The sequence below is a fragment of the Lagenorhynchus albirostris genome, chromosome 9, assembly GCF_949774975.1.
Source record: "Lagenorhynchus albirostris chromosome 9, mLagAlb1.1, whole genome shotgun sequence".
NCBI classification, from domain to species: Eukaryota; Metazoa; Chordata; class Mammalia; order Artiodactyla; family Delphinidae; genus Lagenorhynchus; species Lagenorhynchus albirostris.
The window spans coordinates 15,551,340-15,621,636 of record NC_083103.1 but is presented as its reverse complement, the minus strand read 5'-3'; the positions used below and the strand labels follow the sequence as shown (position 1 = coordinate 15,621,636).

At 53.5% G+C, this 70,297-nt stretch overlaps 1 protein-coding gene across 1 annotated transcript; it reads right to left on the bottom strand.

The window, feature by feature from the left end:
* Nucleotides 1-10,241: 10,241 nt before the first annotated feature.
* Nucleotides 10,242-50,050, bottom strand: ALX4 (ALX homeobox 4). Its single transcript, XM_060157718.1, has 4 exons — nucleotides 49,600-50,050; nucleotides 19,024-19,334; nucleotides 12,088-12,216; nucleotides 10,242-10,571 (listed from the first exon to the last, which is right to left on the bottom strand). Exons 1-4 carry the CDS (start codon nucleotides 50,048-50,050, stop codon nucleotides 10,242-10,244), a joined length of 1,221 nt encoding a protein of 406 aa, XP_060013701.1.
* Nucleotides 50,051-70,297: the final 20,247 nt, after the last annotated feature.

Below are 70,297 nucleotides of genomic sequence, written 5' to 3'. Positions count from 1 at the left end.
TTCTACAATATAGATGAAATGGACACAAACTTCAAAAGACACAAAGTGATAAAAACTAGCTCAAGAAGAAATAGAAAATCTAAATAGCCACATATCTGTTAAAGTAATCAAATTTGTAGTTTAAAACTTTCCACAAAGAAAAATCTAAGTCCGTATAGTTTTACTGGCAAATTCTATCAGATATTAAGAAATCATACCAATCTTACACAAGCTCTTTTCAGAAAATAGAAAAGATAGAAATATGTGGCAACTCATTTTGTGTGGCCATTATTACCCTGATACCAAAGCCAGACAAAAACATTGCAAGAAAAGAAGACTGCGGACCAATAGCCCTCCTGAGCATAGACACAAAATTCTTTTAAAAAAAATTAGCAAGCCAAATCAACATACAACATGACTAAAGAATATAAGGTTGGTCTAATATTTGAAAATCAATATAATTTACAACAGCAATAGAATAAAGGAGAATAACCATATGATTATCTCAATAGATATAGAAAAGATAATTTGACAAAATTCAACACTCATTCATCAAGGTCTTTAAAAAAACAAAAAAGAATCTTCTGTATAGCGCAGGGAACGCTACTCAATGCTCTGTAATGACATATATGGGAATAGAATCTAGAAAAGTGGATATATGTATATGTGTAACTGATTCACTTTGCTGTACAGCAGAAACTATCACAACATTGTAAAGCGACTATACTCCGATAAAAATTAATTTTAAAAATATTTTCAGAATTCAGAGGAAGGCTTTGTGTGAAAAATAAACATAGAAGACCCTTGTGTTAAAAAAAGAAAAAAACATAGAAAATATATATCCACACAAAGACTTGTACACAGATGTTCATGGCATGTTTATTCATAATAGCCAAAACCTGGAAAAAACTCAAATGTTAAACAACAGACGAATGCAAAGGCAAATTGTGGTATATCCATAAATGGAATACATCTAAGCAATAAAAATAATGAACTGAGACACGACATGGATGCTTTTCCAAAATAGGTGAGCAAATAAGCCAGACACAAAAATGTACATACTGTACATACGTACTATACATACATACAAACGTACTCTTATGAGTAAAAATACAATCCACTTATTAGAAGTTTTACAACAGGCAAAACTAATCTAGAGTGACAGAAAGTAGATCAACATTATCTATTGCTGGGGATTGGCTGGGATGAGACACAGGGGAACTTTTTGGGGTGAGGAGAATGTTCTATATTTTGATTGTGGTGATGGTCACATGTCCAAACATCCAACTCTACATGTAAAATTGGTGCATTTTATGTAAGTAATACCTCAATAAAGATGATTCTTTTTTCAATGGTCGTTAAAAACTGTCACCTTTCACAGTTCCTTGGCTTTGTCATGGACCAGCGTCTTTCTCCTTTACCTGGACGTTTGCTTAGGCCTCAGGTCTAGGCTACCTCCAGTTCCATTGCCTCTGTTTAGTGTTTTCTGTTGTGTTCTTGATGTAGACGGCAGATTTGCCAGGCATCTAGCTGATGTTTATTAAATGCTTGCTATAGTACTGTACCAGGTGTTACAGGTAAGTAGGTGAAGAAGATAGCTTTTCTGCCTTCGAGGAGCTTATAATCAAGTTAATACAGGAAATAAGACCCTTATAGTCCTGTCTACTGTACACAACTGAACGATTAAGGGTGAATTGCACACACTCCCTGCTGTGGTCGCTTCTGACTTGGTGAAGAGGGTGAGACTTGAGGTAGGTTTTGGAGAATTAATAGGTGGAGATGGGCACTATATGGATAGGGGTGTGCTGGGGGGTCAGGCAGGCACTTTGACCTGGGGGGAGTGAAAGGAAACAAGAAGATGAGGAAGTATACTGGATATCCTAGATTTGTAGGAGCACTGACTCCAGGTTGGGACATTAGAAATGATGAGGCTGGAGAGTGGTTTAGGGCTAAACAAAAGAGCTGAAATGTCTGTGGGCAGTGTGAAGGCCTTTCAGATGATTGTTCTGCTTGGGGACGTGATCAGAGCTAGTCTTTGACACCATCGTGTTGACACAAATGATGGAGTGGAGCAGGGAGGGATCAGAAATGGGATGTAACTACGCAGTAGCCTAGGTAGTAAGTGACAAGGCACTGAGCTGAGTGGTTGCTGGACTCACTGGGGAACTTGCTGGGAAATGTTGAAATCCTTTGGGATATGGGGTTGAGAAGAACAGCCACTTCACCCATATAACATACCAGCCACACTGCTTGTTACGGATCAAATTGTATCTCCCCGCCCCACACTAAAATTCATATAGTGAAGCCCTAACCCCCCAGTGTGACTGGATTAGGCGATAGGGCCTATAGGGAGGTAGTAAAGTTTAAGTGAGGTCATGGGGTGGGATCTTAATTCATTAGGACTGATATCCTCGTAAGAAAAGGAAGAAACACCAGATCTTTCTTTCTGCATGAGCAAAGACCACGTAAGGACACAGTGAGAAGGTGGCTGTCTACAAGCCAGGAAGAGAGGCCTCACTAGAAAACAAATCTGCAGGCGCATTGATCATGGACTTCTAGCTTCCGAGAACTGTGAGAAAATAAACATCTATGGTCTAAGCCACCCAATGGGTGCTATTTTGTTATGGCAGCCCACGCAGACCAATACACCACTCACCACGAGATCGCTTACCACCCACGTCCCCAGCCCATAAATATAATATTGAGGATCTCAGGGCTTTATATTCTGGTGACACACCTTTGTGAAACGGTACCTTAGCCTTTGGCATCCTGCCCTTAGCCACTTGGATAGAAGTCAACCCTGTTAGCCCTTCCCAACCGTCAGAGTGCGTGATTCCTCCTGTCTCTACAGCTCTTCCCTATTTTCAAGTATTTTGACTCTTTGGGACTTCATAACCACTCATCTCACTTCCTATGAGATAAGCAGGAGTTGGTTTTCCCCATTTTACAGATGAAGAAATGGAAAATCAGAGGATTTTAATGGCTTGCCTAAGATAACCAAGCTAATAAGTTGAAAAGTCAGTTTTTAAATCCAGCTCTCCTGTCTCTCGCTCACCACACAGCTTCCCGGCCTGTGCTCTGCTATGCCCTCCTCTGGACAGAGCTTTCTGTTCAAACCTATCTCAGGGAGGAAATGTGGGCAGCCTTTGGGCATTCTTCTCTTCCTTCCCTTGTTCTCCCGACACACACACATACTCACTCCCTCACTCATTTATTCATTCTCTCTCTCTCCATAATGTAGCTTGGCCTTAGTGTCATAACAACAGGGAGCTCTTCCTTTTCCCCCAGAGCCTAAAAATGGCAGAGCTCCATTGTGGGTAGAGGACAGAGCAGGGATGGGGTGGGGGGCTTGTGATGCAACCAAAAGAGAAATCTCAGGAAGTGTGGCGAGAACGCTGCAGCCCCTGGATTATCTGAACTGCATCTCGACCAAGGCTCTGGGGGCATCTCATGTGGGCCCCACCATGGGTTTATTCCCAGCTAGTTAAGGCAACACCTAACACATGGTGTGCACAGGGTCATCGACTGAAGCTTCTTTTGGAAGTTTGCCCTTCCTAAAGCCTGTTGGTCTGTGTGGAGCTAAAAAAGGAAAATCTGTATGGAATCACAGAATTCCCGGGAAAATGTCGACTCTCACACCCCATGGTCTCTGGAGCTGGCATGCGTCTTCTCACTTCTGAGCCCTGTTTTGAGGGATGGGTTGTTTGTGGAGGGCCTCTTGTTCCTGAGCAGCTGAGCATGCAAGTCTGAGCCTGTGTGAGGAGAAAGACCCCCACTGCTGCATCACCCCGACCGGCCTAATCAAGGGTTTCTGCCGAATCACAGACCAGCCAGCTTGTGGTGCCCTGAGGTTGGCAGTTGTTCTTGTAGCGAGACCTGGGACAATGGGATTGGTGAGAAGCTGACAGCAAGAGCAGTTTCTCTGGAGGCTGGAAAGAAGCTATCTACAGACCGCCCCTGAGGTAGAGTGGAGGTGTGGAAGGCTTAGGGGCATGAGGATGGTGGAGGGATGACTGGGGAGAGGAAGGGTTTGAGCCCAAGGGTAAGTGGAAAAGCTCTGAGATGAGCACTCTCAGACACGAGACCTCTCGGGCCATTTTAGGGAGCTGGCCTTGTGCCGGCCCAACCCCGGGGACACGAAACAAAGAGGTCAGCCTTCCAGTCCTGGGCTTGGCTCGTCAGGGGTGCACATGACCCCTTGAGGAGCAGGGTGGGCAGGGTCCACGGCCAAGCAGAGGCTCTGAGTTCACTCCAGGCCCATCTCTAGCCTTCCTCTTCCCATTCAAAACCAAAACAGAGCCTCCCCTCGGCCCCACCTTCCCATTCGTTCTCTCACTTCCTCATTGTACTATTTTCTGAGGCAGTCAGACGTGAACGGAATTGGCCCTCTTTCGGAGCTTTGTAGACACGTGGGCTGGTCAGGCAGATGCATAGGGAAATCACACGGTGTTCTGCGCTGAGACACTATTACAAACAGTTCTGTGGGAGCACAGAAGGAGCAACCACCGGCCTGCGGGTGGAAGTTGGGGTGAGGCGTGGTGCTGAGAAAGATCTTCACAGAGGACATTATCATGTGGAGGCCACAGAGCACGAACAGGAGTTTTCCCGGTAGAGAGGGCTGGCGATGGGGCACAGGCATTCGAAGCAGACAGATGGCAAGTCCACTACTGTGGCCAAGTGAAAGGCCCCAGATGGTTTGGGGAGCAATGAGTGGTCCTGGCGGCCAGACAGGGAACGGCTGAGCTATAGTAGATATTCAAGGAAGCCCTGCTGGCCTGGTCCTCCCGGGAGACACTCCTTGGAGGCACAAGTCCCAGGGATGGGTTACGTGAGTCACCAGGGAGGCCCAAATGACCCTGTCGAGCCATCCTGCCCTCTGGCAGTAGCACTCATCTGGACTCCAGGTTACTGGGGTTGCTAAGCAGGGGTGCAAGGCAGGCGGCTTCCCATGCACAAGGCATTTCTCCCTCTGCTTCTGTTCCCACCCTGGGACTTAGCAGTGACTTGGTGTGGAGAGTCCAAGAGCTGCCATGACCCTAACAGATGAAAAGGGTCATTTTTAAAAACAAGTTCCCAGCTCAAGCGAACCTAAAACCATCTAGGTCCATATTGAACGAGAACTTACCCTACAGGTACCGAATCTGAGATGTGTCTCCAGGAAAGCAGCATTTAAATAGTTGGAAAAAGATGAAAAGGAGTCTCCCGTCGGACTCAGAGCTGGTAGCCGGAGGGAGTAATCGTGGTCCTTCATGTCACCATTGCCACATCAGCTTACAAAGTCCATGCATGTGTCATCTCCATTTAATCCTCCTCCCGCGTTGGTGAACTGGGCAGGGACAGGCTTCTTCCCCTCCGTCAGATGTGAGAGCTGAGGGTCAGTCAGGTCATTTGACGAACGAAGGTGTCTCCCCCTCGGCACGGGGAGCCGGCGGGGGGGCTCCCTTGGAGAGTAACCGCCTCTTCCTTGAGTCACCTTCATGCTGGAAAGCAAGGAAGCATCTATTCCATAGCAGAACCTGGGCCCCCCACCCCTGCTCCATAATTTGTATTTAGAGCTTTGCTTTAAAAATCCCCCAAACAAACCTCCTGCAAGTTCTCTCAGCCACTAAGTGTAGAGCCAGGACGGGGACCTGCCTCTCCTGGAAGCCTGTCCTGCACTCTTTGTGCCAAGCAGCCAGGTCTCCCCACCCTGGACCTCCATGCCCTGGCTCGCCCCTTGCTTTCGGAACAGACCCTGGAAACACAGATGGTACCAGTGACATCGAGGGGCCATGATGAGCGCACTGGAGATGCAGGGGCAGCCCCTGTTTCCCTCCTTCCCCCCTCTGCTGCTTGCCTGCTGTGCAAGCAGGTCCTCTGGGATGAGGGGGGTGGCGCTCCAGCCCCTCGCAGGCCACGCACCCCTCTTTGTGCAGGAGCCCTAGCCGGCCACCTGTTGTTAATCTAGCCCTGGTAATCCATTCTGTACTGTGTCAGCAGTTCAAAAGGGCACTGTTAGTATTTTTTGCCGACTTCAATTAACGTGAGATTTCAGAGGCCCCTCCGATCACATTTCATCTGTCACAAGTCAGGAACAAAACAGACAGGTTCCAGTTGAGAGGAAGAAGGAGAAGGAGTTTATTGCAAACAACAACCAAACAGACAGTTTGGGCTGTGCCCAGCCAAGGGTGCGCTGGGCGCGCACAGCGGCATCAGTGCTCCATTTGGCCCCGTGCCTGGGCCCCTACGTCCTCTTCTCATCAACAGTCCTCCCCTCCCCCAAAGATGTAAGTGCAATAACTTACTTTAAAAGGCAAGAACGTTTCTTTTAATATTTTTGCTATAATGTAGTTACATGGTGGTATAGGCAGTAAAATTTTATGGAACCGACCTCATTTTTTTATACATTTTTCTGAAGTTTTAATGTCTTTTTCATATATATTTTTAATATTCCACCCCAGGCCATCAAGCTAAAAGAAAAGTTGCATTTATACAGGGTTATGGTATCTTACAAGGAGAACAGTCAGTATTGATTGAGGTTCATGTTCCTTCCAGCACTCAGCTCTCTTTTCAACCACTGCACACCAAACAGACTATTAGACATTGAAAACTGTCCTTCAAAATCAGTAGTATAAAGGCCTAGCTCTATGTATGTATGTGAAGGGGAAGAAGGGGCGGGGCAAGGGCAGGTAATGTTTTGTTCACTGGAACACCTTCCCCTCCCTCCAGCATCCTCAGGGAAGTCTCGTGGGCTCCCAGTGACTTTGAGAAGTTGAGTGTTTGTTGTCTTCTCGTTTTCCTCTTTCATGATCACGGATTATTACCCTGGGGGCCTGGTTGCCAGCCATCCTCACTCCCGCTAGGCCTGTTTGCTTTGGCACCTGACAGGCCATCACGCAGACCCAAAGCCCCAGAGCGTCCAGCCCTGAGAGGGAATGGCTGCGGAAGCGGGATTTGTGGTGGTTTTTCCTGGAAGAGTTCCTCTTGTCCACCCAGCGGGAATGAGGGCAGAGGGGACACTGTCACTGGGCCCAGTGTGGCTGCAGCCATGGGCGCTGGGAACCTGCCTCACGATTGCTACCCCACCCCCTTGCAGTGTCTTTGAACTAACTTGGCCACCATGCTTCCCCAAGCTGGAGGCATGGTGGTGAGAGCTGAGAATCAAGTATAGTTGAACGAATTCAAGGAAAGTTCCAAAGCCCATGTCTTCCAAGTGCCGTTGAAGCCTTGGGGACAGCCTCTCTGTGTGTCCCCAGAGCCCTCCCCTCCCATGCCCTGGGAGCAGTGTCAGGCCTTGGCTGCCGAGACTGGCTCCCAGCAGGGATCAGAGGCTGGCAGTGTGGCAAGGCTGCCCACGGGCCTGCCAGCCACCCATCACTTCCGGCCTGCGTGGCCATCTCTGTTGAGATCTTAGGCAAACAGCAAAGAAAACCCCACCTCTTTTAGCTTACTGGCTTAGCAGTGACCCCCAGAGAGGGTCCACTCTCCTCTGCACCTGCCTTCATGAAACCTCACTCCTGAGGACGCCGCCAGCCCCAGAGAGTCGCCCAAGCTTGCTTAGTCATCACGGGAGAGGCTGCAGGGGCACCTCCCGCCCCAGCAGCTGACAAGGCAGAAGGCCTGGGCCCAGCCTCCTGACCAGGGGAGCTCTGCGCAGCACCGGCCATCAGAGCCCCTCGCTCAGCTCTGCCTCAGGTGAAACACGGCTCAGGGTGGTCACGTGCCCCCCTGGGGGCCAGGGTCATCTCCACTGTGAAGGGATTGGGTTAACTAGAGGGTTTCTAATGCCTCCCCACTGGGCGATTCTGGGATTCTCGGAGTGTCAGGCAGGCCCTTGAGGGCTGGGACAGGGTGAGGACAGGCCTGGGGCTGGGAAGCTACCTGTGGGGAGATGCATAGGGACATTTTACACCAACATTTTAATCCTAGATACTTGACTGTGTTGGTGGGACAGACAGCCAGAGACACACAGCCTTCTTCTATCGGAAGCTTTTTCTTCTCAAGCTTTGGGTTGCCTGACTTAGGTCTGGCCCAGGCAGAAAGCAGACACAGAGAGGAATTGATGCCCGGGGTCCCTTCCAGAAGATTCCACTTAGGGCCCTCCTTCTCCCTTCCCTCCTCCTCTGCGGCTATCCTAGTTCTTTCTCTCTGTCTGATTCTCTCCCAGGGGAGCACATACCCCTGGTGAAAGTCCCTCTCATGTCCTTCCCAGCCAGTAGGGCATTTAAGGAGGAACTGGGGGATTGTCTCCAGCCTAAGGCCATTTCTTCCTTCCTCTTTCTAGATTCTGGGAGTTTGAGTTGTTTCCGCCAACCTCAGAACTGGAAAAGGCTTCCTAAGAGTCAGTCCAAGATCCTCAAATGTACGAAACACTAAAGCCAAGCCTCTAAGAACATTTAATTCAATATCCAAGACCCCTTTCGCTTCTAGAAGGTCAACTCTAGAGCTACGGTTCACAAAGAGGTCTGACTCTTGTTATGGGAAGTCAAAGCCAGCTCCTTCCCCAGTCTTGTTTCTGGAGCACATGAGAACATGAGACAGAGGTAGAGACCACGATGTCCCCGAAAACCTAAGCAGCTCAAAGGGGAGGGTCTCACTCCTCCCTGCCCACCACCCAAGAGGCTGTCCTGTGTCCAGGCCTCTGGGCCTGGTGGACCTGGCCCTCCTCACTGACAGAATCGGGTAGAAAGGAGAAAAGGCAGGCCCTTCTCCCCAGGGGCTACCTGCCAGGGGGCTTCCCAGGGCTCTGAAAGGCCTGCTTTGGAGGACAGGTACCCTGTGCCCCGAGCTTAGGTGACGGCTGGGCCCTGGAGCCTAAACTCAAGCTGCAGGCCTCATATCGGCAGAGGTGGCACCCCTGCAGAAGGAGGCCCCTCCCTGCAGGCGGGGAAATCTGCTTCCAGAGAGCATCCTGACCTCTGTGTCTGGAACAGAGCAAGTGACCCAGAGGAGCTCAGCCCCACGAGCCCTTCCGGAGGCCAGGGCGAGGGGCTGGGGTCTCCCATCCCCTAGGGCAGAAGTGCAAGGGCAGGCGCTCTCTGCCCTACGCCCAGAGGAACACAGAGCCTCCGCCTGAGTGGAAGGCTCTGGGCAGGGGTGGCGCTGGAGACTGCTGAGGGCCACCTAAGGCCGTGTAGGGGCTGGCCTGCCGCTTGGAGCCCAAGTGAGCGTGCACTCATCCTCTGGCAGGTCCTGCAGCTGCTCTTGGTCCTCTGCCACCGTGCCCGCCGGCTTAGCTGGTGTGTCTGAGGTGTAAGTCCTTCCACACCAGGACACTGCTCAGCAGCCCCAGTGAGTGACCAGAATGGGACACGGGGAGGGACAAGCACCTCCAGCTCCTCCTGGAGGGGCTCGAATGGATGGAGAAAAAGCTACCCAGACCTGCCCACTGTCGCCGTCATCCTGCCTGCAGCGGGATGTCAGGTGGCCGGAGAGCGGACCTGTGTGCACGAGCCCCTGCCCCCACTCCCCTGGACACCTCCCTGCAGCCCTCCCTGCTCCTAGAAGCTTCCTTCCAGCTTCATGGGTACCGTGGTGGTCTGCATCCTCCCTTGCACTGTTCACCCATATCCAGGGTCTCGGGGTGCGAGGGCGGCTGTGCACCCTCCGGGGCCAGCGTTGCTGGGTGGCAGCAGGATCCTTCAGCTCCAGCTCGTCTCTCTCTCTGCCCAATCCCACCGGGTGTGCCCAGCACAGGGGACAGCAGGACGGGGACTCCTCGCCATCCAGGGTGAAGGCAAGGCGGGTGCCTTGGGTCCAGGAGGTGGGATTCCGTGGGCTTTTAGGGAGAGAAAAGGAGATGGGAAGGCCGAGGCCGCCTCTGCAGGGCAGCCTGTTCTTCAGACACAGTCATTGGCCTGGTGACCAAGGGACCACACAGCAGAGGGAAGGACGGACATGACTGCACTGTGGCCACTGCCGGGTCTGCATGGGAGTCTATCCTCGACTCAACGGTCAAACTGGGCAGGGCAGAGGAGCAGGAGTGGGGAGAAAGGGTCTTCAGCTTATAATGGATGCAAAGCTGCAAAACTCGGCCGCCTGGCTTCCTCCACTGCCTCTGGCCGGGAGCAGGGGGCTCGGCCTCAGTGTCTGCTGCCCCCTCCCTCCCAACAGTCCACGGGGCCTCAGACTTGGAGCGGCGGAAAGTGCTGAGGGTCAGGACCCCGGCCCCGGGCCAGGTTCCTAAGAGGAAAGTCGAATGGGGGGCTGGGGGCCTGGGAAGCATGGGCGTGGCCAGTGCCCCGAGATGGGGGAGGGCACGGGGATGGGACGGGGGTGCTCTGTCATGTGGCCCAGGAGATGGCCGCGCTGTGCTCCTTGGCCTTCATGCGGAGGGCCGCGATGCTCGACGTCTTGCGGTCTGGCTCACCGTTGAGCTCGTAGCCGTTGAGGCCCGGGTTGAGGCCCGCGGCTCCAAACAGGCTGCCCATGTGCGTCTGGCCCACGTGGCTGCCAGCCCCAGAGACACCCAGGAAGTCGGTGACGCCGCTGGCCCCAGAGCCGGGGGGGTGAGCGTGAGGGGACATGCAGGCGGGCACAGGGTCACAGGGGACCACGCACGCTGGCACTGGTGAGGCAGCCCCGTTGTTGCTGATCCAGGACGGGTTCTGAATCTGGGGAGAGGGGAGGCAGAGATGTCACAGGCTGGCGGGGGCTGGGGTGCGGGAGTACATCGGGGCTTTCCCCTCCCCCACGGATGACCCCTCCTCACTTACGAGCCCACCCTGATGATGAAACCATTCCGGAGCCTTTACTTGGGAGCCTCTCAAAACCTTTATGGCCATCTAGCCCCTTAGGAGCCTTTGGCTTTTAGGCTCTGGCTCCTCTGTTCCCAGGGCCAGGCGAGCGAGCGGCAGACAGAGGTTCCGTTTTAAACTTGAAATTTCATCAAGCGTCTAGTGAAAGGGCTGTCCTGGGGACACAGCTCACCAGCTGAGGGCAGCCCGCAACTTAAAGGCAGATGCAGACTTTGTCTCTGCATCCGTGGACCGCTAGGGTCAGCGACTGTCTCACTCGTCTCTGGCTCTTCCCCAGGCCTGGCAGGCCCTCGAGACTTGATAGACGGGAGCTGACGTGAACCCAGAGAGCTCTGGCACTGGGAACATGGGCTGTGGGCTTGCAGGCTGTGGTGTGGAGGGGATGGGGTGGACAGCGGGGGCCTTCCAGGGGCTCGAGCCCTTGAGGCTTCAGAAGTAACTTCCGGGACTGAAAGGGCTGCCTCAGGAGGTGGTGAGGGGAGGGATGGAGCCGGGCTCGGGGTGGGGTGAGGTGGGGGGGCACATGGAAGGTGTTCAGGCAGCAGGTGGGGTCGACCTGGACATGTTGTCTTCTATCTGTGCAGCTGTAATCCCTTCCCTCCCCAGCTTCCACCTCTGGACCCATTTTCCTCTCAGCGTTTATGGGGAGATAGAACTGGGGACTCAGCCAAAATTACATCCCTCCAAGTGTCCAGGCTGCCTGACTTTACTCACACTACTTCTCGTCCCTTTGCATCCCACTGAGGACTCAAATGCCCCAGGACGAGGGAATGACTGACAGCCATGGAGGAATATGGGAGAAGATGGGACAGACTCCTGGGAGAGCCGTGAACACGCAAAACAACCTTTCTGAAACTGGATAAGTCACAAAGCACTTTCGCACAATCTAATTTAGACCTTCGAACAACCTCTAAAAGAGTTGAGGCAGATGCTTTTTAAAGCCCAATTCACAGGTGAAGAAACCAAGGCTCAGAGAGCTTGTGACTTGCCTGTAGTGAGAAAGCTCTGGAGCTGGGATGACTAAGGACTCCATGTTCATTCCAGCCCTGCCTCAAGGCCTCCAGGCTTTAGGACCCCTCTCCTAGGAAACACTCGGAGTGGCTCCCGGGGGCCCGGAGGCCCCCCTGGCCTTCAGCAAAGCTTCCTCGGTTCTGATGCTCACAGCGCAAGTGGCCAACGTGGCAGAAGAAAACACCACTCTCACCGCCCCGGGCTTCCTTCCCTGAAGTCCAGCCAAGGCTGGGTCAACACTTACGTCGGACAGAAGGAGCTCCGGGCCTCCCACATTCTGGAGAAACGCACACGCCCCGAGTACTCTTTCCGGGGACGGCGCCCCTTCTCAGAGCGTGAGGGGCTGGGGACAGGCACGTACCTGGGCATAGTTCTCCGCTCGGGTGAGGAGGGGCAGCTCGTAGGCCGTGGAGAAGTGGGTTCGAACCTGCTGCATCTGCCCAAAACGCTCCCTCTTCCTCCACTTGGCCCTCCGGTTCTGGAACCAGACCTGCAGGACAGAGCAGTTGTCACGGGGGTCAGGCCAGGAGCTGGAGGCCCCGCCTTCGGGCAGTGCCAGCCTTTCCCTTGAGTCTCACCAGTTGCAGTGTAGGGTCGAGGCCATGGGGCTACAGGTAATGTGTCCGCCTCGGCCTTTATCCTCAAGAGTTTACAATCTAGAATGATAGACGTTGAGAGCCTGGAAGGCACTTTATTCCAGTTTATCATGTGGGCCTGATCTTGGGCCAGTGGCTCCCTTTTTCTAAGCTTCAGAATCTAGAGCAGGCAAGTGTCACACACACAAAACACACGCCACTAGTCATCTTAGCGGTCATCTAACCAACCCCAGCATGGGGGGCGGCCTGATCCACTGGGGCCACAGACTCCTGGGGAGAATCTGATAAGAGCTGTGAGCTCTCACCCAGAAAATCATTCTCTTGGACGATCGCACACATGTGGTTTGCCATCATTTTCCAAAAGGTCTGGGCTTCCTGGGACCTCTCCGCCCAGGTTCAGGATTCCCACTTCCTGAATCCTCTGTGCAGACTTTTGTCGGAAAGAGTCTCCCGGCTCAGAACACCCTGGGTTAAAGATTCTCTGGGGGACAGGGGTTCCGTCGGGCTCCAGAGGCAGTCAGGGACGGCTGTGCGGAGGGAAGGCTGGGGCTGGGCTCCGAGTGCTGGCTGGAGGGACGGAAGTCCAGGCCGAGTTTAGAAACAGCAGGGCACACTCAGGAGACCTCGGGAGGCCACGCTGCCAGTTGGGGGAGTGATGGGAGGGAAAGGGCCATGGAGGTGGGAGGCAGATTGTGGGGGGCCTCAAATGCCAGGTGGAGGGGGTCGCCACGGTGCCTCAAAGAGAGGCAGCTGCTGCAAAATCTCAGGCTGAAAAGTAGCCTGGTGGCGAGGAGGAGAGGAGGCCCACCTGGCACTGAGCATGGGGGTGGGGTGTTGGCGTGACCTGACCAGGTACTGGATGGGGAGGGCGGGCTCTGAGTCAGGTGTGTGAGCCAGGGTCTCTGGCCATGGGGGTGGAGGTGGGGTGGGTCCTTTTCCTTTTGCAGGAGCAAAGTTTCTGGCAGGCTGAGAACTTTCCTAAGGCTCACGGGCAGGAGCTCGCCCTGGGATCTGTTACTCCTGCCAGTGACTTGGGATCTGGGGAGGGGGTGACCGGGACAGGGGAGGGTGGGAGAGGGGGAGTGAGCAGGGCTCAGCTTCCAAGCCAGAAAGGGCTTCAAGCTGAGTCCAGGGCAGACCTCTGAGCTCCGTGGAGGGAGATTCCCGGCAGCTTGATGTGCACCTACCCGCTGCTGACTGAGGTGCACAGGGGCACACCTCAAACAGCACACCGCCCCCGCCAGCAGTCTTGCTGAGAGCAGGGAGCTTCCTCGGACGAGGGGGAGGGAGCTGGGCCTGAGGCCTGGACGGATTCACCATGTGCCAGCATAGAGGCTGCTCGGCCCACGGGTGCCCACTGGGGTGCCTGGCGTAACCACTGGCCTCAGTCTCTGCATCTGGAAAATGGGGCCAATATCTGTGCTGACCTCTTCCCAGGGGTGGTGCCTCTGAGGGCAGCAGGTGAGCTAGATGGGAAATGCTGTCACAGAGTTTTTAGAGTACTTCACTCTTGTTTATCTTATAGCTCCTGACCTTCCTTGCTGTCTTTTGCTAGAAGAAAGAGGTCAGAAAAGAAGGGGGGGGGGTGCGTGGCCCAGGTTAGTGTGCGGAGGGTGGGGGTGAGGAAGGAGGGTGAGGCTGCAGCTCGTCCCAGTACACAAGCATGAGTGTCACACACACAGAGCGCTGCTGGCATCTCTTTCAGCGTCACTCTGTTTCCTGTCTTGACTCTGGTGTAGGAGAGGCGCTCTCCTGGGTCCCCCACCCCCACCCCCGGAGCCAGCCCTCTCTTGGGCTGGAGTCTCAGCCGCTGCCCCACAGCCTCCCGGGGCTTCCTGTCCTCCTGGGGCTCCTGGGGTCCGGGCCCAGGCCGCCCACTGGGAGCCAAGGGCAGATCGGGTCTCCTCTCTGCGCCGCTGAAACGGGATCCCCCTTTATCGGTGGTCTGGAATGGGGGACTGGGGGCAGGATGAGAGAATGAATCAGAGGCGCTTGTTTTCATTTCATGTTTAATTTCCTGCAGGCTTAGCTCAGTCTTTCCGCTCCTTCCTCAGCCCCCCAGGGTTCTCTGAGGGGGAGGCCAGCGGGAGGGGAGAAGCCCACTGGAGGCATCTAGATATATGACTGCTTTCTTTCTTTGAGGCCGGGGAGAAGGCTAGAAAAAGGTGACGTGTCTGCCACTGGGGGGTTGCTGTTGAGTCTCTGTGGACTCGGTCCCGTGGTGGGATCCAGAGGTGCTGGTGGAGGTGACACGCAGGCGTGGGCTGGGCTGGGAGGGACACGGATGGGGAAGGAGGCAGCCCAGTATCCTGCACGGGGGCCTGGGGTTGAGGGGAGGAGCAGAGTGGGGGGAGACGGAGTGCGTGGTGGTGGCTGGAGGTGAGCGCGGGGGAAGAGGCGGGGGAGAGGGGAGACCTGGGTTCTCCGGGAAGATAGATGAGCCCGGGGGAGAGGCAGCTGAGAGAGCACTGTCTTGGGGAGGGAGTGGAAGAGGGTCAGGCTGAGGGATTTATTTGAGGGCTAAAGATGGAGATCGTGGGAGGCGGCACAGCTGCGTGGAGCAGGCCGATGGGAGAAGAGCTGCCCACCTCCACTCTCTCCTCCGGGTCTTTCCTCCCTGGGCCTTACCCTGCATACGAGGCTGGAGGTTTTCTGCCCAGACGAGGCTTAAGCTAAGTCAGCCTCCTGGTCCTCGGCCTCCTCACACCTCAATCGGGTGGCGGCAGGGGTATCCTCGCGGGCCCCTTCTGTGCTCACATCCAAGGGTCCTGAGACTCAGAGCATCCTTCCACTTCTGACCCTTGGGGCCTGGGGCTGTGACAGCTGCCCCCGTAGGTGCTCCGTGCCTCAGGCTCTGTGGCCCTAGGCCTGTCTCCACTGTGCAACCCCAGAAGGAAGGGGGACTGCAAGGCCCAGGACCACCCTGCTCCCAGCCCACCCCAGCCCGGGCCCGCTCAGCACAGGCCTCTCCCCGAGGAACCAACCATCTTGGCAGGGTCCTTGCTAACCGCAGCCCATGTTGGGCCAGGGCGGGGTGGCCCGGCGCAGGGAGGCCTCTGTCTTATTTTCTTCAGACACCAGCTGCGGAGACTGGAGTCCCAGACAGCAGGGAAAGGCCCCTGCAGCCCCCTGGAGCGGGGCCAAGCCCCGGGCTTCTTCCCAGGAAAGGTCCATCTCGGGGGCCCCATCACCCCCTCCCTGTCCCCACTGCCACTCTACGCCAGGCACCTGGCTTCCCACCAGCTGAGCACGGGCCCTAAACAAACTCAGCAGAGGCAAGCAGGGAGATCCATCCCCACATCCCCCATCCCTGGGGCACTGCCAGGCTCAACCCAGAGGTCTGACATACATGACAGTCCCACCCACCCTGCTGCCTTTATACAAAGAAAAGTCTCAGAACAACCTGGCATGTGTCCTGCTACAGCAAACTAAAGTAAAAGAAGCACTGGGCTGGAACTCAGGGTCCCACGTTCTATTCTCAGCACTGCCACTGAATCACCTTTCCTGAGTCACCCGATCACAGGTGATCGCTTCCTGCCTCTGGGCCTCTTCTTCCTTGATATCAAATGAGAGGACCAGGTGATCCTTTCCAGCACTAGCATTCTATACTTCTATGGCCCTTCCCTTAGATGATAAGATATGCACACATTAGAGTTTCCCTTTCTGCCTTGGCTGCCAGGAAGCTCAGGGTTGAAATTTGCACTCAGTGGCAAATATGATCCTTAGTCTAGATCTTTGACATAAATACCTTCCCATTTCATGACTTTGTTCTTGTTCTTAGATGAAAATAATAAACCTTTAATTGTAAGCTACCCCAGCTCCTTTTTGGAAGTAGGCATAAATGTGTCTGTGTGTTTGTGTGTGAGTGTGTGTCTGTGTGTGTGTATGCAGGGAGAGCGCTCCATTTTAGCACTCCATTGTGGTGCCTGAAAAATGTAAAACGTACCCCAGTGTCATTTCCATGTGTTGTACTAGAAGGACCATCCTTCTTTTGATACTAAGTGAATTTTACTTCTTGGCACTCCTGTCCATTTGTTAGGGACACACATGTGTACTGCACAGAAAATGAACGGTTTGCTTCACACAAACGCAGCATCTACAGGAATGCCCCATAACAGCCACCCGCTCTCCACCTACTCCTTTAGCTCCTCCCAAATCCATTGGCTGAGCTGAGGCCAGATGCTGTGGCTCCTGTCCAGACTCTTGAGGCACCAGGAAGTCGCATGAGTCAGGTGGGACAATGGGTGTGAGAAGGTTTCTGGAATCACAGTGAGGCCTCAGCTGCCCTGCCTTTCTTCCCCAAACACTTACTGCGAACTGGAGAGGAATAAACCGGGAAGCTTGTTTTTGGGAATTTACAGATAAACGACCTGACTGCTCAGAACGCCCTCGGGTTCCTGCTGTTTCTGGATGGCTGTGTATTCACTGACAACTACCAGTGCCTTTTCATATTAGCCATTTTATTTTATTTTACTCTATTTTATTATTATTATTTTTAATTTTTGGCTGCACCGCATGGCATGTGGGATCTCAGTTCCACAACCAGGGATCTAACCCGAGCCCCCTGCAGTGGAAGCGTCGAGTCTTAACCACTGGACCAGCAGGGAAGTCCCCCACATTAGCCATTTTAGATGAAAACGTTTCTGGACCATATTACAAATGCCTCTGCCTTTTTAAACAGAGCATGGTTGAGACTGATGAACCTTTTATTGATGCCTTAGAAACACTGCTGAAGATTCTCTAGTGAACAAATGCAAGAGAAGGCGCCCTTGGGGTCTGCGAAGTAACAGGGCTTTTTGTCCTGGTGCTGAAAAGACCTGAGCAGAGCTGTGCTGAGCTGATCTGAACTGTGCTGCTTGTTTTAAAAAAACTCCTCTTTGCTCTGAAGCTGTTGATTTCCACAGCCCACAGGAGGGGGAAAATAGCTATCTGCCAACACCTGGTTTGCTGTTTCTAACATGCTCTGGGTTGGAAAGGCAGGCTGAACATGACGTTTATTCTGTGTTACGCTGAAGCTGTGTCTGGGGTACTTAGAGGACTTTGATTCCTTTCTGGTTCTTTCTCTGCTGTAATTTCATGCAGGGAGGGAAGACACACCTTTGTGGTCAAAGGAGGTCACTTGGTCCACGTATGTTTATTTTTTGCTTTTGTTGCTCTGAGTTCGGCCTTCTCTAATCGGTAGGAATACAGTGTTGAACAACAGACAGTACCTGCCCTCAAGGAGCTCATATTCCAGTGAGAGGAGACAAACAGATAAAATATTTTAAGCCGTCATAAATTCTATAAAAAAGATAAAATAGGACAATGTGGTAGAAGCTGACCTGGTTTGCTTGTGTTGTTTTGTGTTAATTTGGGTTGAGTTGTGTTGCCTTGGGTTGAGCTGTATTGGGTTCTATTGTGTTATGTTGGGTTGGGTTGAGCTGTGTTAGGTTTTGTTGTGTTGTGTCGGTTTTGGTGGGTTCTGTTACTGTGTTGAGCTGTGTCATGTTGTGTTGGGTTGTGTTGAGCTGTGTTGGGTTAGGTTATGTTGTGTTGTGTCGGCCTCTGTTGGGTTGCATTGAGCTCTGTTGGGCTGTGTTGGGTTGAGCTCTGTTGGTTTACGTTATGCTGTGTTGTGTTGGGCTCTGACAGGCTGTGTTGAGCTGTGTTGAGTTCTGTTGAGCTGTGTTGGTTTAGGTTATATTGTGTTGTGCTGTGCTGGGTTGTACTGTGTTGAGCTGTGTTGAGTTCTGTTGAGTTGAGCTGTGTTGATTTGGGTTATGCTGGGTTGTGTTGTGCTGTGCTGGGTTGTACTGTGTTGAGCTGTGTTGAGTTCTGTTGAGTTGAGCTGTGTTGATTTGGGTTATGCTGGGTTGTGTTGAGCTGTGTTGGGTTGAGCTGTGTTGGTTTAGGTTGTGCTGTGTTGTGTTGTGTTGGGCTGTGCTGGCCTATGTTGAGCTGTGCTGGTTTAGGTTATGTTGTGTTGTGTTGTGTTGGGCTTTGCTGGCCTGTGTTGAGCTGTGTTGAGTTCTGTTGAATTGAGCTGTGTTGATTTGGGTTCTGCTGGCCTGTGTTGAGCTGTGTTGGGTTGAGCTGTGTTGGTTTAGGTTGTGCTGTGTTGTGTTGTGCTGGGCTCTGCTGGCCTGTGTTGAGCTGTGTTGAGCTCTGTCGGGTTGTGCTGGGTTGAGTGTTTTGGTGGTCGGGTGATGGTGGGGGCCCCTTCTTTAGCCATGGTGGTCGGGAGGACTTCTCAGAGGAGGCATACTGAGTTGGAACCTGCAAGATGGAGGACGAGGCAGCCATCCTGGGCAAAAAGAAGATCTGGGTTGTCTCTGTTTCTGCCACTGGGCTGCTATGGATGTATTTAAGTTCGGCCTGTTTCCTTTCTAAGAGATAGGCCTTCCAGAGCACAGACCAGTTACCATCTCCTTCATGAAAGGGACTGGACTCCCACACTACGTAGAACTCAGAAGTACAGCTTACAGGCTTCCTGCCCGTCCACTGGGAGCTTCGCCCCAGCTCCAACCAGAGCAAGAGGCCAGACAGTGAAGTGAGTAGAAGCCGACTTGCTCTGGTTGGAGCCGGGGCATGAGGGGTGGGCTCCTTGCACCGAGGTGAAGAAAGCCCTGGCGTGACCGGGGACAGTCAGGCGGTCCCAGCTCTGGCCACCATCCCAAGGGCAGGCCCTGCTCTCCCGCGCCCTCCCAGGCGCCTTCACTGACCTGCACGCGGGCCTCGGTGAGGTCGGTCCTCATGGCCAGCTGCTCCCGCGCGTACACGTCGGGGTAGTGGGTCTTCTGGAAGACTTTCTCCAGCTCCTCCAGCTGGTAGCTGGTGAAGGTCGTTCGGTTCCGCCGCTTCTTGCCCTTGTTGCTCTCGGAGTCCGCCTTCTCCAGTGGGCTGGGGAGGTCGGCGCTGGCCCGGTCCTGGGGCCCCTTCACCCCAGCCTCCTTCACGCTGAGGTAGCTGCTGTCCATCCCCACGGTGTCAGAGTCGGGCGGCAACTCTGGCTCACCCAGGGAGCTCTCTTTGGCTGAGGGGGGAGGAAAGAAGGTCAAAAAACAGTGGCTGAACCAAGCATGAGAGGAGGGAGGGACCAGGGAGCCATCCCTTGCCTTTGCCCTCTCAGGGAAGTATTGGGTGCGAGGTCAGGAGGCCCAGGTTCTAACCCTGGCTTGCCATTAACATGCTGTGTGACCTTGGGCGAGTCTCTGAGCCTCTCTGTCCTCATCTCAGCATGGGCTCCTTTCCACACCAATGTCCTGTGACTCTGGGTCAGCCAATCTGACCTCTATAACATTTAATCTCCACCCCACTGACCCTGGGCTCCTCCCTCTAGAAGGACTCCCTTTGCCAGCACTTCTTCGGGCGTCGAGGTTGCTGACTCAGTGCCTCGGACTCCCAGAGTGGGAAGGAAAACTCAGTCAGCAGCCATATCTGGCCCAACTGGGCTTGGAGTGAGGAGGAGAGGCCCCGCCTTTCCTGGCCTGGTCCTGTTTGGGGTTTAGCAGGGGCTCTGGAGACTCTGCCCAAGAATCCAGCGCTGAGGGGTCCTGTCCCGGCACCCTCCACACTGGTCTCACCTATTGTCCAAGTGGTGACCTGCCCCTCCAGGTGGGGGGCATGTTTACTAAGGAAGTGGGGCACCTCCCCCTGACACGCCCAGGATGCTGACACGGGGGACCCAGCAGACTTACACAAAGCTCACGGCCCAGGCCCACAGCCACTGCTGTCTAACAGAACGGGGCTCTGCCCGCTGATTCCTGGATGCTTAGAGCTGCAAAGGACCAGTCAGCCCACAAGGGTCAAGGGTGGAGCGGGAAGTAGCTTGTCCAAGTCCAAAGAGCCCAGTTAGCACCCTGGGCACACACTCGCCTCAGGGCAGGGGTCAGAGCACAGGCTCTGGAACTGGCACCAGGGGTGTGAGTCCCAGCTGGGTGCTTTGGACAGTTCACCTAACCTCTTTATGCCTCAGTTTCCCCCTCTATAAAATGGGGATGCAGAATCCTGTAGGATCTTCCTCACAGGGTAGTTGTGGGATTAAAAAGGCTGACGCACAGAGCACTCAGCGTGGTCCCGGCTAGGCAGCCTTCTGCCCGTACCATTAAGTTACTCCCAGTTCTGGTCTAGACTTGTGAGCAGAAGATTCTGACCCTGGAGAAGTCCTCCAAGTGGGCAGGCCCTCCCTGGAGGCCCCAAGCGCAGGAGCGTGTGCACATGCTGTGGGGAGGGCGCTGGACTGGTGTCTGGAGACAGGGGTGTGAGCACCTCTCTGAGCCAAATTCCATTGACTGTGACTCTTGTAGAGTGAAATAACATACAGGATTAATAAGACGTGTGGGGAGCACTTGACGAAACCTTTCACACGCGCAAGCTCTGATTATGACAAGGATTTGTGGTCGGTGTGAGCACCAACCACTCTGACCCTCGGTCTCCTCTTCTAGGAAGAGATCTGAGCAGCGGGCATTAAGTCAGGACCATGCCTCTAGCCCAGGTCTCTTAACCCTGTCCGGGTCCTAGGGCCGAAGCTTCAGGTTCAGTCTCGCCCCTGGCTTTCTGTGTACACTGGGGGCTCTCTTACTGCTGGGGAAGCTGAGAGGGACGTTTTGCTCTCTGTCATTCTCACCTCCCTCTTCAAGGGACTGAGGAAATCGGGGTGGAGGTGAATGCCCAGAGTGGGCCTGGAAGCAGTTTTGGGAGGCTGTTCCTGAGGGCCACTGGCAGCGTCGATACCAGCAGGGTGGGGGGCTGACCCTCAGGCATCACATATGACACCCACGTAAGCCCAGACACAGGCAGACCGCCACGGCTTTGGTGACAGCATCATGCAAGCTGCAGCTGGCAGCCGGGCCAAGAGCTTTCAGCAAAGATATTTATCTTCCTGGCAGACAAGTAAGTTTTATGTTTTGGGTTTTTTTTTTTTAAGGAGAAGAAATCCCACCCAGCCTCACCAAAAATAAACATCTCTGTTATGCAACTTCCTGGAGGCTAGACTTGGTGGGGGGGCAGCCCCTGCCCCCTCTGCCCTGGCACTGCTCCCCAGGCCCCATCCCATGACCCTGTAGACCCTTACCGTATCCTCTGGCCTTCAGCCTGGGATCGGGACCACCCCATACAACAGCAGGGGCTGGGCCATGCAGGGGAAGCTCCATGTTATAAAAAGCAAGTGTTGGTAGGGACCAAACTCCTCATGTGAAGTCAGGGGAAACTGAGGCCAGAGAGAGCGGGAAATGTGCTCTCATTAGCGACAGGGTGCAGCCTCTCAGCCCTTGGTTGGTCCTTTACTCCTACCCATGGTCTCGCGGCCTCTCCTGGGGAGAGAGGTAGGACCAGAAGGAATCCAGGGGCCTCACATAACCAAGAGGCTTGGTCTGCGCATCCTGGGGTCAGAAGGACCAGCCCCAGAGGAGGAGAGAGTGCGGATGTGGCCTCTGGGAGAAGCTCCCCAGCGTGGGCTCAGCTAGGGGGGAGGCGGCAGAATGTCCAGTCTTCCAAGAAGAGGAGTAAGAATCCAGTTTCCCCCCCTCCAGCCACCCACTGAGAGGGAGCGAGTGGGTCAGGAGTGGGGAGACAGCATGGCGTGTGCAAAGACCACCAGACCGAGAGATGGGAGATCTGTTCGCAGTCCCGGCTCTCCCAAAGTCTGCCTGAGACTTCAGAGGACGCCTTTTATGTCCCAGAGCCTCATCTGCACACGGGAGCAGGCACGCCCTGTCTGGTGTCACAGCTTTGGCCCGGTGGAGTAAGTCGCCCTCCCGTCTTAGGGACCAGTGGGACCTTCCCCTTGGGATCTGGAGTGGGGAGAAGAGGGGAGAGGATGGGGCCATGTCTGTCCAGGCAAATGTCAGCTCACTGGAAAGGCTTAGAGATGAAGGAATTCTGGCAAAACTGAGGTTTCTCTGGTCCTTGAAGAGGGAAGGAATCTTCCGAATCTCCATCTTGATTAGTGATCATCTTGCTTTAAATTCTGAGGTTGGGCCCCTCATTTAGACAACAAAGGAAAATCCCCCAAGGTTCTGACCCAACTGGTCAGAACGACAAGCCAAGGAAGTCCCTCCCAGGTGCTCAGGGCATCAGTTTCCACCTGCTGCCACCCCACAGCATCTCTACAAAGTGCTGTCATCCAGGCTTTGGTGACAGAGAGCTCACGCCCCCAGGACAGCTGGACCATCTGTCCTTAGGTCCAGCCCGTCTCCTGTAGGGTCTGGCTCATTGGTCCTGGTTCAAAACGTCCCGGGGCCTTTCCCAAGCCAGCCCTGCGGACATCTGGAGACGGCTGCCACGCCTCTCGTCTTCCATCCTCCTGAGTAAATAATTACAGTTCCCACCGCTCTTCTGCAGGAGGTCCTGAGTTTAACAGGCCTGCCTGAGGCAGGTGGGTGCCAGGGATGGGACAGGTGATGGTGTTGGGCTCTGGGCAAAGCTAGCAGATCGCTCTGCAACTAGATGATCCAGAGAGGGCCGGGTGGAGACTTGGTACCGTGGCCCGAGGCCTGGCGCTGGTCAGGGTCCAGCTCGCTCTGTGACTCCCTCCTCAAGACAGCCACTGAAAACGGGGCCCGAGACTCAGGCTGAATTACTCCTGAACAAAGGAAAGCACTGACCTCCTTGGTCTCCCTCACCCCCACCTCTGTCCACCTGCCTGGAATGTCCCTTTTTTTCCAGCTGACCTCCAAGGTCCAATCAAGCACCAGCTCCTCCAGGAAGCCCTCTCAGACTGGGGCAGTCACACAGACCCCGCCATCCAATTACTGGCTGTGTTTTCGGACTAGTATATAATCAAACCCCAAACGTCCAGCTCCTCCTAGAGAATCAGTTCCCTGTGGGTTGGGACCTCAGGCAATTTTCCTTTCTCAGCCCAGGATGGGACAGGCAGCAGACAGGAGGAAGAGGTTACTGAAGAATCAACGAACCATTTCTAACAAACAAACATCACTGAGCTCTCACTCTGTCCAGCTACCTCTGTGCACCTGCTGCGTGCCAGGACCTATAGGGTACGTACAGAGATGTTTGTTGAATGAACACATCCCCGTAAACACTGAGGAGAAAGGCGGCGATGATACATGAGAAAAATGCCCGTAGTGACGAACGCCTCCAGCAGAGGCTGACACAGAAGGGGGAGGTGAGATCACCGAGGGAGAGAGGAAAAGACGGAGGACGGAAGGAGGGAGGGAAGCAGGAAGGAGAGGAGAAAGACCAGGCAGACATGGAAGGATGTCTCCACGCAGCAAGCAAGAGGGTCAGGGAGGCAGGAGGAGAAGCACAGAGATGGGCTTCACGGAGCGCGGCTCCGGAATTGAAATGCCCACGAAACCCAGTCCAGCATCTGCCAGGAACCAGCTCTGCATCCATCGCGCGGCTATCCTGGGACAGAGAAGAGGCCACCGGGATCTCCCAGCGTGCCCCGCTGCTGGGCCCACCTTCTTGAGGCCCAATAGCATCCGGCACTGGCGTGAAGCTGAGCAGCAACAGAGCCCCTTTGGGTCCAGGCCACCTGCCTCCCTGGCTGGCTTCCCCCCATCCTCCCTGGGGCAACTGGCCTGGTGCTATGCTGACACCCCGCCCAGAGTGGGAAGGGATCCCTGGGCGGACTTTGTCCCAGGCTGTGTGGCCCAAGACAACGTAATCGCAAGCTGCAGCTTCCCCGAGAATGTCTTGATCTGGAAATACGTCCCAGGCTACCCAGAGGAGTCAAGTAATGTGCACAGAACCCCGTGAGTCATCCCAGTCGCTGGCCCTTCAAACAACCCCAGGCAAAGACTCCCATCGACCACTTCTGATGAAGTGGGAAGCATTCTTCGGTTCGAGGTTATATTCTCCATCAGGAGCCGCAGAAGGCCCTTGGGCCTCTGCCTGAACTCCCCTGGGGAGGAGGCCTGGCCTCTCCTGGGAGCCACCTGGTCTGCTGCCGGACAGCCCTGGCTGTTGGATTTCAAGAAATCCAACGAGAAACGGGAAACCTTTCTTCATTCCCTTAACCTCTAGCCACTCGTCCTGGTTCAACCCTAGGGTGTCACTCTACTCTAGACTTTTTTTGACATGAAAGGCCTTGAAAGATTTCCAAAGGTGACCGTGATTTTTTTTTCATGACTGTGATTTCCAGAGAATTTTTTTTATGGCTGTGATTTAAAGAGAATGAACTTCTGAAGCCATTTGGGGACAGGGTGCTGCAGGCCTCTGTGTGCGTATCCCTCCCGTGTGCACGGATGTGCGCCCTCGGGCATGGGTGTGAACGTGACCCTGTAGATACACGCGGGTGGGTATGGACGTGGGTGGTGCGTGCGTGCGTGTGTGCGTGTGTGTGTGCGTGTGCGTGTGTACCCTTGCACATGGAGGGTCTAAGGGGTTTGAGTAATTTTATCCTCCGTGCTTTTGATTACATCTATTTTTCCTCCAAACATCTGCTTTGTGGGGGACATGCCGCTTACTCTGTTCTCGGGTGAGCCGGCCGCATGCCCTGTGGCAGTGTGCACACCGCCGATGCAACCTCCTTAAACAAAACAGGCCAGCGTGAGGCCCTTTCATGCTATTTAAAGGGCACTGACTAAGCCCACTGCTGTCCAAACAGTCGTGCGGGGGTGGGGGCAGAGGTGAAAGGTGAGCCATGGATTATAACCCCAGCCTACCTCATCTGCCGCTGGACTCTGTCCAGAGTTCAGCTTAGACGGCCCTAGTTTTAGCTCCAGGCCCAAGAAATAACACCAAAGGGGTAGCAGTAACTGGAGCGGCATTTCAGCAAACGTGCAGGGAGCCTATCAGCGCGTACCCAGTAGAGACGGACGGTGCTCCTGCCCTGGAGGAACTGCCAGTTTGTAGAGAGGAAGCTCAAGGGCTCAGGCCAGCCACCCACGAGGTGACTTAGGCACTCCTGTCACCAACATGCACCCACCCAAGCCCTAAATGTGCCTCTCAGAACAAGGAAAGCCCGAGAAACTGTCACAGATCACAGAAGGCTAAGGAGACATGAGGACTAAATGTGTTGCGGTATCCAGGACAGGGTCTTGAAACAGTAAAAGGACATTAGGGAAAAACTAGTGAAATCTGATTAAAATGTGGAGCTTAGGTAGCAGTAACGTTAAAACTAAAACAAGATGGGTAAAATATTTGAATGGACATTTCACCCAAGAAGATATACATGGAAATCAGCATGACGACCCCCTCAGTGTATTATCCACTAGGGATATTCAAACTAACCCCCCCTTGAGATATGGCTACACACCTATTGCAATGGGAATAAAAAATCTGATGATACCAAGTGATAGCGAGGATATGAAGCACCCGGAACTCTCATTCTTCGCCGGTGGGAAAACACCGTGGCATTGTCTTGTAAAATTAAACACACTCGTATGGCTAGACCCAGAAATCCCACTGCTAGGCATTTGCCCTAAAGAAACAAAGACTTATTTTCATTGCAAACGTGTATGCAAATGTACATAGCAGCTTTGCTCATCATCACGCCAAACTGGAAACAACCCAAATGTCTTTTAACAGGTGGAACAGCCATGCAGTGGGATGCTACAGAGGTAAAAGGAGCAAACTAGTGATACGAACAATGGCACGGATGACTCTCAAAGACAGCATCATGGTCTGTACAAGAAGTCAGTCTCAAAATGTACATAGTGCGTGACTCTACTTATTTATCGCATGGTATTCTGGGGAAGGTAACAGTACTAGGATGGAGAACAGATCACTGGTTGCCAAGGGCTGGGGAGGGGGCAGGTTTAGACCACAAAGGGCTGGTGTTCAGAACTATCCTATCTCGTTTCCCAGTTGTGATGGTGAGTACGTGGGTCTGTAAGGAATGTGTTCAAATTCATAAAATAATACCCCCCGTTTTAATTTTACACCATGCTGTTTTAAAAATAAAAAATATGTAAACGATACAGAAAATTAAAAATTGGGTTTAAAAATAGTAAAGAAAAACTAAGTAAGTAAAAAGTTTGTATGTCTTCACCCAGAAATCTCACTTCTAGGGATTTAAACTAAAGACAGAATTAGGGATGGGCACAAAGAATTAACTAGAGAGAAAGTTCATCATGGCATTATTATATGGAAAAACTGAAAATAACCAAAATATTCAATAATAGGAGATTGGTTAAATAAAGGACGATATTTCCGTAACTGGAAGATCCTTCCTGATTTTCTTTATTCTACAGACTGTTTCTCTCTTGGCATTTAATACACATTATTTTGTTTCTATTTGCTTTTCCTTTATTTATTGTCTCTCTCTCTCCCTTCCATAAAACAGGGAATATATCTGCATATACTTGTTTTGTTTAGCCCTTTTGTTTAATGCCTAGTATTGTGGCTGGTATGCAGAAGGGGTTCAATAAACATTTGATGAAAAAGGAGTGAAACTGATGTGAAAGAACAGCATTTTAGTAACTGAAAGATGTTCGTGTTATAGTAAGTAAATCTCATTTTGAAAAAAAGGGGAGGTAGGGGTGGGGTACCTGTCCTTAGAAAATATTAGAGGTTTCCAGAGGTAAGAATACTGGTATCTGGGTTTTGTTCCTTTTTTTTTCTCGTCTGACTTAATTTTCTATTTGTCTTACCATGACCAGAAATGGCTTTTATCATTTTAAAATGCTATGTGGAAGCAGCGATTAGAATCCTGAGTGATGTCTGCTCTGGCAGGTGTTGGATTCGGCTGTGTGATGTGGGAGGTGGGTGTGAGCGCCACGGGGGAGCCGGGTGGAGGAAGGGTAGGGATGCTTCAGCGAAAGGCCCCTTTCGCGGTGGGGATTGGCCACTGTCCTCACAAACTGGGCTGCCCCCCCCCGCCCCCGCCCCTTAACTCTGAGGCCTCTTGGATACTGGAGATTCCCAGAGCTCTGGCTTAAGTGTAGACCTCATTGGTTTCTCTGCCCTCAGACTCACCGCCCTCAACTACAACCAGAGAGAGTGTCTAAAGCACACATCCCATCTAGTGTGAGCCTGTCTAGAGGCCCTCCACTGGTGCCCAGAGCCCTCATTAGGATGGTCAGATAGAATACAGGGTGCTCAGTTAAATTAGAATTTCAGAGAAACAGTTATTTTTTAAGTGTAAGTATGTCCCGAATATTGGATGGGGCATACTAATACTAAAACTTATTTATTATTTATTTGAAATTCAAATTAAATGGAGCGCCCTGGTTTTGTTGTTAGTTTTTTGCTAAATCTGCCAGCTCTTCAAGTCAGGCTGACTGTGGCATTCAGGATTCCCCAGGCGGGACTGACACTGGTTCTCCTCACAGACTTACATCTTTCCACACCCCACCGCTGCGCCTCGCTTCCGGTCCCACAGACCTGCCCTCGTGCCTCCCGTACACTGCTCGAGCGGCTTCAGGCTACCCCATTCCTGCATATGGGCTCTTCCTTCTAACTGGAATGCCCTTCTGCCCCTCATGCATCTGGCTAACTCCTCCTCTCCCTGCGTATCTTCCTCTGTAAATTTTGTGGCTTTTCCCCCCCCGTTACATAGAATTATCTATGTTCTATATGGAAATTAAAAAAAAAAAATCAAGACAGACCAAAAGAAGAAAACTGTAACACACAAACACAAAAGGGAAACATAATTTTTTTTTGGTACAAGTCTTTTTTTTTTTTAACCTAACACTATCCTGTATCTTTCCATCCTATTCTATATTCTTCTACTACATCGTTTTTAGTGGCTGCATAGTATTTCACCACACGGACAAACTATTTTATTTCATCAGTCCTTTACTGCTGGTCACGTGGATCGCTGATGGTTTGAAATGATAACAGGCCTGGGATGAATATCCTTTCAGTTAAATCCCTTGATACTTTCATGGTAATTACCTTAGAAGAAGCTCCAGGAACTAGAAATACCGAGTTAGATCACAGTCACACCTTAAGAGCTCTGATAAATGTGTCTTCTAGAAATCTGCCAATTTCCTCCGTGTGCCCACCTGCTTCAGGGCCAATACCAGTCATTATACTGTTTTTTAAAATCTTTGCCAGTGTGAAGGATAAAAGTGAAATCTTGTTTGAATTTACATTTTTTTATTACTAGTAAAGTTAACCTTTTATTTGTTGTATTTCTTCTTTGATGAATTGTTTCTACTGGGCTTCCAAGGTTCAGTGCAAGGCCGACCCCTTCTTCCTCCCTGACCCCGGGGGGCTGGGCTTACCTCTTAAACACTGGATTCTCTGCTCTAGAGCACTGGTGTGTGGTCCTGCTTCCCACTCCACTGTGAGCGGTTCAGAGCAGGGCCTCCCTGACGTACAGCTGGGTCCTGAGCTGGGCCCGGGCTCCTTCTGCCTTTGGTAGCGCCGGGGCAGCTCTGCACGCCCTGCTGAGGTGATGGGGCGCCCATAGGAAAGGGACCCAAGGCCACGAGGCTGAACTCCGGAGCCGGGGGGCCTCGGTCCCTCAGCACACACTGCTGTGTGTGGGCCTTGCGGGATGATGGGGCTCAGAGAAACCAGCCACGGGGCAGGGCATGAAGGGCCAAAGGTGGCCCCGCTGCTGCTAGGGCCCTGGGCAAACCTTTTAGTTTCTCTGCTTCCTCATGTCAACAAGTATTGCCGGATTTCCTGCCAGCGAGAGGAGAGAAGGGGTTATGGAGAAGGCGCAGCCCCTACAGGAAGCCAAGACTGAGGAGGAGTCGCGGGGCCCTGGGACGCCATGCGCACCCACCGGGCAGGTTCCCGGGTCCCCGCATAAAGGCTTTAGGCAGCACCCCCAATCCAGCATGATCAAGGCTGCAGTGGCTCACACTGGCCACCAGGAGGCACTGCAGTCCCAATTAAGTTCCTCGGGGCCAGAGGTGATGCCCCAGGGTCCCGGCTTCAGACGAAGTTTCTCCAAGTTTGGTTAAAGGCACAGGCCCTCCCTGGGAGGGTTGGCCAAACAAGCAGTTATTCAGTCCTACTATGTGTCTGCCGCTGTCTCAGCCCTACAAGGGACACAGGGGTGGATGAGGTGGGTCCCTGCCCTTCCCCAAAGAGCTCTTTCCTCCTCTGGTTCTGAGGGTTTCCACATTCTTGACTTCAGAATTCCCACATGGTGGCTTTCTTCAGCACCCTCGTTCTACAGATGGACAAACTGAGGCTCAGAGAGAAGGAATCCATTGAACGTCACCACCACTGGGTGCCAGGCCTGACCTGAGCTCCTGATTCCCCAGAGTCACCTCCCTTCGTGGAGACTCTGGGGAATCCTCGGTCTTCTAGCTACTTACAAGGGAGCCATGCAAGTGCTACCCACACCCAGGTTTTGCCCAGGTGGCTGTCCACGCAGCTGGCGGATCTGTTGCCAACTCTTCTGTGGGCTCTTCCCCAGGGAAGCGTCAGCAGAGGCGGGGGCTGCAGCCCCCTCCTCCATCACTCCACTCTCACACAGCTCTCTTGGTTCTTCCCACACACTGAGGTGGGGAGGTTTCCTGTGGTCCAGAGGATGGAGGGCGCTTCCCAGAACCAAGGAAGGAAAAGGAATTAGCACTGGGATGCTTCATGCTTTACCCAGTACTAGCACACCTGTCATGCCACCACTGCTGCTCTTCACAACCACCATGTGAAATATGCCCATTTGACAGCCCCAGAGACTGAGGCCAGAGGGAGTAAAGGACTTGTCTAAGAATACACAACTGGTGAGAGGCAGAGCTGAGGTCTGACCCCTAAGCCTGCGGCAGTTCCTCTGGGTCCTCCTGGAGTGGATACCCTGTGTGGGGCTGGGACGGGACAGCCAGAAGACAGGGTCAGGGAGGAAGGGAAAAAGTGGGAGTCACAGGAGAATGGCTCCTCTCTGACACCTCTACATCTGCCCCATCACATCCGACCTTCAGTGCTGGCCCTGATGAAACTGTCCTGATAGAATTTCATCGACCATCTGGGACCTCAAATGTGGACCCATGCCTTTTCCTGGGACCTTGTTTTCAGGGTCCCCTCCATCCCCCAGCTAATTCTTTCTTGTTTTCTTTCGGACACCGGGTCTCAATTTGCATTTGTTCTCCGCTAAATACCGAAGTATTTCGAGGTAAAGAGGCATATGTCTGCAACTTACTCTTAAACGGTTCAGAAAGAAAGAATACGTATCTGTGTATAGGTATGTATATTGATACATACATATATACAAGAGAGATTGAGAGCGATAACACAAATATAGTAAAACATTAAGATTTGGGGAATCGGTGTCAGGGGGATCTGGGAATTCTTTGTATCCTACATTTAACTTTTTTGATGTCTGAAAATATGTCAAAACAAAAAGCTTTTAAAAAGAAGAAGTATGCAGACAAATGGGAAGAAACCACTTTATCCAGGAATCCCAGTTCGGAAGCCGGCATTTGTCATAATTTGAACAGGACCCAGACCGGGGTTTAGTTAGCAACCTCCCCTCCTCCCCGTCACCAGCACTGTCCACGGCCTCTGCAAATGAGCTTGCACATTGGAATCAAAATCACAAGGCAGAAGCCAACTCTAGGAACAAACCTTGCTTCCCCAGCCCTATGGAAACCCACATTTCCATCCACGGAAGTAACTGGTGACCCCCTTAAAGCACATGGTTCTTCTAAATGCTCTTCCAAGGCCCGAAGGAAGCAGTATTTTGTTAGCTGAGGTCAAATTACTCTCGGACCTTAAAAGTAATAAAAGTACTTTTTATTGTTTGAGCCTATTATAATTTCAGTCCTCCTACAATTAGTCTAAGTGAGTGAGGTTTCCTTGTATCCAAAGAGAAGGGCTTAAAAAGAAAGCCCACTGACAATAGCTGGACCATGGAAGTGACCTAAGTGTCCATTGGCAGATGAATGGAGAAGCAAACTGGTCCAGCCACACGGTGGAGTATTATTCAGCCTCAAAAAGGAAGGAAATTCTGACACCTGCTACAACACAGATGAGCCCTGAAGACACTATGTTGAGTGACACAAGCCAGTCACAAAAAGGCAAATACTGTATGATAGCACTTATATGAGTCCCTCGAGTAGTCAAGTTTATAGAAACAGGAAGTAGAACGATGGTTGCCAGGGGCTGGAGCCCGGGGGTGTGGAGTTAGTGTTTAATGGGGACAGAGCTTCAGTTTTACAAGATGAAAAGAGGATGGATGGTGGTGACAGTTGCACATTATGAATATATTTCATATCACTGGACTGTACACTTAAAAATGGTTAAGATGGGGCTTCCCTGGTGGCGCAGTGGTTGGGAGTCCGCCTGCCGATGCAGGGGACACAGGTTCGTGCCCCGGTCCGGGAAGATCCCACATGCCGCAGAGCGGCCAGGCCCGTGAGCCATGGCCGCTGAGCCTGCACGTCTGGAGCCTGTGCTCCGCAACGGGAGAGGCCACAACAGTGAGAGGCCCACCTACCCCCCCCCAAAAAAAATGGTTAAGATGGTAAATTTTATTATTACTTGTATGTTACTACAATAAAAAAAATTGGAAAAAAAGAAAAGAAAGCCCACTAGCCTGTGTCCCTCAGGGCCTTCACTGCCTTTAGCCCCCGAGGTCCCCTCCGTCCCCCAGCTTATGCCCCAAATTCCTTTTTTTTTGTCTTTTCCCTGATGATGTGACTTGGTTTGCATCTATTCATTGTGCTCCTTCCTTGGTTTACTTGTCTGTTCATTCACCGATAACCTCCCCAGAGCTTCCCCTTAGTCACGGCCTCATGGAAGGGACAGACGTGTAACGGTGTGGTCAAGTGTTATGGGCCCCAATGGCAAGAGCCCTGCATCCTGGGCGCAGCATGTCCACAGGAAGGAGCAGTCAGTTCTTGTTGAAAAGGTCGGGGAGGCCTCAGCAAGAGCGTGACCTTGAACTGAGTATTGGAAACTACAGAGGTCCTGGCAAGGCACGCTACATTTTACGGCAAAACAGGACATCCCAACTCCCTACTGAGCTGGTCCTAAATTACTAAGTGAGAAGCCTGAGGGGCCTCCCCACAGGGCTGGTGCCACTAATAAGGACAATCACATAATCACTCGCGTTTGAGTAGTACTGACCCATCCACTATCTTATTTGATCCTCCCCAGATCCCTAGGAGGTCTGTGTTTTTACCCCCATTTTACTGATGAGGAAACTGAGGTCCAGAGAAGCTTAACTTGCTCAAGGTCACATAGCTAGGAGGGGCAGAGCTGGGATTTGAACCCAGAGGGTCCAGCTCCAGGCCCAGTGGCCTGTCTATGGCCTCTCACACAATGATGTGTTGTCTCTCTTCCGTAGACAGGCAATCTTGAAGGGATTGCAGGCAGACTTAGTCCTGTCATTGGGAGACACAACTGAGCCACTGGAGATGTTTCCATCACAGAGGACTAATCTAAACAGAGCTTTCAGGTGACCATGAGAAGCCCCATGTATGATCGAACACTTGAACATCACCTCCTGATACTTACTGGGGTGAGCTGGGTTGTGACCTCAGTCAGGGACTGTAACCAGCCCTGGGAGCTGCTATCCTCATGGAGACTGAGGTTCCCCGGCTCCTTCCTTCCTGGTCCAGCCTAGGTCTCATCCGCAAGCCCTGCCTCATGAGGCTGGAGGAGATCCTAGCACCCCGCAGGGGCAGGGGCGCTGGCCCAGGCTGGGTCCACTGCCACGGAAGCAGAAGGAGCCTCCACACTCTCCCTTAACCCCAACAAGAAGTCGCAGAGCTCAGGGGTCACCCTGGGCCACTACTCACCTTCCAGGCAGGATACGGAGACCCCGAGCGACCACAAGGCCTGTCAGTGGAAGGACTGTGTCTGCCGGTTTCAAATCAGCTTGGTGGTCTGTCTGCCCCTTGTCCCTCTCTACCTTCACCTAACCAAGTGGCTTTGGGTATGTCCCTAAATATCTCCCACCTAATCCCTCAGAGCAGGGAGAAAACGTGCATTCCCAACCATCCCCATGGAGACACACTGTAATAGTGCCATTGGATCCAAGGGAGGCGAGATGGAGACGCTTAAATCCTGCTCTAGGTGAAATGAATGAGAAGTCTTTGGAGCAGGACAGACTTGGGGTGGACTCATGATTCTGCCACTTATTTGCTGCATTCATTCATTCAGCAACATTTCTGGAGCGCCAGCTATGTGCTGGGCGAAGTTCCAGGTGATGGAAATAGGAAGTCTAATAAAGCATGGCCCCTTCCTTCCAAAAGTCCCCCTTCATGAGGGAGGCAGTGATTATGGTGCGGGGAGGTGGACAGAGCAGAGGCATCTAGGCCAGCCTGGCGGGGGAAGCAGTATTTCCAGGACCACTCCAGATCTCTGTATAGGAGCGGCTTCAAGGCAGCGATCTCCTTGGAGGGGTGTGTTAAAGCTGAGTAGCTAGCTCTTTATGCATGATAAGGAAGTGTCAGTTTTCCCCATTAAAGAAATGGGGAAATTTCTAAAGGAGATTGTTAAGGAGGCTTCCAAGCCACTCATGCTTTGGCAAAGTGACTTGGCCTCTGTGTGCCTCGGTTTTCTCATCTGTAAAGTGAGGTGGATGATACCCACATCCCAGCGTGTTTGTGAGGTCTCAATGAAGTCAAGTGCAAGAATGCACATCTCTGCCTGATACACAGCACACGCTCTATCAACGGGAATCCCCCACGATAGCTTAATACCCTTATTATTGGGAGGCAAGGTAGGCCAGGGCAGCTGCAAGAGCAAAGCAAAGTCAGTCACTCAGGCTGCAGTGTCTCATCCTTCCCCGCCCCCCGCCCCAGGTGTACTCTTTTAAGCTCAAGTTTCCCCAGCTCCAGCTGCCCAGAACATGCCACAAACCCCTGTCTCAAGTAGCCCCCCACCCAGTCCCCTTCCAATCAGGGCCCATTTTACATACATATAACAAAGACGATAAATGGGGTGAAATATTTGACACAATTTTGTTTATCATTTGTTACATACATATTTAAAACTGCTAGTTGATGTTAAAGAAAGGCCCTTCCATAAATACTTTTTAACCTGTTAGGTTGCAACTTGAAGCTTTAGCCACGAAATGAGAATTGTAATTTTTTTTTTTTTTTTTTTTGCGGTACGCGGGCCTCTCACTGTTGTGGCCTCTCCCGTTGCGGAGCACAGGCTCCGGACGCGCAGGCTCAGCGGCCATGGCTCACGGGCCCAGCCGCTCTGCGGCACGCGGGACCCTCCCGGACCGGGGCACGAACCCGCGTCCCCTGCATCGGCAGGCGGACTCCCAACCACTGCGCCACCAGGGAAGCCTGAGAATTATAATTGTAATCACTGCATTGAAGACAGTGTGGCTTACAAACCAGTTGACAAAGGTCAGAGCAGTCGTGAGCTCCTTATAGAAAACCCACTCCCACTTATACTCTGGGAGCATCTGGACAACTTTCCTATGGAGGTACCCCAATATTTAACGGCTCCGGAAGAATTCTCTCTGTGGGAGCATCTGCTGCCCTCTAACCATCACACCACCTGAAAGCTCTCTGGGGGTGGGGAGTGGAGAGACGGACCGTTCCAGAAAGGTAACCGATGCCACCACCACTGCTGCTGTCATTTAGAAACCAACTTCGGTGATTCAGGACTATGTTGGGGTCCCTTCTGCCCAGCGAATCCCAGGCCACCTTTCCAGGCCCGAGTCTATTATCACTTCCTCTTTGGGGATTTCCTGCCATGCCCTCCTCGGAACTCCCCTATTGGCCCCTAATAATTAGATTACTTTTCACAAAGCATTGCAAGTGTGGGTGCATGGCAGCCTCCACCATTAGACAGTATCTTCATCATGGACAGGGAAAACATCTTAGCAAGCTCTGGTCCCCACATCTGGCACCCAAAAAATACCCTCTGAATTAGATGAATCTCGTTAAGCAACTAAATGTCTCAGCCTGCAGAATGACCACGTCGGCCTAGAGAGAATTTTTTTTTCCCTACCAAAATCAAGGGTTTTCTTCCTCCAGATGTGTTCATGCTGCGTTCATAACCTAAAGAATCATTTACAAGCCAAAAAAGCAAGAAGATGTTTCTCTCCTTGGACAAGAAGGGAAAAATAATGGCTGAATTAATTGTGAGGCTGCTAGTTAAAGTTTTCTGAGGTTGATAAGGCTGGATAAGACTATTCAATCTTAGCTTAACAAAATTCCATCTTTAAAATTATAAAATGGTTAAAAATTCAAAATCTCTAGAACAAAATTATACCTAAGCTGTTAGAGTTTCCATCTAAATGGCTGGGATGTGGAGCAGGTGGGGTCCAAGTGTTTTGCCCATCACGTGTCATAAGTATAAACGATGTTCAATATTCCAATATTTTCAACAAACATGTTGGTGAAGAATGATTCTTTCATTGCCTTCTGCTCATCCGGACTGAACAAAATGTCAAATATGTCTCTGCTTTAAAGTGTACGGTGTGTACCTTCTACCAAGAAAACCGCAGTGGATATGTGATGAGTACATCTCTTTTCAGTACTCTGTTAGTACTTCTCAGGGAAATGAATCATCCCATGAAACAGTGAGAATGTACTTTGTGTAGCACAAAAATGGCTTCGTGTAATCTCCTCTGAGGGGCTGTCTTGTACAGTTTATTAGGTAAAGCCCGGCCCTGGCTGTCCACCTGCCTCGGCTCAGGCAGTGTTTCTCCAAGGCGGCCCCTGATCCCTGGTGCAGAGCTGATGCTGAGCGAACAAGGAGGCTGGTCCACGAGCAGTCAGTTACCGTGAGTTCAGGGAAGGGGAGCCTAAACTCCCCGGCAGCCTGGGGAGATGTGGCCTGAAGGGTCTGAGGGGCCCGGGGGTACCCTTCTCCCGTCCTTGATCCCTCCTGACCCCATGCTAGGCAGACAGTCGGCCTACACCCCTTTCATCACTCATCCGTATTTTAAAACATTTTGTCAACCACACAGTGTGGACTCAGTAATAAATTGCTCATTTTCCAATTTTATGCTTTCAAGTCAACCATAACCCTTTGTCAAAGTTTCCGGCTTCACCTACTCGAAGTTCCAGCAAAATCCTATCAAAAATAACAGCTACTATTTATTGAGTACTTACTCTGTTCCAGGAACTGTTTTAAGCTCTTTACCTATATCATCTTACTTAATCCTCACAATATTATTCATATACCCACTCTACAGATAAGGAAATTGAGGCAAAGAGGTCAATTAATTTGCCTAAGGTCACTCAGCTAGACAGGCTGAAATCTGTTCCCAGGTCCTGGCTACACTGGCCTCACCGAATCCAAGGCATCGGAAGCTTCAGGCAGCCTGTGCAGCTGAATTGTAGGATGAACCCAGTTTCTACAAGATTCCAAGAACATTAGACACTGTGCCTGTTACTTGCCTTTGGGCACCTGGCTTGGAGTCTAGGCCTCTGTTTATTCAACTGGGCTGGGGGATTCCAAGGCAGGAAGCACCGGCCTCACAAGAGCCCCCTTTGGGGCTCCCACTGCTCCACCGGCAGTGACAGTGGGGGGCAGAGCCCCCCTCGCCTTTGGTCACCTACCAGGGGTGTAGAATACTATCTAGTCCCTGGCTGAGCCACTCACTGGACAGCACTTGGGATGGAGGGCAGAGGCCAGGGGGCAGCAAATGCCTCTTAGGAGGATCAAATAGAAAATCTTCAAGATATTCGCAGGGCCAACAGTACAGAGCCAGGGGGCGTGCACAGGGGACCTCCCTCCTAGAGCTCCTCCCAGCTCCATGGGGAAAGCGCTCTGGGATCACCTTACCAAAAGGAGTAGTCTCAGATTTGGTCCTCTCAGGAGGCGGTGTACCGACCCTGAGAGCACAGGAGAATTTCCCCCAAGGCCATGTCCTCACAGGAGGGTCAGCTGGAGGACATGGGGGCTCCCAAACAGCAAGGGGCCCACTCAGAGGCCGAGGTCGTGGCTCTGGAACCCTCACCACTAGCTCTGCCCACCACCCCTTCTCACCAGCTCTGCTTCCTGGAAAACAAGTGTGTCCCAGAGCTGAATCTCTTTGGCTGGTCAGGCTCTGGCCTGGAGGCGAGGGACTGAACAGGATGACTTAATGCAGTTCCCCATATTCTGCAACTCTGGACCTTCATCTCACAAGGCCATGCCGGGGACAGACCAATTGTACAGAATAGAAAGCCTAGAAGTAAACTCGCAAACATATGGTCAATTGATTTTCCACAAAGCTGGCAAGACCATTCAATGGGGAAAGGGCAGTCTTTTCAACAAATGATACTAGGAAAACTGGATATCCACATGCAAAAGAATAAAGTTTGGCCCTTATCTTACACCATCTACAAAAATTAACTTAACGTGGATCAAAGACCTAAACTTAAGAGCTAAAACTATAAAGCTCTTAGAAGAAAACATAAGGGAAATTCTTCCTGGCATTGGAGTTAACGATGATTTCTTGGATATGACAATAAAAGCACAGGCAACAAAAGAAAAAATGGATAAATTGGATTTCACCAAAATTAAAAACTTTTGTGCATCCAAAGGACACCATCTAGAAAGTGAAAAGACAAGAATGGAGAAAATATTTGCAAATCACATGTCTGATAAAGGATTGCTACCCAGAATATACATAGAACTCCTACAACTCAACAACGAAAGCCAAACAACTCAGTTCAAAAACGGGCACATGAATAGACATTCCTCCAAAGGAGAAAGACAAATGGCCAATAAGACATACAAATGGGGGCCTCCCTGGTGGCGCAGTGGTTGAGAGTCCGCCTGCCGATGCAGGGAACGCGGGTTCGTGTCCCGGTCTGGGAAGATCCCACATGCCGCGGAGCGGCTGGGCCCGTGAGCCATGGCCGCTGAGCCTGCGCGTCCGGAGCCTGTGCTCCGCAACGGGAGAGGCCACAACAGTGAGAGGCCCGCGTACCGCAAAAAAAAAAAAAAAAAGATATACAAGTGTCCAAACACAAAAGGACAAATATTGTATAACTCAATTTCTATGAGGTGCCTGGAGTAGGAAAATTCAGAGACAGAAAGTAGAACAGAGGTTTCCAGGGGCTGGGAAGAGAGGGAGATGGGGAGTTATTGCTTAATGGGCCCATCTGGGATGATGAAAAGGTTCTGGGAATAGTGGTGACGGTTACACAACACTACGAATGTACTCGATGCCAGTGAATTGTTCGTTTAAAATCCTCGAAGCGGTAAATTTTATGTTATGTATATTTTACCACAATAAAAGTTATCCCTAATTAAAACAAAGATTTGAATTTTAAAAGAGGCTACACTAAGCTTGGGGTCTCAGCCTCTCACTGCACTGCTCAGAGGCCTCCAGGGGCTTCCCTGAAGTCTGAATACCTCACCAGAAAGTAAATGGCCCTCTCGGTTTTGCCCCTGTCATTCCTCAGGCAGATTCTTGCCTGTGTCCATCGTGCCCCCAGCAAGCCACACACCTGCTCTTTCCCAAACACTCCATGTACTTCCCTGACCCAAGTGCTATCTGCTGAGTCTAGAGTGCTGTTCCCAGCTCGTTCAGTTGGTGAGCTCCTATTCAACCTCCAAGGCCCATCTCAAATGCCCGTACTCACTAAGTTTCAGTCCATTCGCACTTTTCCTGAGGACTCCCATGTCTTCACATTCCCGTGGGCGGGAATCAACTCATTCACTGCCAAGTGCTCCACGCCTGATGACACAGGGGCACAACCTGGCAGCAACTGTTGGATGGGAGGGGGAGCCTTTGGCAGGACACCTCTCACAGCTTTGTTTATGCCCAATACCCTCTCTAAAGAGGCAGGAGGAACTCCATCAGACTCCATCAGAGTCTCCTCCACCTCTCTGATCCACCTCCCAGAGCGCCTGGCTCACTGCATAGTGGTGGCCACCACCTGCTGAGTACTGACTCCACCCCAGGCTCAGGTCTAAATGTTTCTTCTCACCTGGGCTGTAAGCTCAGGACAGCATCCTGGCCGGAACACAGTGCTGCATCCCTTGAGGGTGTGGAATCTCAGAATCCTGGGGTGGGGCGGGGCTGAGTGGATGGGGTACCCAGGGAGGAACATCTTCCGCCCTGGGGCCGCCCCGCTAGGCAGATGGCAGGAAGAACCAGGAGCCCAGAACTCACTTCAGGGAAGGGGGGAGACCTGAGAGGAGTGCGTGTGGCGGGGAAGGCGGGCAGAGGGACGCCTATTTGACTAGAGCTGGCCTGGTGGAAGCAGCAAGACCCTAGCTGCGGCCTTGGAGGTGACAGCGAAGGAGAACAGTGGGGGGAAAAGGTGCTCCTCTAACTGCCAGAGGCTGAGAGGACTCCGGGCTTGTGCAAAACAGGGCGACCCAACACTTCCCTACTCCCACTCCCCAGAGGGATCCCTGAGGGAAATAAATTATTTTCCACCAGGGTACAAGAGAACTACAAGTTGGGTTCTCATCCAGGCTCAGATTCAAAAGAAGCAGGAAGGAAGGGAAGATAGAAAGATTTTCAGAGTTCCTAGCATTTCACATCCTGATTCCTCCCTCCCTCCCTCCCTCCCTCCCTCCCTTCCTTCCCTCCCAAATGTTCATTGAGCCCCTGCCATGTAGAGCAAGCCCTTCTCCAGGCTCTGGGAAAGGTTTGAAACAAAACAGACAGAAGCCTCACGGCAGTCTCTCATCCTCCCCAGGAGGAAGGTATTTCCCCATTGTTTGCTCCCACACAGGGCCCTTAGCTCCACCCTGCCCTGACCAGAGGCTCTGGCACCTTCCTGGGGCCTCGGGGAACTCAAGGAGTAATCCCTCAAGACAGTTATGAGGTCCCCTCGCAGTGCCTGGCCCCGTGTTCTCACCGCAGCGCAGCGGGACACTTGAACAGGGAAGAAGCTGGGCCCAAGGGCAAAGGTCAGGTCTAGACTCCAACCTGCCAGGCACCAAGCCCATCTTTGACCTCCCATCTGCCACTGCATCCGCAGATGGGAAGATGAGAGAAACTCTTTGGGGGCCATATTTGTAAAACCCAGTCTTTCAATCCCATATCATCTGGGATAGGATGAGAGTGACCTCAAATCTAATTAGGGTCATCCCACAAAAGGATGCCGTCTGGGTTCTCAGAGCCCTTGGGCGTCAAGTACTTACCTTTGCGCCTCCGAGCTGCCCCACCTTGGGCAAGTTACTCATCTTCTGTGAGTCCGCTTTCATCCTTGAAATAGGGATGATAATAGGGTCTCTCTCTCAGGGCTGAGACGGGGATTCTGTGAACTCACACCCAGGAAGCGCAGTGGCACAGGCAGGAGTGCTCAGGAAACATGAGCTGTCACACGGGGTCCTCAGCAGCAGAGGCCTTACTTGCCAACTCTAACCTCCTTTTGCCTCACACCCCATCAGCCTCACTTCCTCGCTGTCCCTGTCCTGAGGCAGGGCGTCAGGCAAGACCGCCAGACTCTTCCTGTTTGGCAGGCTGGACCGAGGAACCTCTTGGTACAACGAGGCCTGGAAGAGCGCAGAACCCCAGGGCCTCAGAAATCAACTAGCCCCAGGCAGGGGGTTTCAGATGGGAGAGTGAGGCCCTGAAAGGAGATCTGTGCATAGAACCGTGGGCATCCTTGTCTACTCTGCCCTTCGATGAGCTCCCTCCTTGAAGGGGGGCCGCGGAGCCATCCCAGCTCAGTGCTGGGGTGTGAGCCAGGCGTCAACCCATGTGGCTGAGTGGTGGGGCTGCAGACAAGGCCAGGGAGACCTCTGGATATCAGGGAGGCCCACAAAACTAGGAGGCACCAAAGTTCTGAAACCTGATCGGAACCCTGCCCCCCCCATTCAAAATACCTTAGTACGTGCAAGATGACTAAGGGGGTGGGGCCCTTAGTCCTCCCAGGTGGAGAACGTGACCTTGCAGGATATACCTGCAGGCACACTACCTCTCTGCATCCTCACACTCCCTTCCCACGTAGGCAGGGCAGGCCCGAACAGATCCCCTTTTGCAAATGAAGAAACTGAGTGGAACGGGAGATAAGGGGACTGTTCCAAAGGCACAGGGCCATTTCCAGGGAAAAGCCAATACTTGAACCCAGATCTCTTGACCTGCAGAGAAGGCATGGAGGGGGAAAAGGAGAAAAGAGAGAAGTTGCCAGCTTTTCAGCCAGCAGAGGAGATCCAGCTGGTCTGTGGCAACTCCCAACTTCCCTCAACCTCTCTGAGCCCTCACCTTCCTGGGCGAGGTTCCGCCCACCAGGGGGAGTGGGGTGAGCCAAGCTGCCCCTCTCTGCCCAGCCTGAATCTGGGCTTCCCCTTCCCAGCACCGCCCCTGTGAACTGCAAAGAGCCAAGTCACTAGTCTGTCTTCTGAAGGCAGGACTTCTGGACCTGTAGGCAGGGGCTGCGTCCAGGGCTTCACAGAATCCCCCGTGAGGCCTGGCACAGGGACAGGCAAAGTCTGGTGAGCAACTGGAATTAGGCATTTCAGCCCCCTTCCCTGTGAAACAGGGCATTTGGGACCGGGTGGGGCACCCACCCTGACACCATGACCCATCACGTTGGAGGGCTGAGTACCAGGCTTCTAGACCCAACTGACGTCCGCAGCCTGGCACATGGTCAACCTCAGAGGAGGAAGTCGGTCATGTGGCCTCAGCTAACCCCCCTTGGGCTCTCACTGCATGGTTTCCATGCACTTAGGAAAGAAAACCTGGTTTAGGGAGCCCAGCAGAGAGCAGAAGTCCTTGCCCCACTGGGTCACATTCGGGATGAGTTCCTGCAATCCCACCGGGTGCTCTTCTGTTGCCCCGGCAACCCCAGGAGCTCATGGTGGAGCCCACCTTATTTCTGAAGGAGAAGGAGACTGCAAACATCTACCCTGTTTGATGCACAGACTGCGGCTTACTGGATGGGTTACAGCGAAGGGAGACAGTGGGCGGGGCCGGGGGGCGGATACTCCCCAACTCCTTCTTCCCCTGCCCCCAGCAGTGGTTCCCCCCTTCCCACTGGTCTGTGGGGATCCACTTCTCTTTAGGCCTCAGTTTGCTCATCTGTTAAATGAGATCTGCAGTGTGCATAAAGATGGTGCGGACTCTTCCACAGCCAGCCCCACAGGACTGCGGGCGCATTCAAGAGCTGGAGGTAGGAGGAGGCCCCGCTGCAGTGTGGGTGGGCTGGGTGAGGGCCCCAGGAAGACGCTTGGGCTCGCCCCAGCCCCAGCTGGCCACAGGGGGACTCTGCCTGCCACTCGGTGAGTCAGCCTCCCTGAGAAGCCGCGACCAGCGACAGAGAAGGCCACGGGCCATGACACACAGGCTCTTCATCACCGCCTCCTGGCCCGAGACTCTGGTGGCAGAGCCTACAACACGCGCGGTCCCCAGGGCGGGCGTAGAGGGGAGGGGTGTCCGGGATTTGCACAGGTGCTCACCCTCGCCCGCACACGGCTCACCTACACTGGCTGCACCCTCGGAAACTCTGGGGAACGCATGCCTTCCATATGGGAGCGCACACAAATTAGTATGCACGGTCCCCTGCATCACCCTGGGAGCCGGACCGGACCGATGAGTATGGGCGGGGCACACCGCTCCGCATTCACGATGGACATGCGCTCACACAAACCCCCAGGCCTCCACCCACACCAGCCAAGGTACTGGGAAATGCTCACAGGGGCACTTAACCACACTCCGGCAACACTCCAAATGAGACACCAATTCTTCATTCATCCTTGCAGCCAGGAAACATTTCCTACACCCAAATGTATATACCTGGAAGGACAGGAGGTATAGCAGGGAGCCGCTCGCTGGGTGTGTTCTAGGAGGTCTGGCACATGGTAGGTGATCAGTAAATGCCAAGATAGGGGACATGGGTGCAGACAGGGGACAGGAGTAGTGGAGGGGCCAGGAACCCCTGAGCCCCCGACTTGAGCCTGGTCACTCGTGAACAAAAAGACACCCGCCCCTCTCCCCTCTCCATAGTGAAGCCCCAGCTCGGATGGAATCTAGAGCCTGCATTCAACTTCCGATGCTCTAGGACCGCCTGCCCACCTGACCTGGAACTGCTGCCTACTTGGCGCCTGCGCCCCTTAGCACACCCCAGGAAACCCTCAGGACATGTTTCCACTTCCAGGAAAGCCTTTCCCGGCACACTCAACCCCGATTTCTCCTGTACAAAAAAAAAAAAAAATGTATGTAAGGGTGACGAGGGCAGGGAAACAGGGTGAGGGGGGTCCAAACTGGTACCAGCACAGTAACCCAACTGTGGTTACCAGCACAGTAACCCCAGCACAGAGGGCCTTTGGAAACCGTCCAGACTCCTGCATTTCACAGAACTAAAATTCGGACCTAAAACGGAAAGGGAAAGGGGAGGGATTTTCCCAAGGCCGTGCAGGGAGTAGAGAACACCGTGGTGGAGACCCGCCGCCATCTCAACCCAGAATGTGTGCCCTGCCTCGACGGGTGCCAAGCTGGACCTTCGCACCCAGCCCAGACCCTCACAGCCTCTCAATCTTCTCCGCCATGGCCCTTGGAGAGCTCGGAGAAACTGCTGCTCTGCCCTGACCTGGGTCCCTAGCAGTCCATCTGCGAGGTGCTTGGGGCTGACGCCCAGGCTTCGGGACCCCCAGTTTGGAAGGAGAATCCGCTCTGAGACAATGTGCTTTAAGAATCCGATGAAACGCACGCCGGCTCCCTCTCTTTCTCCAAAGCGCAGTGTCGCCCGCACCCAGCAGCCCCGGCCCTGTGGTCCCCAGTACACGCGGCGTGGTCCTCGGGAAAGACAGGTACTTGGCAGGCAGTGGCACCCCTTTCAGCGTCCCATCTACCCGCCGGTATCTCCCAGTAACCCTCCTCTCCTCACGCGCATTGTCCCTTCCAGCTGCCCGAAACTGCCCGCTGCTCAGAATCGCCACCCCTTCCCCAGCCTTTTGCTGCTCTGAGCATCCTCTTTGCGTATCTCTTTTCCTCTCTACTGAGCCTCAACTCCCCTTCCACCGCTCCCTCTCTTCCTTGGTGCTGCTGGTCTGGGGTGGGATGGGGTAGAGAAGAGGGTCAGTGGCAGAATGCACTGGAGATGGGCGGGTGCTCAGGTCCGGTGCGTTTGGAGCTCCCGCGACACCTCCCTGGACACACTGGAGGCTTCCGTCACACCACTGAGCTCAGCCTTTGTAGGGAGACCAGCTTCCAGGCAGCATGGCATTAGCCGCCCCGGGCTACCCCGCACCCCTGTACTGGGTGAAGAAGGAGCATCTTGAATGGAGTTGGGGGTGTTGCCGCCCATCTGCACATGTGTAGGCTAGGGAAGATGGCACAGGGCTGCACCTCTGGATGGAAGGTCCCTGGGGGCCACCAGTAACTCTGATCTCAGAAGCACCAGCCTACAGCTGGGAGGCTTTGGTGGCCGCACAGAAGTGCCGCCTCTTTCTCCAGAAAAGCCCTGTTTTGAAAAAAGGGCCTCTTCTCACTGTCCAGTCTGAACAGAAGGCTGGCCCGTGGCACCCACAGCTCCGGAGCAAAGGGCGAGGGTGGGGCAGTGTCTTTCACTCTAAACTTGCTGGGTGATTATCAGCCCATAGCTGAGTCCCCCCCGTCTTGGTTTTCGAATCTGACGACCTGCCTTGTCGCCTCAACAACGCCTGGCAAGCCCCGTAGCTGCGGGAGCACGTGGCCAGGTGGCACCTGGCAGGCGAGGTCCCGATGCAGAGCCTCGATCTCACCGCCTCACCCAAAACAGTGCCTGTGCCTAGGTCCTTCGGTTTCCTGGGGGCGGGGGGAGCTGAGGCTGCGGGTGCTGAGAGTTCTCTCCAGCCAAGCGTGCTCTCGCATCCGGCCCCCAACTCCCCTCTCCTTGCGGTGAAAGGCACACCCACTCCAGCTCAGCCTCCCCATTCTCCATCCCAGGCCCTCGGAGCCTCGCGGGCGCCCGACAGTTTTCACATTCTTTCCCTGCCTGCTGCTCCGGGCACCCTGGTCCAGGGGTCGGCGGAGAAGCCCGAACCCCACACAGACCCCGGGACTCCAGCCTCCTTTCACACCAACATGCAAAGGCCCTTACATTTCCATTTCATATTTCAGTTTGCCACCAAAACAAAGCCGAGGGCAGACTTGCGGGAAGAGAGAAAGGAGCTGAGGCCAAGGTGAAAAGGTATGCCCACGGAAAAGAGCGCCCAGCTGCTTTCTGAAACGAAGGTTCTCGGGGACTACGGCAAAAATTTATGTACGGTACATTTAACTTGTTTTCCTGCTGTAGCCCCTCTTTGCAGCAGGCAAAACTCGGGGCTTCGGCGACTTCATGAGAGCCTTGCGCAGCAAGGTTCCCGGCGCAGCCCCTAGTTCCCTCGAAGAGTAGGGACCGCGCAAATCCGGGAGTACAAGGTCAGCCCACTCAAGAAACGCCGCTATCGCGAACAGGGGGCGCGCGGGGGGGGGGGCGGGGGGGAGGGCAGGCTCTCTGGCTTCCCTGAAGTCTCCTCTGAAATTTCCTTACAACAACTTAAAAAAAAATCCCCCCAGCCAAAGTTTTCGTTTACAGATACAGTACGTAAATGGTCTGTGTCTTGATCCCAGTGGTCGTTATACAGCGAACACGTACGTAACAATTCTTCAAACTTTCCACTTAACTGTGTACTTCACTGTATATAAATTATAATAAAGAAAACTTCGTGCGCATCGACTGATTTAAAATAATACTAGACCTTTAATCCAGGCCTCCTGTTTTTCTATTTAAGATTGTATGTGTTTAGCCTGGACTGTTAGAGCAGACTGGAGCTTATAGAAATGAACAAAGTAAAAAATAAAAAGCATCTTTCTTCCTCTCCTCCCCCACCCCCAAAATTGACCGGGGGTCGACGTCACAGCTCCCAGGCTTGAGTTTTCCCTCCATCATCCCACAGTCACCCACGGGCTCTTACGGCTAATGTGCAAGCCTCGGTTTCTCGCTCTCTTTTTTGGGGGGGGTGTCTCTCTTACACAAAACACACCCCGGTTCTTTGAGTAAAGTCGAATATGACCCAGGAGGAGTTTACACATTTTGTGGTGTGTGGATTGTGCTGGTGGGAGAAAATAAATATCTCTAGCATTCAAACTCTGCGTCTAATTCGCCAAATCAAGACCAGCCCCTCGGCGGTACCCCAGGGGTCTCCGGCCCTGCCCTCGTCTCCCAAGACCTCTGCGCTAAGAGCGCTGCCTTCGCGGACGGCTGGATGGGAAGGTAGCAGTGGGCTAGCAACGAAAACCTGCGTGCACCGAATCGAAAGCGAAAGAGAAGGAGGTAGCAGGGCCGTTCTCGGTAGCGTTCCGGGGCGCAAGGCCAAGGCCTGGCGGGCCGCGCAAGCGGCGGCTTGGAGAGTCGTCCGCGTTGGGAGCGAGGTGCCGGGGTCCCTACTCCCGCGGCGAGGAGGCTCTTCGCCCGGCTGAGAAACATCGGTCTCCAGGGGCCCATGCGGCCTAGGATGGGCCAGCGGGCAGGGACTTCGGAAGGCCGAGTGTGAACCCGGAGCCTGACGGGGTCGGGATTGCAACACGCGAGGACACAGTGGGGCTCTTTAGTCAAAGCGCGAATGTCTCTGCACCCAGGGGGGACTGTGGAGTCACACGGTTCGTCGCCCTTTTAGTACTGATGGGGAAACGGAGTCGCAGTTAGGGAACGTCTGCAGCCGTGGAAGGCTTCTCACCTCCTCTTTCCCCATCTCCGAGAAGCCCCGCCACTGGAGACCTGAGGCGGCTGTCCTGCCCCAGGCTTTCTCGCCGTGGCCCCAGCACAGCCCCCAAACCCACCCCTTTCCAAGGAGCGCTTGGACCCAAGGACTGGCTCCCTGGGCTGACGTCCCAAAGGAGACCTCGGACCCTCTCCTCCGCTCGGTACAGTTGCCCAGACGGAGGAACTGGCTTCGTGCCCGGGGGGACCAACAGAGCTGGGAAGGAGGTTGCCAGGTCAAAGCTCCCTTGGGTGGGGGCCGAGATCAGCCGCTGCAAGCCTAGCGCCAAAGCCGAGTCTGCCTCTGCCTTTTCCCCAAGCTGCTGGGGACATCCGAGGTTTTTGCCTTAGACCCATTTCCCCCGCTCTGGAGTACATGCTCTCACAAGTGTGGGAGAGAACCATGTCAATGCGTGTTTCAGTCTCCCTGCTTGCTGGCCATCTAGAGAGCCCGCTCCAGGGGCCCTCCTCCCAGCTGCCTCTACAGAGATCAGAACCTCACCTCTTGATGCCTCGGTTTCCTCCTCTTGGACCTAATGTGCCTAACTTTTTTTCTACAGGAGCCAGAAATCTCCTCTTGGCCAGAGAAACAGCAGCTGCTAAGAGAAGGGAAAGAACAAGCAGAGCTGTTTGTTGTGGCTTTGCCCTGAGCAGGGCCTCCATCTCGGGCATCAGGGAAGTGGGGTCCTGTTGGTGTTTCCAGCTGCCTTTTGTCTCAACCTGTAGCTTTTGGCTTTGCCTAGCGCAAGGTCGGGGGCCTGCCCTGTCCTCACAATTGGGTGCTTACAGGTTCCGACGGCACAGAGGCCGACGGTAGAAACGTGGAGCGGGGAGGCTAGACTCTTGCTCTGTGGGGGAACATTTACTACCCCATGAGGCCTTACTGTTATCTCCTCGTGATGCAGATGAGGAAACAGGGCTTTAGAGGGATTTCTTACTCTCAGGTCACAGTGTGGGCTGCCCCAGTGGCTACTGCCTGTAGAGGATACGTTATGCAGGCTGGCAGTGGGGGCCCAGCGGGGCTCAGAGGCAGTGCTCAGAGGGGTCTAGCTCTTTCCCTTTTCCCTCTGAACCCGAAGACATTTCCAAATGAGAGGCTGAAAGCAGCTCAGGATCTCTCCTTGCCTAATTAACTCAGCCTCCTCAGAAGCCTCACTGGTGAATTTCTCGAACACATGAAAAATCAGTGCGGTGGGAGAGAAAACATGCGAGTCCCCTGGCTCCGCACAGCGAACCTCCACGGGTCCCTCAGTCCGAGACTCGCTCACACCTAACATTCCCAAAGGACAGGGACCAGGAGGGGCCTGGGTGAGGCCAGGAGGAGGGAGCCTGATCCCCGGGGCTGGCAGGCTGGTGCATGTGGACAGGGCGAGAGCCCCTCTCCACCTGAGTGTGGAAGGAGCACCTGTGTGGAGCTGTGAGTGTCTGTGATCCGAGTGCCTGATCTCATTCCAACAGGAAGGTGGAGAGGAAAGGTGGAGGAGGTGGGGAAAGCCACCGGATCTCTCTACATCTGCTCAGTCTGTCCTGTGGATTTGAGAGCGTGTGGCTCTGTGCGAAGCCACATGAGCGTACTTGGTGTGTGTGTGAGCGCGCTGCTCATGAGGAAGTGGTTGTGTGTGTATGTGTACAGTCCAAGTGTATGTGTGAGTGTGCGTGTCAACGACCACTTAGTGGACTAATTCTGAGCCTGTGGGGAGCCAGATAGAGGCTGAGTGTAAGGAAGCATTTCCCATGCGTTGCTTCCTAAGGTTATCCCAGTCGCCAAGGCCTCCACCATGTCCCACCTCTGTCCCCAGGCCTGGTGTCTCTCCATCGGGCCTGGATCAGTGCAGCCAAAGCCGTTGTCCTGTCAGAACCAGCTCATTTTCGGGGCCCTGCCTGAAGGCCAAGGCCGCAGGGGGAGAGTGTGTACCCAGGGCTCCTAGCCCAGGCGTTTTTCCCTCCCTTCTCAGTTTCTCTCCCTGCCAGCTTGGGGCTCACCAATGCCGATTCTGTGGGAGAGAAGGCCCAGGCTCCTCAGCTGCTCTGGCCTCAGGCCACCCTTGAGAGGCTCTCTCCTCCACTACGGTCGCGGCGCTTCGGGGCCCAGGCCTGCGTCCTGAGGCCGCCTTCAAGGGGGCTTGGAGGTCATTTAGGCCTCAGGTTCCCCGTGGGCCCAAATCAGGACCCAGAACCTTCCCTCTTGCCCAGCACTGTGCCGCCTGGAGCTCTGTTCCAGCCGGTCGGTCCTAAACCATTGTTCCGAGGCCGCCGCCTCTGGGGATCGCCGAAGGAGAAACGCTCGGGAACTCTGGTCGGCCCGCCTGCCCGCCGCGAACCACCTCGACTCAGGTCTTCCGCGGCCTCAGGCGTCTCCGGACCCGCACGCGTGTGGCGCCCCGGTTCCACGGCATCCCGGGCGCGCTCCGCCGACTGCGCTCCAGGCTCCCGGCCGGGCTCCGCACCTGCGACGCTCCCACCTGCGGCGCCGGCCGAGGAGCCCCCTAGCCGGCGAGGAGCGAGGCCTCGGCAGCCCCGGAGCCTAGCGCCCGAGCGCTGCGCTGCGACTGTTTCCCGCCGCACGCCTTGAGCCGGTGCGAAGCATCCGCTTCAAAGTCGGCCCGGCGGGCAGCGCAAAGCAAGTGGTTTGGGGGAACGGCGAAGAGGGGAGAAACAGACTCCAGGTTGAGTTTAATAGCCGACGCTCCGCACCCTCCGCCGAGCGATCTGAAGGGGGCAGGAGGTATCCCTTGGTCTCCTCGGAGCGGTCGATCCCCATTTTCCTACCCAAAGTCACACGCAGCTCGGCCCCGCGCCTCCCAGCCCGCCAACTCCTGCCTCCCGCAAGCCGAACGGGTTTTGAAGGTGCCGAAGCCCTGGGTCCTGGGGACCCCAGCCCGAGGGATTCGCACGTGCACTCACCGTAGCAGGGTACCTGCAAGGCCGCGTTGTGGCCGCCGCCGCCTTCCTGGAGTTTGAGGCTGCCGTCCGGGGGCGTCTTGCAGGCGCCTCGCTGCAAGTAGAGATGCGGTTGCTGCGCGGGTGGCTGCGGCGGCGGCTGCGGCTGCGGCGGCGGCGGCTGCGGTGCCGGCGACTGGGGCTGGAACTTGTTAAAGGAGCCCCGCGCTCCGGCGCCACTCTCCAGGGGTGCCGCCAGGTCCTGCTGCCCCGCGCCGTAGCGGGCGCGGCTCTTGGCGTCCCCGAATCCCTGCCCTTTGGCGGCAGCCGACAGGAAAGTTGTGCTGAACTTATCACCGCCGGGGTATGCCCTAAAAGGCGACGAGCCCTCCCGGCTCTGCGACACCGGGCTGTAGTAGGCGTCCATGGCAGCAGCCGGCGACTCGCAGTAAGAGACGCAAGTCTCAGCATTCATGCCTGGCTTGGGCGGGCGACGGGCGGGGGCGCGAGCGAGAGCGCGAGGACGCCACCGCGCGCCTTGGCTGGGAGTTTGGAGAGGCAAGGAGGCGGTGGCTGTGCGCTCCGCGCCGGCCTGCTCGCTCTCCCCCCTCCTCCGCTCCACGCCTCTCTCTCTCTCTCCCTCTCTCTCTCTCTCTCTCTCTCTCTCTGCTCTCACCCACTCCTCTCTCTCCCTTCTCCCTCCCCACAGCTGGCCCAGGAAAAGAACCGAGGACTGTAAAAAGATTCAGATGTTTCGGAAAGTTGACCAGATCTCCCAAACCCTCTTAAGATTTTGAAGCGGAAAAATAGAGTGAATTTTTTTTTCTTGACTTTTTTCCCCCCTCCTCTCCCTCTTCTCCCCTCTCCCTACTCTCCTTCCACCACTAACCCCTCCCCCCTTAAGGAGATGCTACTAGCTCGCTCGCCGCTCGGAGCGGATTCTACCAAGAGCCGCCCAAAGGCCTTTTCGATTCAAGGCGGGGCCAGGGAGGTGTCTGGACTCCCCGGGCTCCCGAGCCTAGGCTGAGAATTGGTGGGTCCAAGCTTTGGCCTAGGGGAGGGGGGTATGCAAAACTTTAGTGACAGATTAAAAAAAATATAAAAAAACAAAACCAAAAACCGAACAGGTTTCGACATTCGGAGTCTGATGGGCCGCTAGCGTCCGGGTGCAGGCAAGTCGTTCGTACTCCTGCGTGCGAATTTGGCGGTGCAGCTGCGAGTCTTCCCACTGGTGCCTTTTCCTCTGTTTCCAACCCCTTTTCCCTATTCTCGGTTCCTCCATGAAATTAACACACACACACGCAGCAGTCATCCTGTGCACGGCCACTTTCACGTCTCGTTAACTATTTCCCTTTCCTGTAAGGGCACTGGGTAGGGATGAGGAGGGCCCCGTGTTCACTCAGACACTGGAGAACCCCCAGGCTGGGACCGTTTCCGAAGCTTTAGAACGCGGCCCCCTCCCCCCACCTCTCCCCTCCTGGGAAGGAGCCGCGTGTGCCTCAGGTCGGTCTCCGCCCGGCCGAGGGGATTTTCTGCCTGGCACACCTGAGAATGTAGAGCTGGGAGACCAGCTGGCCGCGCCTCGTCACGCTGTCACCTGCTCACTGCTCGGGTGGGGGTGAGGCAGTCTCTAATCTCTGGCCTCTCTGTCCCCGACTGTAAACCGAATGGCTTGGATTTGATGGGTGGTGTGCGCCCCAGGGAAAAGAGCGTTTACAGCGCGTCGAGTCCTTTCCACATGGCTAATCATCAACTGCACCTCACAACAACCGTGAGTGGTGGAAATCGGGGTCCCCAAATTTTCCAATGAGCAAACCGAGGCTCAGAGAGGTGCGGTCACCTGGCTGAGGTCACACAGCCGGGAAGTAGCAGCGCCTGCCTTGAAACCCAGGCTGAGGTTAGTCCCTCGGCAGATCTGGGATGGTGTTGCTGACAGCGAAAACACACAGAACAGAGGAAACGGATCTCTGACTGCGGAATGACTCAGTTTGAAGGAGACCAGTAAGAGCAGCCCTCGATAAACTGCAGGGAAAAATCCGTGGATAGAGGACGTATCTCAAGGGAGGCTGGGAGTGGGGTGAAAGGTGAAGGGGCAGAGTAAAATGAGAGAGGGCCTGAGCGCCCTGAACCCGGGAATGTGGGTCAGAAGTCAATCTTCTGCACCTAAAAGGTCTCCCTAAGAAAAAATATCTGGGGGGGGTCGTGCTTCTACCCCCAACCTCATCTTAGCTAATCCTCACCCCCACCCCTCTCCCTTGGTATCTCTGCTCCTTGCTCTGCCGCCGACTGCGCGATCCCACATCTGGTTTCCATCGCGGCTTACCTTGAAGTGCTCGTTAATAAAGATATTCTGCAAACCGCGGCCAGGGGTGCGCAGGCCCGAACCCTTCCCCCGCCGCCCATGGGGACCCGCGCCTCTCTGGCTCGCAGACCTAAGCCAAATGAGGATCTTATAGATACTGAGTGCCTGTTGTGCCAGAAGCCATCCACAGGTCATTCCCTTGGGCCGCCCCAACTATCTGGTGACGCTGGCCTCGTCATACCCATTTTCCAGATGGGTAGACTGAAACTCAAAGAGACGAACTAATTTTCCAACCTCGGAGAGCGAACAGTGAGTGAGCCTGCCATCATCCCAAATGCTCCTGTTCAGCCCAAGTTCGTTTTAGTTCTCAGAATCTGCCAAGTTCTGGAATCCCCCAATCTCATCCCTGCGCTTTTGTCTTGCCAATAACTTGGTGTTCAGCGCAGAGTCTCTTCCTCCAGAAAGACTTCCCATCTCTCCCAGTTGGGGCCGCATCTCCATCCTGGACTTCGTGGTTGTCCGGTGGCCCGCTCGGTGTTCGTCTCCACCTCAGTAGTCCGAGGTTTCGAGAGGGAAGCTTCTGCCCCGCCTGGCACCCCGCAAATATTTATGGAATAAAATAGTAAAGCCTGGGTTCCTTCCACTGCTCAGTGAGGCAGTTCCCAGAGTCTTTGGTTTCCTCTAGCCAAGGACAACCGGTTGCTCTCCCTCCCCCTCTTCATGAATCAAGAGACAAAATTAAGAGCGTGCTGGCCTCTCCCGGGCTGCACAAGAACAGTGAGTTCTCTCAGAGTAGGGGCCAGGCCTGCCTTGTTCACCGCAGGGCTTGGCACATCCTAGGCACCCATAAAATGTGCACTGAACGAATGAATGAAAATGCCACGTGGTCCAGTCCGGGGTCTTAGAGGTGCATTTTTGCTGAGCTGTTCCAAGCTAGCAGGCTACTCTGGTCCCCTGCGCCCTGAAGCTGCCTGCTAGCGCCCAGAGGGTGTCTGCAATCCTTCTACTTCTCCCCCCATCCTCCCATTCCAGGCTTAGACACAAGGAGGAAACTAAGAGAAGCAAAATGCATGGGGCGGGGGTCAACACCAAGACAGGTACAATGGCAATTACAATATTCTCCAGTAACTTCTGAGCTGCTCTCAATGCAAATTGCTGTTCTCAGTGCAAAAAGACAAAACAAAAAACAACCCTGCCGCGTTCCAGAAAGCTTTCTTTGAGCGTTGCTTCTTGCCATCTACCCACCCCATGCTTTTATGACCTGTTTAATCATGGCCTCATTATTTAACCTTTTCCTGGCCACCGCGGGGAGAATTTCAAAACCCGAGCCCTCGGGCGCAGACTTTGGTGTCCTCAGCTGGAATCCCTCCTGGTGCACCGAGGTCCTGGCCCTTGGAACCAGCAGGGGGGCCTTCTACCTTCCTACGAGGTACCTTAGAGATGAACTCAGAAAGAGTGAGCGTGTGCCTGCGAGTGAGAAAGTGCATGTGGGTTTGCCTGTGACTGCGTGGGAACATTCTGGGCGTGTTGTTTTCCCCACAAAAATCGCTCCGGATCCCCCTCCTAAGTCCGTTCACACATGTCTTTCCCCAGAGACGCTAAGTGTAGCTGGTTATTTCTCTGTGTGTTCAATCATTTGCTGCTCCATCGGCCCATCCACCTCTCCATCCATCCATCCCTCTGCCATAGCTGAAAGCTGACCCCCTCTCACCCAGCTCCCCTGCAAGGGTGCAGGGCACCCTTTCAGCCAGAAGTGACATGGACGCCCCTCAAGCCCAGTTGTGGCCCCGCCTTTGCTCTCCCAGTGCATCATTTCTCTCAGCTAAGGTTCTCCCTGGCTCGCTGTTTGTCCCTCCACCATTGAAGCGCCAGGCAGTATCTCTACACTTCCGGTCACTTCACTGTGTACCAGAACAGCTGGGGGTGGCAGGCCCCTCTGCTTCAAGTCCTGCATCCCTACCCCCTGGCAGACACACCCCTGGCTGCCCCTTCTCTCTTGCTTTCGCATTGGCCCACTTAACCCTCCTGAAAGCAGATTCCCCCTTCTGTGGGCTCTGCACACAGCCTGGGAAGAGGGAAGGGTGATAGAAAGTCTTTATTTGCCAAGGCCAAATGCCCAGTATCACCTCCTCTGGGAAGCCTTCCTTCGCCCCCTAGCTACTGCTCTGTCACATCTGCCTGGTTATTTCCTCCATAGCGTCTATTCTTAGCTGACATTGTCTCCCACATTTGTTGACTTACTTGTTTTATTGTCTGTCTTCCTATGGGAATGCGAGTCCGTGGCTACTCTCTCCCCAGTAGGAAATACAGTGCTCAGCACATAGCACTACTCGGTAAATATCTACTGAGCAAATGACTAAATAAGTGAATGAACGAATGGCTATCGGAGGAGCATTGCCCTAGGTTTGCAGAGTAACTGCTCAGTCCCTGTGGCTCAGGGCTGGAGCTCTTGAGGCCAGGGGTGTAGGACTGTGTTGGTTAGAAGGTCCCTGATGGAGAAGGGAGAGACACAACAGACACTCCTTTATTTCAAAGGGAAGGACAGATTCGGAGCCACCCCGTTTGGTCTGAGCTCCCTCCAGCCCATCCCCCACTGCACTTTCTCTGTCTTGTACAAACAGTGGAGCTGCGGAGGGAGAGCAGACCCCCTTATCTGTTATGTGACTTCCTCTGACTGCCCCAAGTCTTGACTTCCAGTGTGAGTAAAACAGGGACCATACCTCAGTGAGTCGCGTACACTACTTGGTTAGCAGTTGCCACTCTGTAAATGCCAGGAGGCAACAAAGACTGCTCAGACTTTCGGGGCTGCTGAATGGGCATTTTGAACACCTGTAGAGGGGGCGGGAAGAGTCAAGAGACGAAGGGGGAAGGCCAGGGATCTTATAAATCTTGGGCGGGAACGTTCCTGCTCTGCAGACCCAGTACACAAACCTCACACTCCCGACACAACATAAATAAGCAATCGTGTTTCGGACAACTGTTACAAGTCAGCTCTTGCACATTGAGATCTTCGCAGTCCTCGCAACAGCCCTATGGTGGTACTATTATCCTCATTTTACAATGATTAAAAAATCGAAGCACAGAGAAGTGAAGCAATTGCTTACGGTCACACAGCAAAGCAGACGACTTGGGATTCGAACTCAGGTGATATGACGTCAGAACCCACGCTCCTCACCGCTGCGCGTTCTCAGACATCTCTGGGGCCCCGCGGGTCGAAAGGTTCCTGATTCCTCTCGGCCTGCAGGGCTCTCAGAGGAGCTCCCACTTCTCCAGTGCCGCAGTCGCGGGCGCGAGGGATTCGGGGCGCTCGCCAGCCTCGGCCGCATACGCTGACCCACAGTGCCCTCCTGGGGCGGAGGACCACGTTGTAGCCCCGAGGTCCGCGCCAGCGTTCACCACCGGCATGCAGCCTTCAAGACTCTGCCCCGATCTCCCCGGAACGCGGACACCCAGGCACCTTCCCGCGTTTGGCTCCAGCACCCGCGGAGCTCCCGGGGCGGCCGCGCCCCTTGTGGGATGGAGCCCGGGAGGGAGGCACTCCCCGCCCAGGTTCTCCGAAGGCTCCGAGGCCGCGGCGAGTGCGGACGCACCACCCGGCAGGTCCGCTCCCAAGTGCTGCCCGCGGAAGGAGCGCGGGTCGCTTAGGCGTTTTGAGCCTAGGGAGGACCTCGCAGGGGAACAGCAGGTCCCGGGAGCGCCGAGTCGTCCGCCTTTCCTCCTTGCCCACGGCCCCCACCTCTCATTCGGACCAGTACCCCGAGTTTAGGTGCTTAGCGTTCGCGGAGTCTGGCCCCCGGTCGGCTCCGGGCTGGCGCACGCGGAGAGGCCTGAGAGGGACAGCGCCCACCCCACCCCGCCATTCTATGTTTAATAAGGCCGCGGAGTAAGGGGGCCAAAAGGAAGTCTGCATGCAGGGGTATGTCTTCATTCATATGGGAAAAGCACGAACTCCCGAGATGCGGCTAAACGAGGCGTTCTAATGAGTTCTAGTCGCTCGCACACAGTTCGGTCTTGAGGGTCAATGAAATACAAAGCCGGAGGGATGAAGGTTTTGAAAATGACCAACCCCGACGCTCCCGCCCGCCGGAACGCATACCTCCACCCCCCTTCCCCCGCCCCACGATGCGCTGCCGGGATCTGCCTCCCCGATCTCCGGGCGCCGCGGGCACCGGGTACCTTTCGGAGCAGGGCTGGGGTTCCGGTCCGAAGGCGCGGTCCAGGCGCGCGACGGAGCCTAGTTCCCTGTTCCCCACTTAACCCAAGGGCAAGGCAAAGCGCTCAGGGCAGGGAGAGAGAACTCAGAGGCCACAGCAGGCGAAACTGGGGTCTGGCGAGCCCCCTGGAAAACCCGGCTTGGCTGGAAAGCTCGTGAGGGGAGGCCTCCACATAGCCGGGGCGACCGCCTTAATCCTTGATCTGGAGAGGAAGTTGGAACCGGAAGTCCTCCTCTGGGGTCCGAGCCTGTGCACCCTTTGCATATCGGTTACAGCCCAGGAGAACACAGATAATTTACATCCACAGATAATTCCCCAACATCATTAGCCAAAACCCCAGCCAGGTGCTTGTATCGAAGCCCCCTGTCCCATCTTGTCTTCTCCCCTATCCCTTCTCTCCTGGAAGCCGGCCATCTAGGATTTCAGAAAGATCAGCCGTGGGAAGGTGGAGGCCAAAACACACCACCTCACATATACAGGAGTCCTGAGGCACCTCGTGGGCAGAAATGCAGCTTCAGTTTCTTGGGGTGCTTGCAGGGTGGAGAGGATGTGTCCTTGCTCAGCCTTAGTTCTAAGGAAACATATAGAAACTTTCTATCCATTTCTCGGCTGGGGAGACGGAGGCTTCAGTGCTGGAGGGAAAGGAGTGTTGATGGCCAGCGGGATCTGAGGACTCCCTCACACTGTGTGTCTGCACGTGCCGGTTTCTGGGGAGTGCGTTCAAAACTTTCAACAGTCTCAAAGGGGATTCTGACCCCAGAGGGTTAAATTTCACTCATTTGGGCAGAGCTGATCCCTTGGGACAAAACAGGGCTCTTTCCAAAGCCCTCTCTGTTCCCTCAGACCTGGACTTTACCCCCTTCCTCTCCACATACCCTTTCCCTCCGCAACAGAGAGGCCTAAATGTCCAGGCTGGGACTGCCCAACTGACAGCCTAGAGCAGGGGTCCCCAACCCCCAGGCTGCAGACCGGGTACTGGTCCACAGACAGCAGTAGGCGAGCGAGCGAAGCTTCGTCTGCTGCTCTCCATTGCTCCCCATCACTCCATTACTGCCTGGACCATCCCCTTCCACCCGCCCGCCCCCCCCCCCCCGCGTCCATGGAAAAATTGTCTTCCACGAAACCGGTCCCTGGTGCTAAAAAAGTTGGGGACCTCTGGCCTAGAGGGTCTCTTCCAGGTCTAGTAAGGGGTGGTCTTCCCAACCTGCCACTCAGAAGACCAAGATGGAGCCCGGGAGAGGGAGAGGTGAATGGGGCAGGCTTCTGTGGCGGCAGGAAAGGTTTCTTGATTCTCCTTCTCCCGGGATCCTTGGAATCAGCCCGGGGCCCTTCCCCTCTGCCCCTCCTTTCCCCTCTGCCCCTCCTTTCCCCACTCCTCTCCTCGCCACCGATCCCCAGAGCCTGTTGGCATATCCGCACACCCTCAGTGCCCTGAGCACACTCTGCTGCCATCACTGGGAGCAGAGTGGGGCCCCTAATTCCCTTCTCTCTTCTCCCACTGCCCTGAGAGTCCTCCTCCCCTTAGGTTTCATTTGCCCACTTGTCCCCTCCCCCAGCCCCAAGAGTTCGTGGGCAGCCAGTGGCAGCTGTGTTGACTCCAACTCCAGCACTCCCCCCAGTGCTGTTCTCATGGATGTTGGGAGGGGGCTTGTGGATTCTCTCTAGGACGGAGCTGGGCTCAGGAGTCTGTCTGTGGCAGTGGCGAGGCCTCTGGGGCTGGAAAAGGTGGGAGGAGGGAGGAGGCAACAAGGGGTCCCAATAGTCATTCCATTAGTGGTCAAGAGCCCAGCTTTAGAGTCAAGTTGGAATCCCACTTCTGCCACTTTTTGGCTGTGTAACATGGGCTCTGTGACTTCTTTCATGGGCCTCAGTTTCCTCTCCTGTAAAATGGGGATAATAATAGTACCTACTTCATAGAATAGCTGCATACATTAAATGAGATCATGCTCACTTTAGGTGTTTTCTGGTATCAGCAATAATGACTTCCTTTCCATATGGAACACTCTGCTATTTTAAACATTATAGCCCAGCCTTAAAGAACCAGAAATGACCAGTTGGGGTTCCTGCCCTTCAACCATTGTGAAAATGGGTCATGTTCATCCTCCAGACCACAGCTCCTCCCTCGTCAGTGTCTTTTAAGGCACCAGGAGTGAAAAGGCCAAAGGAATTTTCAGGCCCCATGGTCCAGCCCCTCCTGTTAGCTGGTACAGGCGAGGTAGAGGCTGTGTGTTGTGTTTTGGGGGGGAGGTTATAGGGGAGAAGGGTGGCTGCTGACCTCCAGCTCCAGCTCTGTCCCACCTCAGCACTTTCAGCAGCAGCGCCTTCACATACCTTGATTCTCTGTAAACTCACCACTGTCCTGTGGAGGAGGGTTTATGTCCCTGCTTTACAGGCAGGGAAATGGACGCCCCTTGCCTAAAGCACACTGTAGCAAGAGGTCAGGATGACCCTCGAGCTGGGGTCTCATGGCTCCCAGGCCTGGTATCTTTATCCCGGCATCCACAGTGCACTGGGGCCTCAAGGACGGGCTTGGGGTCTGGCATCAGCATCCCCTGCCTGTACCTCCTCCCCCGCGTGCCCCACCACCTGCCTCCAGAGAGAGAGGTCCCCGCCCCAGCACCTGTCATAGGAGGCAGCCGGAGCACACACTGTGATCCACATAATCCCGAAGTTTGTGATTGGCAGGGAGGAGGGCTGGGAGGAGGGGAGGGGGAAGGGGAATGCGGGAGAGATATACTTCTTGAGTAACCTTAGATGCCCGAGGCAGAAGGAGAGACTGCTACAAATGGCTCGTGGCTCAGTGCCTGGCACATAGTAGGTGCTCAGTAAATGGTGGCGGTTATTATATTTCTATTGCCTCCTGCTCTCACTAGCAGTCCCCCAGCCACCGCAACCCCCTCCATCTGAGGACGCCTGTGGCTTAACCTCCATCCTCTCTCTTCCACCTCGCCTGGGGTCTTTCTCTCCTTAGGACCTGTGGGCGCACAGCTGGCCTCGCCGCCGCGCTCCCGGCTTGCCCGGAGCCCGGCCCAGAGCGCACAGCTGCGGGCAGACTGTGGTCACTTCTGGAGTCTACCTCTCCTCCCCGAGCCGAAGGGTGGGGGTCGGGGGAGGGGCCTTGACTGCCAAGCTAAGGGCAGTAAAGCAGTGCAACCGTGTGCTTCCCCAACCCCGAGGCTTCGTGGGAACCTACGGCGAGCGCTCGCGGCTCGCGGCTCGCCCTGGAGCGGAGAGAATCGACTTGGAAAATCAAAAAGGCAGCTGATGAGTTAAAAGAAAACCAAATCTGTAGTCTCCTTCCAGACTCGGGCTGCCACCAGGGGACAGAGACGAGGCCCCAGGAACCGGGCTGCGGACATCCCTGGCAGCTGGCGCTTCCGCTGCGTATATTGGGTGCCCTTTCAGGGCCCCCAGTACCTCCGCTGATCCGCGCAACGCGCACCCCGCCTCGGTCCTCACCCAGGGGCTAGGAGAATGAAAGAGACAGGGCCAGGCCACGAAGACGAGCTGCCCACCGGAAACACCCAGGGAAATGCAACCCTTCCAGAGGTGGCGGTGGGAAGAACATATGGCTGGAGAGCCGGGAGACCCTGCGCTCCTGCCGCAACTGCGCAGTGACCCGCTGTTGGGCCTTGGACACCGGGATTCCTCTCTCAGACAATTATCCCCATCTGCTCTGCCATCTTCAGGAGCGCGGAAACTCCTAGCTGCTTTCTCCAACTTGAATTCGTTTCCAGGTTGTAGAGGAGTTTTTCAACGGGTAGTTGAAAACGGGCTAGCTGTAGAGGCAGGCAGATCTGGGTGCTAATCCCCAGCTGCGGTTGTGAGAGCTTGGGCAAGTCATTCTCCTCCTGTGTCTCAGCGTACTTATCTGTGAAATGGCAATGATTATTCCGATCTCCTGCGAAAGTTGTGAGGATTAGAAATCAGGTGGGTAGGCGCTCCCTTAAGTTCAGGTCTTATTCTTTTGGGGGACAGTTGCAGATCTTCAGGGGTGTGGAGGAACAAGCAGTTCTTGTGGCCACCCTGACCTCGAGTCCAGTCGCGTTCAGATTACCCCTCATCAGGTTTCCGGAGCTCCTAACCGGGGGCCACGTGACTCGCTCTTTGATGGCCAATCGAGTCCTTTCAGGATCAGTCTCCTTTAAAAATAATTCACCGGTCTTGTCCTTACCCTTGCCAAGCTAACTGGACTCACTTTCAATTTCTTGGTGATGAAGGTAGGGGGCAAAATGAGCATTGCTGATTTTTGTGCCGAAAATAGCAATCGATGCCTTTTTTCTTTTCTTTTTTTTTTTAAAGGTGAAGTCCTTAAAAATTAACCATTTAAACGTGAACGATTCAGCGACACTTAGCACATTTGCAGTGTTGTACAGCCACCACCTCTGTCTAGTTCCAAAACATTTCCATCTCCCCAAAAGGACCTATTTTTCTTATTCAGCGCTTTCTCCAGAACTGAGTTGTGTGCAGGCAGACAAGCGAGACAACAGCACTTCATGCCCTTGCAACTCATCTTTTCAATGCCTTTAAAAAAGAGCTCTGTTTCCCAAACGATTTGCAAAGTTGATCTCAGAGGACCAGGGAGCCAAGGAGATGGGAGTAGGGTGTTTATTCAGAACCCATGGGGATCAGGGTGTGCGTGAGAGCATGGGGTAGGGGTGGGGGATTATGGGACAGGGAACTGGAGAACCAGGTCCAGGTAGAGGGTTTATGATGGCCCTGACCATCCAAAAACTATACATACAATTCTCATCCTGCAGGAGTGAGGACTCTATTTAATTTCGCACAAGCATTTACATCGGTGGCTTTTAATCATTTTAGGGGAGCCACCTCTTTGATCATCTGATGAAAGACGAGGACCCTCTTCCTGGAAAGATGCAGATAGATGCTGTATTCGTTTCTGAGGGTTATAACAAATGACCACAAACTTGGTGGTTTACAAGAACAGACATGTATTCTCTCCCAGCTCTGGAGGCCAGAAGACTGAAATCAAGGGATCAGCGGGGCCAGGTTCCAGGGAGGGTACTTCCTTGCATTGCCCAGCTTCTGGTGGCTCCAGGCTTTCCCTGTGGCTTTCCTTCTCCCATCTCCACCTTTATCTTCATGAACTTTCTGTGTCTTCTCTTTTGTCTCTTGTAAGGACACTCGTCATTCGAATTGGGACTACCTGGAGAACCCAGCATTAGCTCTTCTTGAGGTCCTTTACTTAATTTAGCTGCAAATATCCTTTATGCAAATAAGCTCACAATCACAGGTACTGGGAGCCAGGACCTGGAGGTATCTTTTGGGGGCTATGGTTTAACCCCGGTACAGGTGCATACACCCAATTTCACGTACAACTTCAGGGGCTCCCAGACTCCTGTCAAATCAGAAATCTCTGATGGAATGTCACAAAGGAATCCTTTGATGTCACTGTCAGAAAGGTGGAGAGAAAAGAGATCACCCCTGTTTCCATGGTTCTTTTTAAGGAAGGACATGCCCACATGTGGTTAAAAGGAGAAAATGAACGAGCCATTCTGCCCCTGTGATATCATCTACCCGCTTGAGGAAGGACATTCCAGAACATTCTAGAGACAGAAACTGGTTTCCTTTTTATAAAGAAGGCCTTGAAAAATGCGGCATCAGCCAGAATCTGAATTTGTGAAAATGGACCAACAGGAAATTTCGCCCCGTCAGGCAAACCTCATAAAGGCCCTGCAGGGGCCTTACCGCTCAGAGAGGTCTTTTAAGAAAATTGCAACTTTTAGTCAGACCCTGAGGGAAGTCTCACAAAAATTTTCACACTCCTTTGTGGCTTCTCTTTCTGGGGTGGTGAGGGAGGAGCAAGCTTTTCTCCAGGGAAGGAGGCAGGTGTGGAGGTGGAGGTGAGGGATCTGGGCTGGGGAGAGGATATTCCCCGAGCCAGGGAACAGGGTGGCTCCAAAGATAGAAGTGACAGCTTCCTCAGCTGAGTCCCTGGGTCGCCACCTGTGTCCTTCCTGCAGATTGGATTTATGGAGTGCAACATTTTAATAAAACACACACACACCTTCCCATTTTGGCGCATTAAGAGATTTCTAACAAAACACCGTCATGTTGCTATACATTTTTCTCCCAGCGCCCTCACGAGTAATAACTCAGCTCTGGCATTTTGCATTTAATGTTTATTTTGACGGCTACATTCCAGTCGGAGTTGGGGCTCAGGGTGGGGAGGGAGAAGGCCAAAAAAAATTGCCTCCTCTTTCCTAGCCATCACCTGTGTGTTTTTAATAAAAAGTCCCCACAAATTGGGGAGCCCACACTTGAAAAGGAAGGAGGGAAATCATGACACCTTATCAGGAAGTACCAGTGGCCTCAGCTCTAGGAAGTAGCTGGGGTGAAGCCCTGGCTGGGTCCTGCCAGTGTGGGTCCCCAGAGGATTTCTGGAATGTCTCCTTTGCTCATGCCATGCGTTCAGCCTGGGGTGCCCTTTTCTCTTCTCCCGCAGCTTCTCAAGCACAGCGTTCTCATCTTCTGGAATTTCCCCCACATCCTTTCTCCACCACTTATGGGCCCCTCCCTTGAAGAGTATTCATTTTATCCTCTTAGCACCTGTAGTGGAATCTTTGGCTGGAATGGGCTCAGGCAAAAGAGTATTGAAGGAATGAATGAATGAACGAACAAGTGAACTTAAGTAGGTTGGAGAATCCTGTTTCACTACGTCTGAGTTACCTCCATGAAGGCAGCTCTTTGGGGAATGGTTAATTATTTTCTCCCTTAAAAAGGAATCTGAATAGTTCAAAATCATGTGGAAATCAGGTCACAACCCGTTTTCCTTCAAAGGTGCTGTATTCCAGTCATCTTACACCTAAGGTCAGAAGGGAGGCTTCTAGTTTATTATTTTGCCTCCAGATAGAAACAAAAGATAGGAGGCTGGTCCAAACTGTCACAGATGTGGGAACTGCTTCGTGGAGGCTGAGGCTAGGGGTCCCATTAAATGATAGCTGATTAAGGCTCGCCTTCCCTGTGCCTCGGCTGTGGGGCTTCCCCAATACGCTTCTACCAGCAGCCTCTCCTTCTGAGGACCTCACACCCCCCCTGCTTGTCTCCCCGTGGGGCCACTGATCAAAGCCTGGCTATTCCCGAGGCTTGCTCAAATTGTCGGTGGAGATAATGAATGGAAAAAAAAAATGCTTGTAAACTGCAGAGTGCCTGGGACATGGAGAGTGGCACCTAACATGTGTATGTTTCAGTGATTGTGAACAGGTGGTGGGTGGATCAGACCCCGGAGTCAGATGATTTGCACTTATTGGCATGAGACCTCAGTTTTCTCATCTGTAAACTGGGAATAACCTTAGTAATTGGGTCCTGGGAAGTGAGAGGGGGTACGATTATTTGAGAAAGTTCATGGGAAGTGCTTTACTCTCACTGTCCAGATTGGAGAGGACCTGGCTATATATCTGTCCCTCCCTGAACTCTGGGCTGGGGTCCCCTTCCTTCCCCAACCTCCACCCCACAGCCCTCCCCGGAAGGGAGGGACAGCCTCTTCCAAGCTGCTTTACTTTGCCTTCTTTATGGAGGAAAACTGTTCTTCCTTCAAGAGTTCAAATGCTGCCTCTGCCACTTATTTGCTGGTTGACTCCGGGTGAATTACTTAACATCTCTGAGGCTCTTTTCTTATTTGATCAATGAGGATGATAATACTGACCTGGGTGGATTGCTCTGAGGATTGAAGGAGATGATGGGAAGGCCTGATACACAGCAGGCACTTGACAAATGTTTTTCCTTTCCTTCCTTTCCCCAAGTAGATGACAAGCAGATACAGTACCTGGTGCTCTGGGTGCCTCTGTTAGGGCCCACACACACACAGTGCCTACTAGCTGCTGTGGATGGATGGACTGGCAGGAAGCTGCATCGCCCATAATGGGGAGCTCTCAGGAAGATCACCTCACTCATCCTGGCTTCGTGAGCACCCCATGCATTTTTCCCTTTTACAAACCCTCAGCCTGGCCCACAGCATTTTAAAGCTGAGATAAACAGCTCCAGGGCAAAGCCAGGCATCAGGGCTGATCTTGGCTCTTTCCAAAGTATTTCTGAGCCTTTCAGCAGGATCCCAGCCCTGACCCCGCAAGCCCTCTAGCTTTAATGGGTGCTGATCACTTTACACCCGTGAAACCCTCGGCAAATGGTCTTGGTCTCTGCTGCGCCATCCAGGCTGGCAGCAGGGTGCTGGCACTCAGCCTCTGCCTGAGGGAATGAAAGCCTGATGGGGCTCAAGGGCGAGGTGGTGAAGGAGCTTCCAGAAACATCATGGCAGCTGGAGTAAGCTTCCCCCTATAGCTGGCCCATCCCGCAAACAGCTCTCCCTTCCCAAATAGGGCAGTGAGACCTGCTGCATCTGGGGACTCCTGTCAACTCCCAGAGGCCCTTCCTGATCCAGCTGTGTTTCTGACCTACAGTAGTAGTCATCGACAGTTAGTACCATTTATTGAGCACCTATTATGAGTCAGACCCACTTCTCAGCTTGTTCCATTGATTCCCTCTCCCGGGCCACCAATCAAAGTTAGTTCCCTCCCCAGGGACTCACTGTCCCTTACCTGCTTTAATTCTTCAGAACACTTATCACTAGCTGTAACGATCTGGTTCATTTATTTGTTTCCTTTGTCTGCTGTCTGTCTCCCCTATTATAATGTCAGGAACCTTGTCTGTTTGTTCATATACCAGGGCCTGGAGAAGCGCTTGGCACAGTACCGGTGTTCAGAAAATATTTTGTTTTTTGTCTGAATGAATGGATAATCTTCAGAGCAATCTTATGGGAGGGGACTGTAATTATCCGCATTTTACAGATAAGAAAACTGAGGCAGAGAAGAGGCCAGGAGCTCTGACAAAAGGCACACATAGGCAAGCAGGGCAGAGCTGGGATTCCAATCCTGGAATGTTTGACTGAAATCTGTGCTGTTCTACCCCACACCACCTCACCCCGCTCACCTGGCTTCCCATAAGGTGAGTACTCTGTTGGGAACAGAAGGCCTTGTCAGAAATGGAAACTTGTGGCCCTTGCGTCTGAAGAAACATTTCCCAATTATTTGTATTGATGATCCTACAATATCTCATTTTCTGTAGTTTTCACAGAAATCAGACAGGTTGCTTTCCTTCTATACCATTTTATAATGAAGATACCAAAGCTCCGAGAGGTTGTGCTCTTGCCTAAAGACACACAGCGAGGAAGTGACGGAGCTGGCATTCGAGTCGGAGCTGGCTGGAAAGGTCGTGCTCATCTCACCTCTCAGACACATGGCCTCCCGCGGAATCTGAGTGACCCCTCTGGACTCACACAGTCAGGAAGTGACAAAGCAGATACACGGTCAGGTCTTGGGTTGCCATGCCCAGTTCTCCTCCCCCCAACTCAGTATTACAGCCTGGAAACCCAGTGGGCAGAAGGAAGGCATGAAGGTCCTGACTGAAAACATGGTGTGGTTGCCTTGAGGGTTGGGAATTGGCAAAAGGTGGTGGAGCCTCTATCAAGGAGACACAAGGTCATTTGCGCGCGCGCGCGCGCGCGTTTGTGTGTGTGTGTGTGTGTGTGTGTGTGTGTAAAATATTAAGGCCTCACCCCACCCTACCCCACTGTGGATCCAAGTATTTGTGGAGGGAAGACAAGGGGCAGAGAAGCTAGAAAACCTGGCCGGATTTATATGGGAAAGACTGCAGAGACACAGGACGTAGGAATATGTACAGAAAGGGTGAAGGTGCAGGCTGCGGTTGCAAGAGTGAGGTTTTGAGGATTTGGAGTCAGAGAATGGAGACTTGGAGGGAAGCTGCCAGGTCTAGGAGCTGCGGGGGAGCAGAGGGGGGAGCGAGAGTCTTTAAGGTGTTTTTCCATGTAATATTTTAGGAATATAATCCCCCATTTCTGGTGGGTCTGCAGTCAACATTTTAATAGAATTTCAAGTTACTTCTGGACGCTGGCCGATGTTTCTTGGATTGAGGCTCTGTGTCTAGAGAGGCTATGAGCTAGCCTAGTTTTCATGGGTCCATGTGTCTGTGTGGTTCTCCACATGTGGGCACATGTCTGCACATGTGTGTGTTCACATGTGTGTGGGAGTTTGCTCTAACTGAAGGCATGTGTGCATGCGTCTGTGGCAGGGGGTGCGAACGGCCTGCCCATCCCCACTGCCCAGTTCCGAATTGAGCACAGCTGCCATCCAGGAGGGCGTCAGATGACTGGCGGGGGAGGTGGCGGGGGAAGGTCTCAGTCAGGAGGAGTGCCCCGCCTCATTTTTGGGGGAATTGGCATCTGTGGGAGACAGAGCAGCCTGTGTGGGGATGGGCTCACAGGGCCAGAGGACACAAAAAGGCCTCCAAGGGGATTTAGCGGAGAGAGAGGCAGACAGCAGAGAGGGAAGGACCCAGGCAAGGGGGTGGTGGTCCTTGGGTGGGAGTGGGGATGCTCTAGAGGTGGTGAGGTGTGTCCAGCGAGGCCGTCCTCATCCTTGCCTTTCCCCGGTCCTCCCACTCACACCAACCCGGAGCAAATGATGCTGGGGCCTCTGGGAAACAATGGCAACGTGCATGGGGCTCTACAGCCAAGGAGCTGAGCACAGGAGTAGCTTTTGTACTTAGAGCCAAGAAACCCGGTTACCATCCGAGCTCTGCTCACACCAACAAGCTGTGCAACCTTGGGCAAATCACCTGGCCTCCTCATCCCAGCTTCCTCACAGTGGCGCCACCTGGGGGCTGGAGGACTGCATGGGCTTGTGGGTGGAACGGTACTGTGTGAGCTCTGGGGTGCTGGCGTTTGGGGTCTGGGTTTCTTACTGTGACCACCAGTTCTGACCCTACCCTGGGCTCTCTGGAAATTCTGGGTCTGGTGTTCTGGAAGCAGGGCACCTATAGGGTTGTTTCCAAAATCCTCTCAGCCTTAAATTCGTTGTATTTAATCTTGAATTTGACAAAATCAGTCTCTTTTAGGAGGCCGGTCCGGGTGCCTGTTCAGCTACCTTGTGATCGCTCTCCCAGAGCCAAGGGATGACTGATGCCTATGCCAGCTACTCACTGCTCTTTTTGGTGTTAACTTAAAAGGCTGCCTTCGGTGTCCCTTCAGACCCAGCTTTTGCATTTCACCCTCTGCAAGTGGGAAACCTGCAGGCGGGACTCAATGCCTTTTGTCTCCTGGTCTGGTCTCGGCCACAGACTGTAATACTATGTGGATGATGAAGTTATTTGTCAATTACCTGACTCTTTGCAAACATAAATCATTCCTCAGTTTACCCCACTGAACATCTTTGTTAAACTTTGTTTTTCTCGCCCTGCTGATCGATGCACACTGTTCTGAAACCCATCATTTGATCTGTTCTGAAACCCATCATTTGCTCCAAGCCTTGGAGCAAGTGGTTTCCATGACTACTGCCTTGCAGGGGTGTGTATAACGGTACCCCTTTTCCTTGATCCTTTTCTTTTTTCTATGTTGTTCCCTCGCCTCTCCTATCACACTTCTCCTCAGACCCTCCCTCTCCCCCATCATTCCCTCCCTACCGCCCTTTCAACCTGGTCTGCCCCCTTCCCCTCCCTCTTCCCCAGCCCTGTCTCTGGAGCCAGAGCCTTGGCAAGGATGAAAGCCACTGGCCAGGCCCATAAATCAGCCGGCCTGTGCCCCTTAACCTTCCCCATTAACCTCTCACACTGGCAGGCATTAGGTGTTACACTTGGCTGCCATAAATTACTTGCCAGTGAATTTATGAGCGCTCCCCCCTCTAGAGGGCTGCTTCCTCATCCTCCCCGCACTTGCCCTCAGGGTTTCCAGAGATCAAGCCCCAGGCTTGCAGTCAGTGCCTGGTCCTGGCCCGTGACTCCCAGTTTGATGCTCCGCACCTGATCTCCCCATTACACACACACTAGAAGGCAGAAGGGGCGGAGGGGAGGGGCGGATGTGTGTGGCAGTCACCCCTTAACTCTGCTACTTAGAATCCCCCTCCCCAGAGGCCATCACCTGGAGCTGCCACAGCTTTACTTTGGAAGGTGAGCAGACCCTGAATAATAACATTCACCACCACACATTGTGTTTCTGCCATTTGCCAGACACTCACGTTCACTGTTTTTAACTCTTCTAACAACCCTATGGGTGTGTGTGTGTGTGTGTGTGTGTGTGTGTGTGTGTGTGTGTGTGTGTGTGTGTGAATTGTTATCCCATTTTGCAGATGAGGAAACAGAGGCTCAGGCAAGCGATCTGGCATGGGCAGGACCTGGAACCGCTGGTGTTGAGAGTTAGTGGATTACATTGTCTCCTACTCTATAAAAATCTGATTCTGCAAAACAATTCCACGTATGGAAACCATGATAAGCCCGTGACCCAGAATCTCTCTGCCTCATTCCCCCAACCTGCTGCAATTCATTTACAGTAACAAGGACTGTTATATGATAGTAACGACGACGCTGATGATGAGAATTGCTGACAGCTAACGGATGTTACCAAGTATCTGATGTTATGCTAAGTGTTTTACATGCAGAAACTTGCTTAATTTTCATCACTGTATAAGGTTGATACCATTGTTATACCCACTTTATAGGGGGGGACATAGGCAAAGAGAGGTCAACTAACTCGTTGACAGTCACCCAGCTGGTAAGTGCCAGGTCAAGCTGTCAGACCCACCAGTCAGCCCCCAGGACACCCAGCTCTTCATGGCTAATAGTGACACTAATTTCAAATGTGATGACGCCACAAATAGAGCAACTGTTGGATAGGCACCCCCAGCGACCAATGGCTGTCGGTCTACTGGCAACTGCAGGGAGCTCCAGGATAGTCCTGTGTGTTTCCCAGGGCATGAGTTCTGCCGGCTTCCATTCTTCTGCTTTACATAGGTGGCAGCAGGGGCTGGAGCCCCAGAGGAACCCAGGACCACTTGGGGTGCCTGTCCCTGGCTGTTGCTCCAGCTCTGATCCCCTGATTCCCGAAGCTATGGGGCCTCTACCGCAGCTTCCTGACTATGGTCCTGGGGAGAGGGGAGCAGCTGGAGGGGGATGAGGAAGGATGTGTGGAGAGGAAGCTGTTTTCGTGGGACCTGCAGGGACAGCGGACCGAGGCTGAACATGATGGGAGAATTCTGGGAGGATGCCTCCAGACCAGCTGCCGCCAGGAGCCCTTCCCTCCCTGTCCCCTCACCTCCCAAGCTTTGGCACATGCAAATGCCTCCCGTGCAGTTCGGCCACAACTCCATGGAAGGGCAGACAGCTGCCTGTGTTCCTCTTGGCTGTGTGTAACCCTGACTTCCAGGGAAAAGGAAGGGTCAGCCAGGCGGCACTGCAGCAAATGGAGGACCTGGGCCCCATTATACTGGGAAGGGCAGGAATGCCAGAGTCATACAGACCTGGTTCAAATCCCAGCTGAACTGGGTTGAATAGTGTCCCCTCCAAATTCACCTCCACCCGGAACTCATGAATGTGACCTTATTCGGACAGAGGTGTAACTTTGCAGGTGTAATTCGTTAAGATGAGGTCAGCCTGGATTAGGGTGGGCTCTAATTCCATGCCTGGCATCCTTATGAGAAGAGGGAAATCTGAACACAGACACAGGGGAGAAGGCCCTGGGAGATGGAGGCAAGGATGGAAGTGATGGGTCCATAAGCCAAAGAATCACAGGGACTGCTGGCGAACACCAGGACCTAGAAGAGGCAAAAAATATCGTTTCCTTCGAGTCTTTGAAGAGAGTATGGCCCTGCTGACACCTTGAGTTTGGACTCCGGGCCTCCAGAACTGGAAGAGAGTAAGTTTCTATTGTTGCAAGCCACCCAGTTTGTGGTACTTTGTTATGGCAGCCCTAGGAAGCTGATAAACAGGCGCCATCACTTATGAGCTGGATTGACTTGCATAGGTCACGAGCTGCTCCGAGCCTTGCTGAGCACCCTTACAGCGACTGTGATAATGCCTAGTTCAGAGGGTGTCACGAGGATGAGAAGAAATGTCTGCGAGGCCGAAGCGGTTCGGTAAACGGCAGTGGAATTTGACTCTGGTGTTTAAGTACAGCGATTCTTCAGAGCTGGGCTCCATCGTTCCTTTGGAAGGCCCAACAGCCACATGTTATCCTTTATGGTTAATTTTGGAAATTCCAAGTTAACAATTAGGTTAAAAGCTGATCACATTTATGTAATCTTTATCAGAAGTCTCACAAGTTGTATATTCAACATTTTGAAGAAAAAGGAAAAGAAAAACAGCTATACTTTTCACTCGGCACACACAGATTACATGTTTGGAC

Excerpts from the sequence above, each read along its gene's own strand:
- ALX4 (XM_060157718.1), bottom strand. The coding sequence starts at position 50,050 with ATGAATGCTGAGACTTGCGTCTCTTACTGCGAGTCGCCGGCTGCTGCC. Across the intron at positions 19,335-49,599 it reads CTTGCAGGTACCCTGCTACG|CCAAAGAGAGCTCCCTGGGT; the intron begins GTGAGTGCACGT and ends CTCCCCCCTCAG. Across the intron at positions 10,572-12,087 it reads GAGCGGAGAACTATGCCCAG|ATTCAGAACCCGTCCTGGAT; the intron begins GTACGTGCCTGT and ends CCCTCTCCCCAG.